We start from the raw sequence: 72,089 nt of genomic DNA, 5'->3' as shown, positions 1-72,089 counted from the left end.
TCAAATCTTGAATAATTAGTTGTAAAAAGCGAGGATACATCAAGAATTTGACTGAAGAGTTTGCTAAACATGTTCCTTTAAATGATCAAATACTAATTTTGAATAATTATACGGCTTGTTTAGAATCAAGGCAACAAAGGCAGACTGCAAACTCAGTCGACACTCATCGAAACCACCCCGACGGCCACTCATACAATGAAGTAAAACGTGTAGCAGATACTTGTATGGTGCACACATCCATTCTTATTCATCATGGACTTAAGAATATTTCCATTATAGTGCAAATGGGTGAATAGTCCTCTAACTAATGACCTGTCAAATTCACTCGGGTAATCATCATTATCATCGAATTGAAGTACTCGGTGAATCACTACAACATGAATTGTAATTGGAGTTTGATTGATTGTTGCCCTGATGAACTGATTTTCTTCAACATATGCAGCTGTGTTCCAAAATTGTCTGATAATACTTAGATACACCTTTGGTCTAGCAGTGATAGCATAGTGTATCTTTGATCGTCGTAAGAAAGTCAACAAATCTCCAAATGTTTCCAAATCAGGTACATCTTGATCAACATAAGCACAAATGTTGTGCTTTTTATCAAACGGCAATAAGATCACTTCAGCTTGTTGATCTTGTTGATCCTGTGGAGGTTGTTCTGGTGGTGGTTGATTTTGTTATTCTTGATCAGCCATGTTTTACTGTATAAATAAAATCGAATATGAGAAGAGATATCAAAATATATCAACATATCTATAGATGGTGTATATATATATAATTAAAAAATATGTGTAATTAATCTATTTATGCGTATTAGACGATTTAAATCCTTTAATTAAATTAAATGAATATTGAAATTAAGTTAATTAATAAATGTCATTCGTTGGGAATCACACTGATTCGTTACAATAAGATAACGAATCAGGCGATTCGCTATCAAGTAAATACTTTAACGAAAAGACCATAAACATTGAAAAACACAGATACATAATTAACCCAGCAAACAACAATCAAATAATGATTAAAGTCCACCAAGGGTATCAGAATTACATTCCAATCACAATGATATCTAAATCATCAAGTTATTAACATAATGTTGGGACTTATATTTTAGACCGACGCATCGAATTAATCTTTGGGTGAAAAATATATTATTTGGTCTCAACCAAGGGTGGATGGCTTGAAGACCAAGTCATGCTAGGCTAGAATAAATAGATGTTTTTATTCATTTGTCTAGTATGAGTGACTGTATTGTGTATATGTGAGATTTAGGGTTTTATCCCTTTGAGAGAGTCTCTGCCTCCAGGATGAGCTCTCCTGGTGGCGGCTGAGATATGTCTTAATTGATTGTATGTATGAATGTATGTACGAGTGTTTCATCTTAATGAGAATCATTTGGCTAATATTTCATACTACCGTTTCTATCTTGTTTGTGTTTTGATTACAATTGTTCATCGTACTTTATTGTTGATTGTTAATCAAATCAGGCTCTCTCTCAATACACCTCATCCGTCCGACTAACTGTTGGAATTACGTATGCCCGAGACACATACTTATACTAATGTGGCTAACTGTGTTTGATCCAAGTCGGGTCATACCCAATAACAAGCTAGACAACACCAAATGTATTCTTTTAGTGATTTGATCACTTAAACGAATACCGAACACTGCGCAATTAGAAAATTGGTTTTCTAAATAATTACACTTGATGATTTAAATAAATTATCTGGATAATTTATTTATATATAAATTAATTATTTAATTGGTTAAATAATTAAGATAGCATGTATGTTTTATAAAATTAGTTTTATAAAGTATGAGATGGAGATGTTTTAATTGTTAAAACAAAACAAAAAAAAATATATATATATATATATATATATAAAACCGGCCACCCATGTGGGGTGGTGGTTTTACCCAATCAAACACAAGATGCTCTTTAGTTTTTTTATAAAGACTTCTTCTTTTGATCCTCCAATGAATATACATGCAATTTTTGAATCCTTTTCTCAAGTGTAGCAAGCAAGCTCTCTCTCTCTCACTCTCCAAAACCTACGGCCCTTTTGGGCAGAAAATAAAGGGGCTTTTGAGCTTGTTTTGGTGTTCCTAATCCTAGCAAAACAACTTGGTGTTGTCACAAATAGCTTGGGGTATCACACTCTTGAGGTCTTCTTCTTTGGAGGCTTGTCATTCATCCACCATCCCTTCAACAATCCACTTGTTCTTCTAAAGGTAGAAGAAGGTACTATTTACATTTTGTGAGCATATTGTTCTTGTAATTTTGATCCTTGTTCTTTGGGTTTTAGTTTTAACATAATGGTATGTTCATTAACATGTTTTAAAATCTAAGCTTCCGTTGCGTTTTCATGTTAAAATGGTTAACTTGAAACTTTGATAACCTTGTATAAAACCCAACAATGGCATCAAGAGCCGGTTACAAGGACTTATGCTCCTTACATGTTCCTAAATTTCGGGTTTTTTCATGGGTGAAAAAGGGGTCCGAAAATTTGGTGGATTTTACCCCTCATGGTTTTGTAAGATCTTGACATGCATGGAAAGATCTTAGGAAACCATTTAACATTATGGATGTTGAAATATCAAAATTGTAAAATTTGGGGGGGGGGTGGCCGTAGCCTCTTGGGGGGGGGCACCTTTTGGTTTTGTGATTTTGGGCAATGGTTGCTTAGGTTGCATGCTTAGAACATTTGGTATGTTTGGATGTGTCATAACCGAAACCTAGACCTTGGATGTGTTGATTGTTGTTTTGTGTATGTTGATTATGTTTATTATTCAATATGGTTGTAATAATTCATAATTTTAGGCTTGTGTAATTTATTTGTTCATAAATGGTATGTAATAAATAGATTAGTTGCATTTTCTTCATTTTAAAAAAAATATGTATTAGGATACATGTTGTAAAAATTGAAGATGCAAGAATTGGTGGATTTGGGCCTTGGACCGAAATTTTGGGCTTGTTGGGCCTCACCGGCCCATCATGGGATTCAAGCCCATTAAGCCCATAAATTTCACTCTTGGGCCAAGAAGACTTTTGGAAGTTTGGAGCCCATTAACAAGCCCAACAAGAACACAACAACTTGGAAAGGATACTTGAAGCATTTGGATGCAAGATCAAGTGGGAGTCAACATTCCATCCTTGTGTCATGTTTTGTCCCTTAGGTGTGACTTATGACCTATACTTGTTTCGGCTAACAAGTATGGTCAAATTTAGCGGTTTTCGGTTATGACTATATTTTGCATGTGTATGCTTGGTTGTTTGTTTTACTTATTGTAATGTGTGGTTGATAGATATTAGGATATCCAAACCGTCACATAGGAACGACAACTAGCATAAAACGGGTTCTAATATATATTTGGTAATATCGCGTCAATTAGTTTAATTAAATGAGTTTATTAAAACTAAGCGATCACTCACTTATAATAAAATTGGTTTTATTATAACTAGAACCTTGAAAATTGGTTTTCAAAAATCGCCATATTACTAAATGCATGTTAGGGTATGGCATAATGTTTTTCAACTAGAATATTTGAAAATTTAAAAATCCCTTTTTCATAATTACCAAGGAAACAAGTCTAACACCATCCTTTTGTATGACACTTAACGTATTAGGGAACTTTAAATGGGATAAAGGTCACCTAACCATTTTTAGCAAACTAATATACTTAGGGTAATATTAACATATTTATGGGATAAAGGTCACCTAACCACTTGTATGTTAATCTTACGTGTTTATACAAGTAGGACGACTTGAATTGGAAACCATGTGATAAAGGTCACCTAAGCATGGGATCTAATGGTGTTGATGGGATAAACATGCCAACACGAAATAAGGATTTCGAATGGTCCCATACCTCTAGAAGTTGCAAAGGGTTGCAATTGTCAAGGTTGACTACCTTGTTAAATCAAATAACGGGATAAAGGTCACCTAACCGAAATTTGATTTATCGTTGGATTCTAGAATTTAATTATTATTTTAAAATCTGGAATAAAAGGGTATTAATAATTAAATTGTTTATAATACTAAAATAAAACTTTGTTAAATTTTGTAGATGGCCGCTAACAATGCAAACACCTCTACTCATAACACCCGTAACCTATCCTTAAGAACCATCCTTGAAAAGGATCGTCTAAACCATAATAACTTTATGGATTGGTATCGCAACTTGAGAATAGTTCTCAAACAAGAAGAGATATCATATGTCTTAGACGATCCCATTCCCGATGAGCCTAACGTGGAAGATGAGGAGGCTTATAACTATTGGGTCAAGTACACCAAAGATTCGGTGCAAGCCTCTTGCCTCATGTTAGGGACTATGATTCCCGAAATCCAAAAGGATTTCGAGCATCATGGGGCATACGACATGATAACTCAATTGAAGGAAATGTTCCTTCAACAAGCTAGAGCGGAACGTTTCGAAACGGTTCGAGCGTTTCATGCATGTCGTATGGAGGAAACCCAAAGCGTCTCATCTTATGTCCTAAAGATGAAGAGCTACATCGAAAAGCTTCGTAGGTTGAATTGTCCCGTATCTAATGAGTTGGCTACGGATTTGATCCTCAACTCTTTGACCAAAAGGTTTGAAACCTTTGTCATGAATTATAACATGAATGGATGGGACAAAAGCATTGGTGAGTTTCACGCAATGCTAAGAACGGCCGAAGCGGGAATGGGTAAAAAGGTTTTACCCGTTCTAACAATCAATGAAGGAAAAAGGGGACATAACTCCAACCCCAAAGCAAGTGTTGCTAAGGGCAAGGGCCACGTCCAAGGAAAGGGAAAGAGGAAAGCCATCACGCCCACCAAACCGAAGGAAAAGAAGCAAAAGGTTGCGGCGCAAGATCCATGCTTTGAGTGTGGAGAGATAGGTCATTGGAAAAGGAATTGTCCGACCTATCTCAATGCGTTAAAAGATAAGAGGGATGCGGGGCATACCTCAGGTATTATCTTTACTATACATATTGAACTAAATGTTATTTCTTCAAATACATGGGTACTTGATACCGGATGTGGAACTCACATTTGCAATTTGTTGCAGGGGTTCAAAAGAAGTAAACAACTCAACAAAGGGGACATTAGTCTCTTTATGGGCAATGGAGCAAGAGTTGAAGTCCAAGCCCAAGGAGACTACTTGTTAAAGCTTCCAAGTGGTTTGGAAGTAATTTTGAAGAATGTTTTGTATGCTCCTAAGTTAAGAAGAAACATTATTTCCGTGTCCCTTTTAAAACAATGTGGCTTTGATCTTAAATTTATTGATTATGATATTCATGTTTTGATGAATGGCATATTTTATTTTAAAGCTATACCCATAAATGGTATATATGAAATAGATCAAATTGGTACGTCACATAGTAGTTCAATGTACAATGTCAACACCAAGAAACTCAAGAAGGACTTGGGTGATTCCTATCTTTGGCATTGTCGCCTTGGACATATAAGCAAGAATCGCATGCAAACTCTTCGCAAGAGTGGTATTCTAGAAACAAATGAGTATGATTCATTTGATGTATGTGAATCTTGTTTACAAGGCAAAATGACAAAGCAACCCTTTAATAAAACTTTTGAAAGGTCAAAAGAATTATTGGGTATCATACATTCGGATGTATGTGGTCCTTTTAGACCAATGACTAGGAATGGTGAAAGATACTTCATTACCTTTATTGACGATTATAGTCGATATGGTTATGTGTACTTAATGAAACACAAAGATGAAGCTTTTGAAATGTTCAAAGACTTCAAAACTGAAGTAGAAAGACAACTCAAGACCACAATCAAAGTACTTCGTAGTGATAGAGGAGGTGAATACCTAAGTGGTGTTTTTCAAGATCATCTTAAGAGTTGTGGAATTATTTCACAACTTACTCCACCCGGAACACCACAACATAATGGTGTGTCTGAAAGGAGAAATCGTACCCTATTAGATATGGTTCGATCAATGATGGCTAGAAGCACTTTACCTCTATCATTTTGGGGCTATGCTTTACTTTCCGCTGTTCGCATATTGAATATGGCTCCAACCAAGAAAGTGGAGAAGACACCTTTTGAAATATGGCATGGAAAGGCTCCATCGCTATCATTCTTAAAAGTTTGGGGTTGTGAAGCTTATGTAAAGCAATACACCCCAAACAAATTAGAAGTCCGATCCACTAAATGTATCTTTATAGGTTATCCTAAAGATGATATAGGATATTACTTTTACGACCCTAGTGAGCAAAATGTTATTATTGCTCGAAAGGGTAAATTCTTGGAAACTAAGTTCCTTAAGGAAGGAACTAATAGTAGAACAGTGAAATTTGATGAGGATCAAGAATCACAAGATGATACACAATTGGTTGATACTAGCACTCAACAAGAGATTGTTGAAAGTGATCAAGTGGTTGATCAAAACACACAAAACGTTCGCAGATCTGGTAGAGTTAGCAATCCACCCGAAAGATATGGATTTTTTGTAGAAGGTTGCTACGTGGTAGATTCGGATGAACCAACCACATACCGTGATGCAATGTCCAAGAATGATTGTGACAAATGGCTTGAAGCCATGAACGTTGAGATGCAATCCATGTATGACAACCAAGTTTGGGAATTGGTTGAACCACCACTCAATTCCAAAGCTGTTGGAAGTAAGTGGGTTTTCAAAAGAAAAACTGATATGCATGGAAACTTGGATACTTATAAAGCAAGACTTGTAGCTAAAGGTTTCACTCAAACTCAAGGGGTTGATTATGATGAAACTTTTTCGCCTGTGGCAATGCTAAAGTCTATTAGGATATTATTTGCCATAGCTGCACATTATGATTATGAAATTTGGCAAATGGATGTCAAGACCGCTTTCCTAAATGGATATCTTGAGGAAGATGTCTATATGGTTCAGCCTGAAGGTTTTGTCGATCCGAAACATCCTAATAAAGTATGCAAGTTAAAGAAATCAATCTATGGATTGAAACAAGCATCTAGAACTTGGAATCATCGTTTTGATGAAGAAATCAAAAATTTTGGATTCATCAAGAACGCTGATGAGGCTTGTGTGTATAAGAAAGCTAGTGGGAGTATAATTACCTTCTTAGTATTGTATGTCGATGACATTCTACTATTTGGAAATGACATTCCAACCATGGAAAGCGTTAAGGCTTGGCTTGGAAGTAGATTTTCCATCAAGGATCTTGGTGAAGCTGCCTATATTTTGGGAATAAAGATCTATAGGGATAGGTCAAGGCGCTTGATAGGTTTGAACCAAAGTACATACATTGATAAAATCTTGAAAAGGTTCAAGATGGAAAACTCCAAGAAAGGTTTTGTACCTATTCAAAGAGGGACTATATTGAGTTCAGCTCAATGTCCAAGCTCAAAGGATGAGCAAGAGATGATGAAACAAATCCCATATGCTTCTGCTATAGGATCCATCATGTATGCGATGATATGTACTAGACCGGATGTGTCATGCGCTTTGAGCATGACAAGCAGATACCAACAGAATCCAGGAAACAGTCATTGGATGGCTGTTAAGAACATATTGAAATACCTTAGGAGAACTAAGGATATGTTTCTGATATATGGATCTGGTGAGGAGGAACTCGCTATAAAAGGTTACACGGATGCGAGCTTCCAAACTGATCGAGATGATTCTCGATCACAATCTGGGTATGTGTTCACTCTTAATGGAGGAGCTGTCTCTTGGAAGAGCTCAAAACAGGAAGTGGTAGCATTGTCCACTACAGAATCAGAATACATCGCCGCTTCATTGGCAGCTCAGGAAGCTGCATGGTTGAAGAAATTCATTACTGATCTAGGGGTGGTCTCTACCATTCAAGACCCCCTAGAAATCTTTTGTGACAACGAGGGTGCGATTGCTCAAATCAAGGAACCTCGTTCGCACCAAAAGACAAGGCACATAGAGCGGAGATTCAACTACATAAGGGATGAAGTTGAAAAAGGAAAGATATGTATTCGCAAAGTTGGAACTGATCAAAATCTTGCGGATCCATTCACGAAGCTCCTAGAAAGACCGAAACATGAGCGTCATGCGAGTGGCTTAGGACTTCGATATTCTAGTAATTGGATTTGATCTATTTTGTATTTACGTTTAAAAGACTTTTGTAATTTAACTTTTATATGATTATGGAATCTTGAGTTAAATTCTAATTTTGCATGTTTAATCCATGAATAAGTTATCTTATTCTAAAAGTCCGTAGTCGATCACATTTGTGGGAACAAATATGAAGCAAGACTATTATGAACTAGGATTGGTGGATATTCATAAGGAATGAATATGGAGCATAGGTTTGCTGCCAAGGTTCATAGATATTTGCGGGATACAAATATTGGACTGACCCGCTCTCAATATTACTACATGGAGTCGATGGACCTGATCATTAGTAATTTTGAGTAAAGGAGAATTTCATATTATCCTTAGACCTGAGATGTATACTGGGCCTTGATTTTCACCGAGTATTACACTTTGACTCTCCCCTTCGCTATTCGTAAAAGATGGTACATAAGGATGAGCTCGGGTGGAGTATAAAGTGATAGTGAGAGGCGTATACAGTCAAGACGGAATTTGTTCCTCTTATGTGTTGAGAGTTTAGATGTCTAAGGCCTGATAAAGTTGAATTGTAAAGAGAATGATCACCTATGTCTCTTAGATTCAACATGATATCTAGTAACAGAGGGATATAATGATAGATTCACCTAAATCATATCAAGTAAGGAACTTGAAGGGATGATGTTATTGAATGGCACTTCGTCAAACACATTAGGGGTGGTGAACTGTTGTTAGGCGGTATTCACCACTTGCATTAATTTTCTATGTATCTCGTGCAAGTGGGAGATTGTTGGAATTACGTATGCCCGAGACACATACTTATACTAATGTGGCTAACTGTGTTTGATCCAAGTCGGGTCATACCCAATAACAAGCTAGACAACACCAAATGTATTCTTTTAGTGATTTGATCACTTAAACGAATACCGAACACTGCGCAATTAGAAAATTGGTTTTCTAAATAATTACACTTGATGATTTAAATAAATTATCTGGATAATTTATTTATATATAAATTAATTATTTAATTGGTTAAATAATTAAGATAGCATGTATGTTTTATAAAATTAGTTTTATAAAGTATGAGATGGAGATGTTTTAATTGTTAAAACAAAACAAAAAAAAAATATATATATATATATATATATAAAACCGGCCACCCATGTGGGGTGGTGGTTTTACCCAATCAAACACAAGATGCTCTTTAGTTTTTTTATAAAGACTTCTTCTTTTGATCCTCCAATGAATATACATGCAATTTTTGAATCCTTTTCTCAAGTGTAGCAAGCAAGCTCTCTCTCTCTCACTCTCCAAAACCTACGGCCCTTTTGGGCAGAAAATAAAGGGGCTTTTGAGCTTGTTTTGGTGTTCCTAATCCTAGCAAAACAACTTGGTGTTGTCACAAATAGCTTGGGGTATCACACTCTTGAGGTCTTCTTCTTTGGAGGCTTGTCATTCATCCACCATCCCTTCAACAATCCACTTGTTCTTCTAAAGGTAGAAGAAGGTACTATTTACATTTTGTGAGCATATTGTTCTTGTAATTTTGATCCTTGTTCTTTGGGTTTTAGTTTTAACATAATGGTATGTTCATTAACATGTTTTAAAATCTAAGCTTCCGTTGCGTTTTCATGTTAAAATGGTTAACTTGAAACTTTGATAACCTTGTATAAAACCCAACACTAACATCATTCAAGAGTGAATACGAGTTAGATTCGATCCTAACCCTAGATCCGAGCTCCACACCGTTGATTAGTATTGACTATTATTCACTCTTCCGCACCGGGGCTCGGACCTGTCAATTGGTATCAGAGCATGGGTTACCGAATCGTTCAGACTAACAGCTGAACAGATTCATTTCGCTCTTGAATCCACCATGGACGTTAAACGATGAAGTTCGTTGAAATTATTTTTGGGGGATTTGAAATTATTTGATGATTCGGAGAAAAGTATATGGATTGATGTTTGGGTTGATGACTCGTTTGGAGATCCAACATCAATTTCATGTTTATTTGGTCAAAACGGTCCAGATCTGATGAAACAGTGTTATTTTGCTCGTTTTGGGGCAACACTGTTCATCTGATTATTTCTAGATCTGAAAAGGTTGATTATGATATGAAGATAGGTTTCTTTGATTTCGAGATGACTTGGATAGGGCTATAGTGATTAATTTCAGATTACGAAACTTGGTTCTGGATTTGAAAAATTAGGGTTTTGTGTGCTCGTGCTGCACAAACAGTAGATGTTTGTTGAAAAATATTGCCGATGGTAGAAACTGATAAGGAGAATGTATAAGTCAAGAAGACTGAAGTCTACTCGGTGAGTATTTTACTTAGTGAAATACTCTTTAAGTAAAGTCTACCCGGAAACTGATCCCGAGCACACTTCTATGCTACCAAGTTATGAAGGATGGCCGAGCATACTCGGAAATACAAGATTGGTGCAAAGCCTACCCGGAAGACTTGTTTTACACTTAGTTTATTTTGAATATGTATGACTGTATTTAGGGTTTCTAGAAGGAATGACGACTGTCCTAGGTTGGCAGGCCTATAAATAGAATGTTTAGGGCACGTCGCCAAATGGGGCACAATACGGATAAGACAGACACATTAATTGAGAGAATATTATGTGACGGCTGTCTTAGGATTCCTAGAAAACCCTAAATCGATTATCCTTTTGTATGATTAATATTATATAAATGGAAATCTTTTGAGTGAATCTTAAGTGTGCTTTCTACCTTTGATTATTCATTGCAACCGTATGTTTGTTATTGATTCCGCCTTTAACAAACGGATATCTTTCTAAATATAGCAACCCGTCATTAACTCTCTTGTCGACACATCAATCTGTGTGAGTTATGACATGATTAATTAAGATCCAGGTGAAATCGAAGGGACCGACAAGTGGTATCAGAGCTTGTTTACTGCTATTTTGGAAAGATTGTTGCTGATTGAAGATTTGAAGAAGAATGACGTAAGCAGACCACTGCTCCATTGATTTGTGACGTCAGCAGCCCTGTTTTTCATTTTTCTTCCAGATCTACAGTCTACCGGTGTTTTCTCTTCCTTATTTCAATTAAAGTTCTAATCTTTATATCTAAATCTTGTTCTAATCACATCAGACACATCAGATCTGAGCATTCTGTTTTCAGATTTGATTACTTTGAAACTTTTTTTTAAAGAAACTGATTTTTAATTTCTCAAAATGTCTGGATATGAGGAACAAGAGGTGTCTACTAACAAGATACCAAGGTTGTATGGACAGGAAAACTTTATTAAATGGAAAGTACTCTTTGAAGCAGCCGTATGCTACAATGATATTGATATGTGGAACTCCGTCAAGAATGGTCCACAAACTACTATTGAAGAAGGTGCAAATGCAACTACAACTGCTGCTGTAAGAGAAAAAATGAGAAAGGTGGATAACAAAGCCTTAGCTATGATTAAGCTAGGTTTGTCTTGGAAGATTCTGACCAAGGTGGCACATCACACAACTGCCAAGCAAATGTATGATGCTATCCTTGAAATGTATGAAGGGAATACTGAACTAAAGAACATAAAGAAGCAAAGATTGAAGTAACAGTTGGAAAGGTTCAAGTATAAAGATGGAGAAAGGTTGAAATCAATACTAGAACGTTTTCTAAGTATTGTGAATGAGTTAAGGACAACTTATTATGTAATGATTGACTTTGATTTGAATACAAAGTTACTCAACTCAATGCCAAAAGAATGGTATACTACTTGCAAGTTCATCCTTCAGAAGCATAATTTCAATGAATTGAAATTGGATGATGTAGTATGCTTTCTTCAGGCTGCAGAACTTAAAATGATAGAGAATGAGATGATTAAGGAAGACAGACCCTGCTTCAATGTTTCAAATGCATTGATTGCACCCATGGGAAATCTGTCTACCAAGAACCAACAACAAATTCCCATTATTGAAGAACCAGCTGAACATAATGTTGTTACTCAAAAATCTTTCATTGGAGGTAGCACAAGTAATCAAGGAAATCAGCAGAGGTTCAATGTGCAACTGATTGATGATACTGATTCTGCCTCTATGCCAAGTGGAAATGTTCCTAATTCTGGCACAGGACATGGTTAAAGCAATGAAACACAAGCTTTGTTGTCTATGTTTACTGAGTCATATAATGCATTTGTTGCAAAGAATCTAATTCACATAAGTGTGGTACAAGATGATTTAGAACAAATTGATGCAGATGACTTGGAAGACATGGATTTGAAGTGGCAAGCTGCCATGTTGGGTTTGAGAAGTAAAAGGCTGTATAACAGAACTGGTAGGTCTCTGGTTTCTGGTCCTAATGACAGGATTGGATTTGACAAGTCAAAAGCAATCTACTATAATTGTCAGCAACCTGGTCATTTTGCAAGAGAATGCAATCAACCAAGAAACTTTCAAATGAATCAATTCCAGAATCAATAACCAGGAGGTCAGCATCAATATCAACAAAATCAACCAAGAGGTCAGCAGCATTACCAACAAAATCAGCCAAGATTCAACAACAACAACAGTCAAATGAACAACTTTAACAACACCAACTTAAATCCCAACAACAATTACAACCCCAACTTCAACAACTTCCAGCCTCAAATGAATAATCAACAACAAAGTATGCAACAAACTCAAGGTTTTCAAATGAATAACAAGCAAAACCTTCAAGCAGCTTAAAATGTTCCAAACAACACTGTTCCAGCAAATCAAAATCTGATCACAAAAATCAAGGAAATGTGGCAGTGACTACACAGCATGAAGGAAATTTTGATTGGAGCAATCATGAAGAGGACATTGCAGATGATATCAGGAAAGCAAATGTGGCATTCATGGCCATAAGTGAGAAAGAAAAAGGATCATCATCTCAGGTACACTCTGCTCCTACAGTTGATTTAAATGAACTTATCATTGAATTGAAAACAAAGGTAGGCAAGCTGGAAAGTGAGTGTTTTAGAAAACAAAGCATCATCAATGAGTATGAGGCAAGTGAGTTGATCAGTGATGAAAAGATTAAAAGCCTTGAAGATGATTGCTTGATCATTTACAGAACTCAAACCAGATACACCACTGAGATTGATGGATTAAAGAAGATGTTGGTTGAAGAAAAGATGCAAAACACAAGACTGAAGGTTGAAACTGAATTTCTGAAGAATTTGATCTCAACAGGCAACATATGTGGTATATTGAACCAGGTGAAAGAACAAGACAAATACAAAACAGTTCCACTCCATTCAACAACAACTTTATACCAAAAGTTGACAAAGAGAAAAGAGATGCATACTTGCAACAATTCAGAGATGTCTTTCAAGACAAGGAAGAATTTGTTGATTTGTACAAAAAGGTAGAAGTGAATGAAGAAGGAGAGTTTGTGATTAAGAAAGAAGTAAAAGAGGATAAGTCAATTGGAGTTCAAGTCTCTGAGGATGACTTTGATTCAGTTGAGTTGGATCAAGATGATTTGAGTGATTTGAGTGATCAAATTACTGAAAAGGAAATCAAAGCTGCTGAAAGAGGAAGAAAATATAAGAAACCTGAATCTGTTGATAAACTTCCAAAGTATCCACCAGTCCCACCAAGATTGAAGAAACAGAATGATAAAATGAAAAGAGAACATGTTTCTTTTGATATTTGTGAAAGGAGGAAGATAAACTACAATGCAGTCAGACCACCAAGCAAGGCTGTATTAGGTAAGATAATGCAGAACAACAAAAAGAAGATGGTGACAGAAAAAGTTGATACAGAAAATTTTATCCCAGTTTATCCAATCTTTTCTAGTCATGAGGTGTTGGATGTTGGAGAAGTGGAAACTATGGAAGAGTATGAGAAAAGACAGTCAAGGGTTAGAGAAAGCAGTGATAAAGAACCTATGATTATGGAGAAAATTGTCTTTGTCAAAAGCAAACTTGAAAGACAAGACATCAAGATTGAGGAATTTATTCCCTTTTCAATTGATTTTGATTGTTTAAAGAATCAGAAGACTCTAGGAGTCAAGACACCTAATCCAAGTGAAAGATACAAGAAACCAAAAGAACATGAAATATTCAAAGACAAGGCTTGGTGCAAAAGGTGTGATGAATATGGTCACCACACAGATTCATGTAATGAAAGATCAAATTCAAACCATTTCATGTACCAGATGGAACAAAGTATGGACAAGACTTTGTCCTGTATAAACAGAAGTATGATGAATATCTGGGAAAAGGAAAGGTGTGTGGAAATGAAACCATGAACAAAGAAGAGAAGAAATCTGAAAAGGAGACAAGGATTGAGAAGAAAGCGGCTGAGCTAGCAAGAAAAGACAAATCTCCTAAGAAGCATGAGAAATTGACCAAAAAGAACTATCAGTCTATGAGAATCAAGCAAGATACTCAATCAGTCAAATCTGATAACTCTCAAGTATCATCAAGCAGTGAGAAGACAAGAAGAAAAGATGCACATACTAGAAATAAACCAACATAACTCACTGGTGATGAGAAGTTTCTATTAAGACATGGATATGAACCACATGGTTTCCTTTGGAAACCTAAGACTGAGAGTAAGGTTGAGCAAGTTGCTGATGTGAGAGACTACTCTGAGAAGAAGGACTATGTGATAAAGGAGTATGCCACTGACTCAGATGAATACCACTGCCCAACCTCACTTGTTAAAACTCCAAGAGAGTGTGGTTATGAAACTGATCACTCAGACAACTTAGAATTGACTCGTGAAGATCCTAAACCAACAACACTCACTTCCCAAGCTGTGTCTGAAACTGAATCTGATGAGCTGCAAGTTGATAAGGCTTGCACTTCATCAATCAATTATTAAAATTTTCTTTGTATGTGCAGGAACAGTCCACTTCTCTAAATGACATATGGTATATGGATAGTGGTTGTTTTAGGCACATGACTTGTGACAAGAGATCTCTTGTCAATTATGAAGAAAAGTATGAAGGTCCAGTAGCTTTTGGGAGTGATGAGAATGGTGGAAAGATTGTTGGAAAAGGAATCTTAACAAATGGAAAACTCTCATTTGATAATGTATTTCATGTTGAAGGTCTTCAGTACAATCTGCTGAGTATATCACAAATGTGTGATAAGGGTTACAAAGTCAGTTTTGATGATTCACACTGTTTCATTTAAAACCTGAGTTTGTAATTCCACCTGAAATGATTATGATGATGGCACCAAGAAATGGTATCCTGTATGAATTGAATATGAAAGAATCTATTTCAAGAGGAGGTGCATGTTTTGTTTCCAAAGCCACTGAAAATGAGTCAAAATTGTGGCATAGGAAACTGTGTCATGTGAACTTGAAGAACATAAATATACTTGTCAAAGGTGAGCATGTCATAGGTTTACCTACAAGAGAATTCAAGTTGGAAGATCATTGTGATTCATGTCAAAAGGGAAAACAACACAAACCTACTCATAAGTCAAAACTCATCAACTCAATAGATCAAGTACTTGAATTACTTCACATGGATCTCTTTGGTCTAGTGAGTGTACCAAGTATTGGGAAGAAAACATATTGTCTGGTGATCATTGATACCTATTCAAGATACACTTGGGTTTATTTCCTAAGTACCAAGGATGAGACTGCAGAGTTGATTAAAGGTTGTGTAACAATGATTGAGAACAAGTTGAAAAAGACAGTCAAGATGATGAGAAGTGAAAATGGCACTGAGTTCAAGAATGGAGTTATGCAAGAATTCTATGAAGCAAAAGGAATACAACAACAATTCTCAGCTCCTAAAACTCCTGAACAAAATGGTGTAGTAGAAAGAAGAAACCGAACACTTATTGAAGTTGCAAGAACCATGTTAGCAGATGCTAATCTGCCTGTCACTTTTTGGGCTGAAGTTATAAATACAGCCTACTATGTTCAAAACAGGATACTTGTCAACAAAAGGCTTAACAAAACTCCATATGAAATATTTCACAACAGAAAGCCTTACATTAAGTTTTTCAAGCCCTTTGGATGCAAATGTTTTCTTTTAAATACAAGGGACTATTTGAACAAGTTTCAAACAAAATCCCTGGATTGCTTCTTTGTGGGATATTCTACACACTCAAAAGCCTAAAGAGTTTATGTGAAAGATCACTTGAGTGTTATAGAATCATCTGACATCATCTTTAATGAGAATCAATTCAATACAGTTAATGGTGCAGCATGGCTGTTTGATCATGAGAAGTTAATAAGGTCTTTCAAGATTTATCCTGAAGACTTTGATGAATCTTTCTACAAGACTAGTAAAATTGAAGAGAAAAAGAAGAAATCATTGGACTTGGAAGAATTATGGAAGAATGTTGCTAGAAAAGAGAAGGAGTATACTTTTGTGAAGAATTCCTCATGTGATATTGGTGAACCTGATCAAGAAAACAATCACAATGTTGAACATGATCACACTGAGAACAATCAAGATGCACAGGATGATCAAATTCAGAATGAGGGTGACACAAGCAACCAAGCAAGTGAAGAAGAAGTTGCATCTACAGCAAGGTTTCAAGATCTATTTCAAAGATTGAACTTAGAAAACAATGGTGCATCTACCTCAGGACAATATAATGATGAAGCACCAGAATTTCATGATACAGAAGCTGATTTAATCATTGAAGAACCAGAGTTCAATGAAACAAATCTTGACACAAATTTGTCTATAGATATGATTGTACAAACTCCTTATGTGGAAAAGAATCATCCTTCTGAAAACATCATTGGTGATTTGCATGAAAGAGTTACAAGAAGTTATTCCGAAATTGCAAACATTTGTCTTTACTCTTGTTTTCTATTCCAAATAGAACCAAAGAACATAGCACAAGCATTAAAAGATAATAGTTGGGTGGAAGCAATGCAAGAGGAATTGGCACAATTTATAGAACTGCATGTGTGGGATCTTGTTGATAAGCCATTTGACAGATATGCAATTGGAACCAAATGGGTTTTTAGAAACAAAAGGGATGAAAGGGGTTTGGTGATTAAGAATAAAGCTAGACTTGTAGCAGTGAGATGTCTTCAAGAAGAAGGAATAGACTTTGAGGAAGTTTTTGCACCAGTTGCAAGACTTGAAGCTATCAGGATTTTTCTTGCATATGCTGCCTCAAAAAACATTAAAGTGTTCCAGCTTGATGTTAAGTCTGCATTTCTAAATGGAAAGATTGATGAAGAGGTGTATGTTGCTCAACCTCCAGGTTTTGAGGATCCAATGTATTCAAACAGGGTGTATAAGTTAAACAAAGCCCTTTATGGATTGCATCAGGCTCCTAGAGCATGGTATGATGAGCTGTCAAATCATCTTCTTGAAAATGATTTCAAAAGAGGAGCCATTGACAAGACACTCTTCTACAAAAGAAAGGGATCAGACTTACTTCTGGTACAAGTATATGTGGATGACATCATCTTTGGTTCTACAAATGAACAAATGTGTATGGAGTTTGAAGGGGTAATGAAGTCCAAATACAGCATGAGTTCTATGGGAGAAATGAACTTCTTTCTAGGATTGCAAGTTCAACAGAAAGCTGAGGGGATTTTCATTCATCAAAGCAAATATGTGCAGGACATCTTGAACAAGTTCAATTGTCATGAGTACAATACTGCTTCAACTCCAATGGACACCAAAGAAAAGATGATTTTAAATGAAAAGGGGGAGCCTATAGATGAACATGAATATAGAGCCAAAATTGGATCTCTGATGTATCTGACTGCAACAAGACCAGATATCATGTTTGCTGTATGTGTGTGTGCAAGATTCCAATCAAGTCCAAAAGTCTCCCACATGAATGTTGTTAAAAGAATATTCAGATATTTGAAGGGAAGACCAGACTTAAGGATTTGGTATCCAAAGAACCAAGCTTTTGATCTGATTGCATATACAGACAGTGACTATGATGGCTGCAACATGAGCAAAAAGTCAACCTCTGGAGGATGTCAATTTTTGGGTGAAAGGCTAGTGTCATGGCAATGTAAAAAGCAGACTACAGTTTCAATCTCTACTTTAGAAGCTGAATATGTTGCTGCATCTGCCTGCTGTGCACAAGTTCTATGGATTCAAAATCAGATGCTGGACTATGGTTTGAATTTCTTGAACACCCCTATTCTTATTGACAATACTGCTGCATATTTTACTGTTAAAAATCCAGTTCAACATTCCAAAACTAAGCACATTGAAATCAGACATCATTTCATCAGAGACTGCAGTGAAAAAGGTTTGATTGAAATGCAAAGGGTTGATACAAGTGACAATTTGGCTGACCTATTCACCAAACCACTTGATAGAACCAGGTTCAACTTTCTTCTGAAAGCCCTGGGAATGATCAACTATGATGAAATCTGATTACGGATGTGTGCCTGGTTGTGTGTCTCTCTGTGATAACTGATTATTTTGTTAGAGATTACACGTATTGAATGTTTAGTGAATATGCTTGATTATGTTAGTTAAGTATAATATTTGAATATGCTACTGAATATGTTAATTGTTATGTGCTTTAACTGTGTTTGTATGCAAACATTGACATGTTTGATCTGATTGATAGGTTTGCATGATTATCAGTTGATGTGCATTTATGATGTCAGGATAAGAGTTCTTGTTATGAATTACTTTTAGATCTAAACTTATCTGATATCATTGCTTAATTGCTTGAATATGTGCTTTATCTGATCTTCTGATGTTATTAAGATAAGTTAGAATTTGATTGTCAGTACTATCTACTTGTCTTGATGATTTCATGTTTGATTAAGATTTGAATATGTTACAACTGTTTGTGTCAAAATGTGTTTTATGTCAAAATTAAGTGATGAAATGAAGATTTTCCAATGAATTTTACATAAATACTATATTTTGATCAAAACATGAGCATGTTGTTAATGGTGCAGAGATATGATAAGATTATTCAGTTCAAGCTTTAAAAGAAGTTTAAAAGAAGGATTTTTTTAGGAAAAGTCTCAAGTAGTTGTTTTTGCTGAAAATTATGTCATTTGCCCAGTTGGAAGGACATGCACCCATGTATGTTTGGTCCTTAAATCTCTACAGATTCAAAGGATAGACATTGACCTGAAAACTGAATGCATTTGGGGCAATAATAACTTGTTTCTTACTCCTTCACTTAAAACTATGTCAATAGCTCTGACTTTGAAAGGACATATATTCACATGTATGTTTGGTCCTGTTGACCACTTTTGGTCAAACAGGATAACCATTAACCTGACAATGAAGAGATATTGGGGTGATTGAATATTAAACTGTGATTAATGGGAAATGATAGTACATTGACTACTTAGCTGATCATATGGAATTAATAGGCCAAAAAGACCTTAGTATAGTCATTAACATGTATGGTTGCTTTACCATAATGATGTAAAATCTAAGGTGATATAAACATAATGAATATGCTAATCTTTATGTGGAGATACATAGTTGTCTTTGCATGTCTCAAGATAAATCTCTCCAAATGATAGGCAGAAAAGTGATTACCCAGTCATACACGAGCCTGTTGTTATTTGGTCAACCAAAAATGAAACATCTTTAAATGTGACAAGGAACATGCTTTATGAAAATTTGAGAAAATATGAAAAAAACAAGGGGAAGAATGAATAAATCAACCAGAAGTTGATATGTTTTTAAATATTTTATCAAACAAGAGGGTTACAACAAGAACTACAAAGATGTTGACAAAGTCTGTCTCATCTTGAATGAAAGGCATGTTACTAACTGTAAGCCCAACGTTCAACCTCTATATATGTTTGAATCTAAAAATACAAAAATACAATAAGTTCTGTCATACAAAAACTATTTTTGACCAAATACAGGAGGTTGGAGTCAAATTGGGGTGATCTAGGGAAAGCCAAATAAGCTTTGAGAAGAGATATGAGGCATCATAGCACAGTGTTGACCATTAATGCATTTAGCTTTAAATGAACCTAAATCATATCACCAAAGAGATGAAATTCATGCTAAGTTTATACCTGCTGTTAACCTATCTATGTTGTCATAATAATGCTGAGAGTGAAGTATTGAGATAGCTACTTAGTCAATATGATCCCATTCTTGAGATCTTTTCAGTAAATGGAAGAAACTGTTTTGAAGAGAAATATAACTGAAATTTGATCTCTAAATACACCATTTGCTCTTAAACTATGATCTGAAAAGAAAAATATATTTTGACAAAGTGGTTTAAGTCAAAAGTGTTGCATTTTGCCTAAAATAGGTTGAATATGTATGTTCGGGTAAGGTTTGATGCCTTATAACCTTCCCGGGCACAAACTGTTTGAATATGTATTTTCGGGTAAGGTTTAATGAACTACAACCTTTCCGAGTATAAAACAGTTGATTAAGTGTGAATATGTTGTTTCGGGTAAGGTTTGATATTTTTCAACCTTTCCGAGTAAGCTTAGTCATTTTTGACTAACTTTATGATTTTCGGGCATGCTTTGAAGTGTTTACACTTTCCGGGTAGAGTACACTGTTGTACTCATTTCCCGAGCAAGCTTTAAGTCTTGAGATGATTATGTGTTGTTGTAGCTAGCTTTTAACAAGAAATTCTTGTTTCGAGCAAGCTATGCATGTTATATGCTGATTGTGATTCCAAGCGAACTTTATGAACTTAGTCAAGTACATCAAGTAAGCTTTGTGATTTGTGTGAATATGTCGTTAGGAAAGGTTTGTTAATCTTTCCGGGCATGCTTAGATATTACTATTTAAGTTTGTCATTTTTCGGGTATGGTTTGACACTTTGAAATCCCTCGGGTAAGGGCATACCTGATGGTTGAATGTGTTTATCCTAGCAAGCTTAGTGCTAACATAGGATTTACTGGCAAGCTCTATGAAATTTTAGACTATAGCACACTTAAATGTCTATGTCTTTTAATTTCATTCCAAGCATGCTCTGTGATATGTGTATTTATGATTTCTTTGAAATTACAAGTGTTTTCGGGCAAACTTTGTTTTCCAGGCACACTTTATATTCCGGGTACACTTTTGTTCCCTCAATTTACTTGGTAATTTCAAAACTTAACTTTCCGAGTACACTGTCTGCTAGAATTCCTTTTCCGGGCACACTTTGTACTATATGAAGGTTATTCGGGTATACTTTGCATTAGAAAGGTGTTCGAGCACACTATTCTCTTGAATGGTTGCTTGGGCACACTATGTTTTTATGTATGCTTGATTGAATATGTTAGTTAGTATAATAAAATTGATTATAATTCTTGTTAGGGTTTATGCTAGATAAGTTTTAATTTGAAATTGAGAAACCTATGTGGGGATCTTAATTGATTCTTAGTAAGGATGTTTATTTGATGATTATACTTGATTATTTGTCTTGTGATTAATTTCTCAAGAAATCTAGTATTTCGGGTAAGCTTTCTTCATCATGTCTTAACTTTAAATTAATTTACTTGATCGAGCAAGGTTTATAAATAGATGAATCCGGGCAAACTTTGTATATCGAAAATGAAAATTTTCCAAGTAAAATTTGACCGGGTAAGGTTTGTAAGTGGAAGTATACTGAGTAGACTTTGGATATATTAATCTTTCGAGTAAGGTCTTATGAACTTAAATGAAATTACATGTTTAATATATCTAGTTGATAATGTTACTGGTTGACAGATAATAATTCACAAAAGGACAAAGAGCATTTAAAACCCACTTTCAAAAGGTATAAAAGAGAGAGTCAGGCAAATTTTTCAACATTATTTCCCTCTCTCTCCTTCCACTGCAAATCCTTACTCTCAAAGAAACACACTTTAACTTATCTTTACACACTTTACCACTTCTGGATATATATTCCAAAGTAATCATTCCTTAAATAGATAAGGAATTTATAAGCTAAAAGACAAAACACTTTTCAAAGTTCTTACTTTACCTGACATGTAAAAAAAAGGCAGAAACAAAAGAACTTTATCTACAATTTTGGCAGAAAAATTGTAGATATGTACTTTACATTTGTCTTAACTCTCATTAAAAGAAGACCTGCATATGCTATTCAAAATTGAAACTTCACATTTCAAGAGTAACTTACATTTGTGTTTTGTGCAGATTTCTATATCATTCAAGACAACGGTTTGAATTGAAATATTATTTATACCTTAATTTTTTTCTTACTTTGAGATCTAACTGATAATTTTGTGTTCATTGATATAACAGAAAATCAGCAATGGATCCAACTCCAAATAATTCCAATTCCTACAAACATCATCTTTCTGAAGAACTGAAGAAAGCATTGCAACGAGTTCAAACCTTAATGTCTGAGGTTGAGAAGATCTCAGCTGCCCCAAAACAGGGGGAGAAATCACTGAATCAGGGGGAGAATTCGCTGAAGCTTCTCTCAGTATATGAAAAGAACAGCTCAGATGATGATCTTGATAACATTCCAGAAGATGAGATGAAAGAACTAGAGAAAAGGAAGAAACTAAAAGGAAAAGAAATTGCTCAAGAAGATGAAACTCAGACTATCAATTTTCAAAAAAACCGAATGGTCTCAAACATGAATGAATATAAATTAGAAGCAGAAAGAGTGTATATGCAAAGAATGACAGAAATTTATGACAGAGAACTTCTTATTCAAAGGCTAACTGACAAAGATCTTGAAGAACAAGAGAGTTTGTTGAAAATGTTTGAAGATGAGAGAAAGCTAAAAGATGAAGTGAAGAATAATCAGAGAGAAGTCCCTCAAGAACTGATTGAAAAATGCTTGTATGATCAAGAAATTCCAAATGATGTGGTAGTCTCTCTGCTCAAACTAATTAAGCAAGAAGAACCCGAGAAAGAGATAAAAGAGAAACTAGACACTGTCATTGACAAGATTTCAAAGGCTTTGAATGAAGAAAAGACTGTTCAAGACAAAATGAAAGATGAATTGGAAGAAGATATGAACATTCAAAAGTTCTTGAGCAAATATGGTGGTAAACCAAAATTTTTGGTTAAAAATGGAATTCCTTTTGATTATGTAAAAGTCATGAAAAGAAAAGAGATTTTGAGCAACTTCAAGAAAATGAAAAGACAGCAGTTAAACATGAAAAAAGGAGATGCCCAGTCTCTAGTTGGTATGAACAAAGGAATATCCAAAAAGTTGGTTGATCTATCAAGGATGAAAATGAAGGGGAAATACAAAGTAGAGAAATTCTGCAAGCAGACAACATCCTTGCTCTCAAAACAAAACGGTACAAAGAAAAGGAAGATGTCTGTGACGACTCCTTTTTCGTCACAACAGATGCACTTGAAGATGGATAAACCCTTTGTCGAGGTTGTAGTAAAAGCCAAAAACCATTCAGTCAACCACAATGTTATGCCAAGTGGAGTATTCTATGACTCCAGGACTGAACTTCTGAATGTTATGATGGAAAATGGAGAGATTGTGAAGATCTTCTCTAAGAATGACTTCAGAAAATTCAATCTATGGCAATTATCTGTGATTGCAGCACTGTATCTCTCAGATTATAATGTAAGGCAAAGGCCTACAAGTGCTAAGCAATCAGAACTGTTAAGATTCTTAAGAGAGTAGGAAAAGTTGGATTTTCCATGCCTAAACAAGCATCTCTAGATAAACTAAAGAATCTTTGAATAGGCTTTGTTTTGTAATGTCTTCGGACAACTTTCTGATTATGTAATTTGCTTATGTTATTTGAATATGTAATTTTGATATTTGATTTGATGTGTATTTTTGCTAAGTGTAAGTAACCATAGAAATGTTTTGGGTCAGCTGAGGTTTTCCAATCTAGGGGGAGATTGTTGGGTCAAGAAATTGACCTAAGGGGAGATTGTTGAGTCAAAGATTTGACCTAAATGAAGTACATGGAAGATTGGAATCTTCTCAACCTCCTCTGAATTTGCTATGTAATGGATCCGAGCACACCTTAGACCTCCGAGCAAGCTTTTACTTAGCCGGGTATGATATTTTGCCTACCGGGCAAGGTTTACTTCAAGTAGTCTTCTTAAGTGGATATCTGAGCAGGGTTTGCAAATTAGTGCATTGCCGAGTAAGGTACACTAGTTTATGTAAATCCGGGCAAGGTTCACTTTATCAAGCAAGTCTGTTCTTCAGAGCCAAGTATATTACTCTTCCGAGTAAGGTTTGGTTAACCAAGTCCAAGAATCCAAGTGATTGGAAGACCGGGCAAGGTATTCATTAATTAGTATGATCCAAGTATGCTTGATAATCTAAAGGAATATCTCTAAGAAATATCGGACAAGGTTCAGCTCGAGCAAGGAACAGTACTCCCGAGTACACTTTGCTAATAACTTATTTTATAGCAAAGAGTTGAAATGGATCATTGAAGAACAAGGTTGCTCGTAAGAAGTTGTCGGGCAAAGTCGGGCAAAGTCAAGAAGACTGAAGTCTTCTCGGTGAGTATTTTACTTAGTGAAATACTCTTTAAGTAAAGTCTACCCGGAAACTGATCCCGAGCACACTTCTATGCTACCAAGTTATGAAGGATGGCCGAGTATACTCGGATAGACAAGATTGGTGCAAAGCCTACCCGGAAGACTTGTTTTACACTTGGTTTATTTTGAATATGTAATTTGAATATGTATGACTGTATTTAGGGTTTATAGAATGTTTAGGGCACGCCGCCAAATGGGTCACAATACGGATAAGACAGACACATTAATTTAGAGAATATTGTGTGACGGCTGTCTTAGGATTCCTAGAAAACCCTAAATCGATTATCCTTTTGTATGACTAATATTATATAAATGGAAATCTTTTGAGTGAACCTTAAGTGTGCTTTCTACCTTTGATTATCCATTGCAACCGTATGTTTGTTATTGATTCCGCCTTTAACAAACGGATATCTTTCAAAATATAGCAACCCGTCATTAACTCTCTTGTCGACACATCAATCTGTGTGAGTTATGACATGATTAATTAAGATCCAGGTGAAATCGAAGGGACCGACAAGTGGTATCAGAGCTTGTTTACTTCTATTTTGGAAAGATTGTTGTTGATTGAATATTTGAAGAAGAATGACGTAAGCAGACCACTGCTCCATTGATTTGTGACGTCAGCAGCCCTGTTTTTCATTTTTCTTCCAGATCTACAGTCTACCGGTGTTTTCTCTTCCTTATTTCAATTAAAGTTCTAATCTTTATATCTAAATCTTGTTCTAATCACATCAGACACATCAGATCTGAGCATTCTGTTTTCAGATCTGATTACTTTGAAACTTTTTTTTAAAGAAACTGATTTTTAATTTCTCAAAATGTCTGGATATGAGGAACAAGAGGTGTCTACTAACAAGATACCAAGGTTGTATGGACAGGAAAACTTTATTAAATGGAAAGTACTCTTTGAAGCAGCCGTATGCTACAATGATATTGATATGTGGAACTCCATCAAGAATGGTCCACAAACTGCTGTTGAAGAAGGTGCAAATGCAACTACAACTTCTGCTGTAAGAGAAAAAATGAGAAAGGTGGATGACAAAGCCTTAGCTATGATTAAGCTAGGTTTGTCTTGGGAGATTCTGACCAAGGTGGCACATCACACAACTGTCAAGCAAATGTATGATGCTATCCTTGAAATGTATGAAGGGAATACTGAACTAAAGAACATAAAGAAGCAAAGATTGAAGCAACAGTTGGAAAGGTTCAAGTATAAGGATGGAGAAAGGTTGAAATCAATACTAGAATGTTTTCTAAGTATTGTTAATGAGTTGAGGACAACTGATTATGTAATGACTGACTTTGATTTGAATACAAAGTTACTCAACTAAATGCCAAAAGAATTGTATATTGCTTGCAAGTTCATCCTTCAGAAGCATAATTTCAGTGAATTGAAATTGGATGATGTAGTATGCTTTCTTCAGGCTGCAGAACTTGAAATGATAGAGAATGAGATGATTAAGGAAGACAGACCCTGCTTCAATGTTTCAAATGCATTGATTGCACCCATGAGAAATCTGTCTACCAAGAACCAACAACAAATTCCCATTATTGAAGAACCAGCTGAACATAATGTTGTTACTCCAAAATCATTCATTGGAGGTAGCACAAGTAATCAAGGAAATAAGCAGAGGTTCAATGGGCAACTGATTGATGATACTGATTCTGCCTCTATGCCAAGTGGAAATGTTCCTAATACTGGCACAGGACATGGTTAAAGCGATGAAACACAAGCTTTGTTGTCTATGTTTACTGAGTCATATAATGCATTTGTTGCAATGAATCTAATTCACACAAGTGTGGTACAAGATGATTTAGAACAAATTGATGCAGATGACTTGGAAGACATGGATTTGAAGTGGCAAGCTGCCATGTTGGGTTTGAGAAGTAAAAGCTGTATAACAGAACTGGTAGGTCTCTGGTTTCTGGTCCTAATGACAGGATTGGATTTGACAAGTCAAAAGCAATCTGCTACAATTGTCAGCAACCTGGTTATTTTGCAAGAGAATGCAATCAACCAAGAAACTTTCAAATGAATAAATTCCAGAATCAACAACCAGGAGGTCAGCATCAATATCAACAAAATCAACCAAGAGGTCAGCAACATTACCAACAAAATCAGCCAAGATTCAACAACAATAACAGTCAAATGAACAACTTTAACAACACCAACTTCAATCCCAACAAATTCGATGGCATCGGTCTAAGGGGGAGATTGTTGGGACTTATATTTTAGACCGACGCATCGAATTAATCTTTGGGTGAAAAATATATTATTTGGTCTCAACCAAGGGTGGATGGCTTGAAGACCAAGTCATGCTAGGCTAGAATAAATAGATGTTTTTATTCATTTGTCTAGTATGAGTGACTATATTGTGTATATGTGAGATTTAGGGTTTTATCCCTTTGAGAGAGTCTCTGCCTCCTGGATGAGCTCTCCTGGTGGCGGCTGAGATATTTCTTAATTGATTGTATGTTTGAATGTATGTATGAGTGTTTCATCTTAATGAGAATCATTCGGCTAATATTTCATACTACCGTTTCTATCTTGTTTGTGTTTTGATTACAATTGTTCATCCTACTTTATTGTTGATTGTTAATCAAATCAGGTTCTCTCTCAATACACCTCATCCGTCCAACTAACATCATTTAAGAGTGAATACGAGTTAGATTCGATCCTAACCCTAGATCCGAGCTCCACACCGTTGATTAGTATTGACTATTATTCACGCTTCCGCACCGAGGCTCGGACCTGTCAATTGGTTTAAAAATCTTTGAATTTCATTGCAAATGGCTAGCTTCAAATAAAGTAAAAGACTCAAGTTAAGGAAAAGTTGATCAAGATCAATAAAACAAGGTTTTTCAAAGACGTTTCATCATTTGTAAGTTTTCAGATTTCCTAGTACGGATGAGAAGATGGAGTCATCACGAGCAACAATGTTGAAAGGATGATCAGTAGAGTCTAACCTCCTATGAAATAGTCACTTGAACAGTCAAGAACGGGTTATGGTTGACTTGAATGTTATCTTAATTCAGTGAATGGTTTGAAGATGATTTACATGGGAAGAAACGGTTTTGAAGAATTGAAGATTATTTGATGATCACAATGAGTTTATTTCTTTTTGTGATAACCTTGTTACTTGAAGTTCATCTTTGAAGTTCAACGCCTTGTTCATATGCCCATACAACTATATCCAGAAGTGATATAAGAGTGATGATTCGAAATGAACAATGGGAGAAGCTTAACGTGAGGGGGAGAATTTCAATGAAAGACAACGAGTTATGAGGTGATCATGGAAGAAACTCGATGGCGTCGGTCTAAGGGGGAGATTGTTGGGACTTATATTTTAGACCGACGCATCGAATTAATCTTTGGGTGAAAAATATATTATTTGGTCTCAACCAAGGGTGGATGGCTTGAAGACCAAGTCATGCTAGGCTAGAATAAATAGATGTTTTTATTCATTTGTCTAGTATGAGTGACATATTGTGTATATGTGAGATTTAGGGTTTTATCCCTTTAAGAGAGTCTCTGCGTCCAGGATGAGCTCTCCTGGTGGCGGCTGAGATATTCCTTAATTGATTGTATGTATGAATGTATGTATGAGTGTTTCATCTTAATGAGAATCATTCGGCTAATATTTCATACTACCGTTTCTATCTTGTTTGTGTTTTGATTACAATTGTTCATCCTACTTTATTGTTGATTGTTAATCAAATCAGGCTCTCTCTCAATACACCTCATCCGTCCAACTAACATCATTCAAGAGTGAATACGAGTTAGATTCGATCCAAACCCTAGATCCAAACTCCACACCGTTGATTAGTATTGACTATTATTCACGCTTCCGCACCGGGGCTCGGACCTGTCACATAAATTATACACAAATGGGGTTTATAAACTCGGAAACCATTAAACCCTTAAAAGTTCATAATTTAACTATAAAATCTTAGCCATTTTTGACAAAAATTAGATCGCTATGATCGGCTATACCTTAGAAATCCAAAGATATCTTAGAAATATCAAAACGTGAAGGTTGAAATTTCAGAGAAAATTTGAATAAGGTTACTTTAAGGTGAAGGAAGAAGGAGAACAGTGTAAGGACTGTTCGAGTTTCTTGTCTTTTATAGACCTTGAACGCAACTCGAGGTACAACTTGTACGAATCAGACGATTCGTTTAAATTAAAATTAACGAATTAGCCTATTCGCTAACTCAATTCGTTACCTTATTTTGGCGAATCGCTACTTGATTCGTTAAATTAAAGGTAGCGAATCAAGACATGATTCGTATCATGATTCGTTAAATATACATAACGAAGGGATAATTCGTTACAGAGTGCGGAAGCGAATTAGGTTAGCGAACCAGAAGCTAGTTCGCTAAAGAATAACCAAGTTCGTTATCCATAAATAACGAATTGGATGTTTTTAACGAAATAAAGTCTTTTATTTAATTTTAAATTAAATAAATAAATGAATTAAATAATTAAATAAAATAAATAAATTAGTTTATCGAGAATCTTTTTATACCGACAACCAAATACCTTAAAAAACTCAAATACCTTAAAAAGCGTTTCATTTCTTACGAAACATATTAAATTAATATGTACAAAGAAAAACGAAAATATTTTTGGTATTTTGAAAAAATAAAGAATGTGTTTACAAAAGAATATCCAAATCATAAAAATAGACAATATTTTTGTGTTTTTCAATGATTTATCAAACGAAATATATTTTTGTATTTTTGTTGAGTTTTGAGCAGAGAATCATATTGACCAAATTGCCCTTCCATCACAGTTTTATATTTCAGCGATATTATGACTAGCGATAAGTCGGTCATTGGTATTGTTATCCACATAAATCTAATAACACACATTCAAGTATTTTTGTGATATGATTAATTTGTTCAATTAAAGCACAGAATATCAGAAACTATCAGCCTCTAATCTCGGTTCAAGCTTAATTTAATTTTTGCCAAATCACCCCAACTTGACTTAAACCATTATATTGTTGATCAAAATTTTTTATACCAATTTTGAAATTTTGAGCAATGCATCAAATTTCCTTTACTGTGAGTGAGTATGCACGAGTCCATCTGTCGGCTTACATACATTGTATCCCCTGAGGTCCATTTATTAATGGTATTAAGACGCGCGCAAGGGAGGAACAAATGTATGACTAACAGCGGATTTTGATCAAGTCAGTAATTTGGAAGTTTGTACTAAGTACAGAGTGATCAAGTTTAATGACTTTGGGTTTGCTCTAGAAAGCGAGTGAAATATTCATGCTTATGAATACCCAAATGATTAAGCCGCATAAAGACTCACATTGTCCAGAATCCTAACGCTTGTTATTTGCTTTATTTTATTTTTGGGTGATCAACAAATATAAGGCTTGAGTATGACTTGTTATTACATTTCTGCCATCCTCACCGAGACTTTTGCTAGAGACTAACACCCCTTTCAATTTGGCGTTTCTTTATGTTTATATCACATACTTTACTCTACTGGGTTGTTTTAAGACCTACCAATGCAATTAAGCACACAGTCTTTTAAGCTTACTTTTTGCTGGATTTGGAGTTAAGATAATCAATGTACTATCATTTTCTCTTTTTGCTTCAAAAACTCAAAATTTTGAGGAGCATAAAATGATTTAAAGAATGCCCCAGTTAACTTAAGTTCACAAATTAATGGCTATCCTATTCATCTACAAGTATAGAACAGGACCAAGACATGCAAGCATGCTTTACAAACTTAAATAACTGACTAAATTCTCAGCTAAAAATAAAATAGAATGCTTAATGAATGCCCCAAATACTTTCCATTTGTCAAATAAATGGCTAACCCGAAGATTTCAAGAAATTATCAGGACCAAACATATACAAGTATATGTCATTCGAAATAGAAGCAAATGACATAATTTTCAGCGATCATAAACGAAAATATTTTTTGGTTTTTCTCTTTACAAACTAAAAACACAATCTTTTTGACTTTTCGGTTTTTTCTTAACAAAAACGAAATTCACATTCTTTTGACTTCTTCAGAAATTTTTCTGTACAAATTCAAATCACAATATTTTTGAGATTTTCTAATTTTTAAAAATGTTTTTGGTTTTTCAGATTAAAAACAAGAAAGAAATATTTTTGATTTTTCTATGTTTTCTAATGTTTTTGGGTTTTCAAATATTAGAATGAAACAAGAAAGAACACAATATTTTTGATTTTTCAAAGTTTTCTAATGTTTTTGGGTTTTATCTAAACAAACTCAAAGCACAATATTTTTTTATTTTCTAGAATTCTTCCCCTAAAACCTAAAAACATAAAGAAGTTAAGCTAAAACAATTAAGCAATTTAAAGATAATTATCCTAATTTTAGGATCTCAGCAAGGGTCTCCAATCCATTTAAACCAAGCAAAAAGTTAAAACGTGTTTTATCAAACGCTTTGGTAAATAGATCGGCTTTTTGAAAATCTGTGTGCACTTTCTCAAGATCAATTAATTTTTTTCATAGCAATCCCGTATAAAATGATATCGAATTTCGATATGTTTCGTTTTAGAATGTTGTACGGGATTCTTTGTGATACTAATAGCAGCAGAATTATCAATCAAGATGGGAGTAATAAGAAACTTCAAACCGTAGTCGCGAAGATGTTGTTGTATCCACAAAACCTGGGAACAACAACTTGAGGCTGCAACATACTCAGCTTCGGCGGTTGAAGTGGAGACCGTTGTCTGCTTCTTACACTGCCAGAAAACAAGCCGGTTTCCTAAAAATTGACATCCTGCAGTCGTTGATTTGAAGTTGATCTTGCATCCTCCATAATCTGAGTCTGAGTAGGCAGTAAGATCGAAAGTATCATCCTTGGGGTACCACAACCCGATGTCTGGATTTCCCCTCAAATACTGAAGAATTCTCTTGACTGCAGCTAGGTGAGTCACTCGTGGACTTGCTTGATACCTAGCACAAAGACAAACAGCAAACATAATATCAGGGTGAGAAGCCGTTAAATACATTAATGAACCGATCATAGCACGATAAAGGGTCGGATCAACGGTATCCTCCAATTCATCCGGTGATAAATTGTGACCCACGGGAAGAGGAGTAGAAGGGCTTTTTCCGGCAGTAATCTTGAACCGTTCCAAGACATCGTTCACATATTTTGTCTGATGAATGAAGATTCCCTTATCAGACTGGTGAACCTGCAGCCCTAAAACTAAATTCATCTCTCCCATCGAGCTCATCTCGAACTTGGTCTGCATGGACTTCTCGAACTCCTTACACAATGTGTCGTTTGTAGACCCAAAAATAATATCATCAACATAAATCTGGACTAGGAGAAGATCATCACCAATATTCTTGTAAAATAAAGTGCAGTCAACCGTTCCACGTTTGAAGCCGTTATCCGTCAATTGGTCGGCGAGCGTGCCATACCAAGCTCTCGGGGCTTGATGTAGACCATACAGGGCCTTGTTTAATCGGTAAACACGGTCCGGATAATCAGGATCATCAAAACCAGGAGGCTGTAAAACAAACACTTCTTCATGAAGTTCCCCATTTAGAAAGGCACTTTTAACATCCATTTGATACACTTTGATGTTCTTGTAAGCAGCATAAGCCAGGAAGATTCGAATCGACTCTAATCTTGCCACTGGCGCATAAACCTCCGTGTAATGAATACCTTCTTGCTGATGAAATCCCTACACCACTAAACGTGCTTTAGTAAAGCCACACGAGAAGTTGTTGGCTCGACTTGAGATAGAAAACAGGAAAACTTAGTAACAGCTGCAATTTCAGATGCGTGTAAGTCAGCATGAACACAGAGAGCATTATTGTCACTTGAAGAAGCGATTTGATGTCGTGTCTGAACCCCTACATCAAATGAAACATTTTCCCAATTACTGAAGCATTATCATCAAATGAAGTAGAAGCAGTATCATAATGAACAGGAGCTTCGTTTTCAGGTTCTTCAGTTGGAGCAACAAGTGGAGCTTCAACGTCATTTGAACTTGTAAATCTTGGAATTTCCAAATGTTCTTCAAAATATGCACGAACTAAATCTTCATCTGGATGATCAATTGATGGAATAAATGAATTGAACAGACCATCGTAGTCAAACATCCAGTCGGGACATTTCCCTTGTGGAGGAGTAGTGTACTTCTGACAGTCAACATGGTACCACTCTTGACACAACCGGACGTAAAATTAGAAACCCGTTTCTTAGGTGACGCATGTCACACCCCGGTCGTAATGGCGGAAAACCGAGGCGTGGCGACTAGGTCGTGATTGATTGAGCACAATAGTATAAAAGTCTAAATGCATAAACATAACCAAACTGTCAAATATTACATCATCCAGGTAACATGAAACAAATTGTTTTAATACAAAATATCAAGTTTCCAAACAACTCCTAGCCTAGCCTTCATCTCTCTAAGGCCTCTATCAGCTATTAGCTACTTCCTGCTTCATTTCCTGAAAACATGTAATAAAACGTCAACTACAAAAAGTAGATGAGTGAATTCATAGGTTAACTAATACTGTAGTGATAAGCCCTACACAAGCATACTAGGCTAAGTTGTAGGGGTTTATATATAGGGTGTACCATCGGCTAACCCACCACTCCTACAACTTATCCTACTATGCTTGGTATGCTTATCATCTCAACTGAATCTGCAAGAGTTTCGTATAAAGATTCCAATTATTGTTTCCATGCATGCAGGAGGAACGGTATCAAGGATATATGTATAAGATACCCAAGAATCATATGTAACCATGCCATGATGAAAAATGATAATGATGCATAATGATCACACAAGACCTGACATCGACCCCACACAAGACCACACTATGCTGCTTGATTTCCTTGATGGTAACCCAAATCGATCACTTTGGGTACCATGAGAGAATTCTAAAGCGTACTTTAGTATCTCTTGGATTCCTAATCGATCACTTAGGAGATCCTTCGGATCCTTAATCGAACACTTAAGAGATCCTTCGGATTCTTAATCGAACACTTAAGAACCCCATAGGTCACGTGTATTCTAAATCGATCACTTTAGAATCCCACATCTAGTGACGGCCTGTCTACCAATCGACCACTTGGAGATCAAACCTATGCACTATTGTGACCTATATTGCCACTGTTCACACGATCACAAGACTGACCAATGAATAATGTGTTTTCATGATAAAGTATAACGGGTACATGACTTTGATTTCCAAACGTCCAATGTTCCCTAAACGCTGAGTGATTCCCATATTTACTCCTGAATATTTGATTATGCATACACAACTTCCGAGAAAGTTAAGGTACGCGTAACCTGCCATGATTACTTGTTTTCCCAATGTTCATTGTTTGCAAAAGATTTGTCAAGTGTTTATGATAAGTAATGTTTGAATAAATGTGTTTTGTCAAAACGTGTACATTTACCATGTTTTCACCCCCAATGATTTGAAAGGCTTTAAAAGAAAAATGGGGGCTATGAACTCACCTTGTTGACTAGGTGTGGTTGCTAGGGCGGTCGGGTGCTGTCAAACGTCGATCCTCTAAGTCTAGACAAGGACATAATAAGTTAACAACACAGTTTAAGTCTAAGAGTGTAAGCCTTACACGATCTCGAGCAAAAACTAGGTTTTAAAGACGAAACAGCTTGGTTCTGACCTGATTCGATCGAATAGGAACACATTCGATCGAATCGAAACACATTCGATCGAATAGACACACATTCGATCGAATAGACACACATTCGATCGAATAGAAACACATTCGATCGAATAGAAACACATTCGATCGAATAGACAGACGTTCGATCGAATACGAAGCTCATTCGGTCGAATGAGTTGGAGACCATTCGGTTGCTTTCCTATTCGGTCGACTGGACTGGTTCGATCGACACATTCGATCGAATGAACTGATTCGATCGACTGGTTCGATCGAATGAACTGATTCGACTCCTTCAAGCTGGGCGACGGAGATACCCACGGGTTTTCCAGATTTTCCAGATTTTTGACCCAAAATCGAAGTTTTTGACATGGAAATGCTCGGGATTGAAAGGGGTATCGATTCCTAGTACTTTTAAACACAAAAGCTTGCATTTTGACACCAAAAATGACGGTTTTTGACCAAGAACACACTTGACACAAAAGTCGGAGTTTTTGCTCGATTCGGGGCGGGTTTTGGTTGTAAAAACGTATGATTTTCAAGAAGATCTTACCGACAACAACGATAAACAGATTGGTGGACTCGAATCTTGGATTGGATGACTTTCTCTCACTACTCTCTCTCTAGAAGTGGGAGTGTTTGGGTGGGAAGTGTTGGTGGAAATGAAAGAGATGGTGTAAGAATACTTGATTTTCCGCTTAAATACTCGGGTGACTCGGGTTCGGGTTTAGGCTACCGACGGGTCAAGACTAGTCGAGTTCATAAGTTTTTTAAACAAACTAAAACTTTTTCAGCAAAACTTTTATAAACCATTTTCCGAATAATTATTTAAAATCTTTTTTTTTTTTAAATAAGAACATTTTATTTTTCAAAAGCATAAAAATTAATATTTTCCAGGCGTAAATGTCGTTTTATAAAATAAACATTTCAAATGATAAAAGCAGATTTCTCCAATGATATGGGTTCCGAACTTATCGTCCAGAACCCCAAAGTGTATAGTTTCCGATGATTCCTTGGTTTTTGTCTACCAGTCAAATTCCAGGGCGTTACATCCTCCCCAACTTAGGGGAATTTCGTCCCGAAATTTAGCTTTTTAGTATACTTGATGCATCGATGATTAAGATTACATGATCCCATGATGACCACTATGCGCCACCACTTCTAATATTCGTCTCAGGCACCACCCAAATCAAGCCGAAGGGGCTTATATATAGGGTGTACCAGCGGCTAACCCACCACTCCTTCAACCTTACTTGGGTGTTTCCTTCGACTCCTATTAGATCAATGACACACAGGACGACACACTATTTTCCACTACGAGGCATCATCCTCAAGCTTTACATCAGACATATTCATTTCGGATTGAAGGGGCTTATATATAGGGTGTACCAGCGGCTAACCCACCACTCCTTCAATCTTCCGCGAATATTACCCTCGGTAATTCTTGAATTCAATGTCTCACAGCTGCCACGCTAACTATAAGTCCCTAATTCCAGGTTTCGCTTCAGACATATTCAACTCGTGCCGAAGAGGTTTATATATAGGGTGTACCAGCGGCTAACCCACCACTTCTTCAACCTTTGTCGAATATTTCTCTACACGAACCTTGAGTTCACGACTTCTAGTTACACAATAGCATATTGCTTATACACGTATACACCTGTGACCTTGATGTAATTATATTCCGGACTATAATTACGAGCTCACCTTGTATCAATGTATAAGCTCTATTGTGTGCGGCTAGAAAATTTGACACGACACCACACACATACACACAACCATGCTCCATGAATGCAAGAATGAATGGCAAATTTTTGGCTTAAATAATGTATAAATTTCCCCAAAATTCATATGATTGAGTAGATATGACTTGTGCTCCCAGCATGAGCCCTGAGTAGCCAAATTTGTGGATGCAAATAAAAGAATACTTATAAGCATAATAAGGCAACACGATATTCATTGAATAACACAATTATTTGATACATGCTGCAAATGTTATATTGACTTCTAGACAATAGATTACAAGAATAGAGACTAAGAGAACAGATGAGGGTATTTCTCCTTCATTTGATCTTCGCGTTCCCATGTAAACTCGGGTCCGCGTTTGTTATTCCATCGAACATTCACAAGCGGTATGCGGCTACGCTTGGTCTTCTTGACCTCGCGATCCAAGATTTCGACGGGTTCTTCAACAAAAAGCAGATTGTCGTTAATTCGAACCTCGTCGACGGGAATGAGAAGGGCCTCGTCAACAAGACACTTCTTTAACTGCGAAACATGAAAAACATTGTGAACTCTACCGAGTTCCGGCGGCAGCTCAAGACGATAGGCAACTGGTCCGATCCTTTCAAGGATTTTGAATGGTCCAACATACCTAGGAGCGAACTTTCCCTTCTTCCCGAAACGGACTACGCCCTTCCAGGGGGAAACTTTCAGCAGAACACGGTCACCAACTTGAAACTCGAGTGGCTTGCGTCGTTTGTCTGCGTAGTACTTATGCCGACAACGGGCGTCTTTGAGTCGCTGTTGAATGATAGCGATTTGATCGGTTGTTTCCTGTATTAGTTCCGGGCCGATGATCTGTGAATCCCCGGTCTCGGACCAACACAAGGGTGAGCGACACTTGCGACCGTAAAGAGCTTCAAACGGCGCGCATTTAATAGAAGAGTGGTAACTATTGTTGTAAGAAAATTCTGCCAGCGGCAGATGAGCTTCCCAACTATTACCGAATTCAAGGATACAAGCTCTCAACATGTCCTCTAGGGTTTGTATGGTCCTCTCGCTCTGCCCATCAGTTTCTGGATGATAGGAAGAGCTAAGCTTCACACTTGTCCCAAAGGCCTTTTGCAAAGATTTCCAGAACCTGGAAGAAAAACTGCTGTCGCGATCAGACGTAATGCCCTTAGGCACACCATGACGGGAAACGATCTCACGAATGTATATCCGCGCCAACTTTTCCGTAGTGTAGTCCTCACGAACCGGGATAAAGTGAGCGGATTTAGTTAGAATGTCCACAATAACCCAAATTGAGTCATGACCGCTAGGCGTCCGCGGTAGCTTGGTGATGAAATCCATAGCTAACTCTTCCCACTTCCACTGAGGAATAATAGGTTGCTGAAGCAGCCCAGACGGCCTTCGATGCTCTGTCTTGACTCGCGAACAAGTCAAACATCTCATCACGTAAAAAGCGATGTCTTTCTTCATCCCGGGCCACCAATAATGAGGTTTAAGATCTTGATACATTTTGCTGCTGCCGGGATGAATCGAGTATCTGGACTTGTGGGCTTCACTTAGAATAAGCGTTCGAAGAGGCTCAGAGTTTGGGATCCATGCTCGATCAAGAAAATAGAGGATGCCGTCCAACTTGGTCTCGAATTTCTGTTCGGCTCCACACGACAAAACGCCCTTGAGATCTCCATTCACAAGCGCCTGATTCTGAGCTTCGCGAATTAAGGAGGGAAGATTGGATTGAATTCGAATAGAGTGCAGCTGGGTCCTTTCTTTACGACTCAATGCGTCAGCCACCACATTAGCCTTTCCCGGGTGGTAGCGGATTTCACAATCGTAATCGCTGAGAAGTTCGACCCAGCGTCGCTGCCTCATGTTCAACTCTTTCTGATGGAGGATGTGCTGTAAGCTCTTGTGGTCGGTATAGATGACACACTTCGTGCCGTACAGGTAGTGTCTCCAGATTTTTAAGGCAAACACCACAGCACCCAACTCGAGGTCATGCGTGGCGTAGTTCTTTTCGTGCACCTTGAGTTGTCGAGAAGCGTAAGCGATGACCTTCCCTCGTTGCATTAAAACGCAACCGAGGCCTTGATTTGAAGCATCGCAATAAACGGTAAAGTCATCGTCACCTTCCGGAAGCGATAGAATCGGTGCACGGCAAAGTTTATTCTTCAGAGTTTGGAAGGCTTCCTCTTGATCTCGTCCCCACACGAAGGGTTCTCCCTTCTGAGTCAGAGTGGTCAAAGGCAAGGCAATCCTGGAGAAGTTTGAGATAAATCGGCGGTAGTAACCAGCCAATCCAAGAAATGAACGGATTTCGGTAGGTGTTTTAGGCGCTACCCAATTTCTGATGGCTTCTACCTTGGCAGGGTCGACGTGTATGCCGTCGACATTGATAACATGTCCCAAGAATTGAACTTCCTTTAGCCAAAATTCACACTTGGAGAACTTGGCATATAGTTGTTCCTTCCTGAGAAGCTCCAAAATAAGCCTGAGATGAAGCTCATGATCGGTCCTCGAACGAGAATAAATGAGAATATCGTCTATGAAAACAATGACAAACTGGTCGAGATATGGACGGCAAACGCGATTCATCAGATCCATGAAAATGGCGGGGGCATTGGTCATTCCAAAAGGCATAACCATGAACTCGTAATGACCGTAACGAGTTCGGAACGCAGTTTTCGGGATATCCTCTTCCAGAACACGCAATTGATGGTAACCAGAACGCAGATCGATCTTAGAGAAAAACGCAGCACCCTGAAGCTGATCAAAGAGATCATCAATTCTCGGTAACGGGTACCGGTTTTTGGTGGTCAGTTTATTAAGCTCCCGATAGTCAATGCACATACGGAAAGTCCCATCCTTCTTTTTGACGAAGAGTACTGGGGCTCCCCATGGAGACGAGCTAGGGCGAATGAATCCCTTGCCAAGAAGTTCTTGAAGCTGATTCGATAATTCTTGAAGTTCCAGCGGAGCTAGACGATAAGGAGACTTAGCAACAGGGAGAGCACCAGGAATAAGATCGATACGAAATTCCACCTGCCTGCTAGGAGGAAGTCCAGGCAGCTCATCGGGAAAAACATCAGAAAATTCACGCACGACAGGGAAGTCCTGCAGTCTCTTGACTTTGGATTCCTTGAGAGTAACACGGGCTAGAAATGCGGGATACTTCTTTTGAAGGTACCGACTGGCTTTTAAGCAAGAAACGATTCTTAGGCATCCACCCGACCTATCCCCTTGAATGGTTAGAATTTCACCAGAAGACAGAGGGATACGAATAAGTTTCTCGGCGCAGATTACTTCCGCGCGATTGCTAGACAGCCAGTCCATTCCCACAACTAGATCGAAGCTTCCAAGACGAAAAGGTATAAGGTCAATACTGAACGATGTGGTGACAAGAGTAAGGGTGCAATATCGAATGACAGACCTCACTTGTGTGGACTCTCCACTAGCAAGTTCAACAACCAATGCAGGTTCCAACTCGGAAATTTTTAATTTCAGCAAAGGAACCAATTCGCAAGAGACAAAACTCCTATCAGCTCCTGTATCAAATAGGACAGACACCCAATTGTTGTTAAGAGTAAACGTACCAGTAATAACATCGGGGTTTTGGCGTGCTTCGGCAGCTCCAATGGTGAAGGCCCTCCCGCGAGCCGGAGGAACGTTGGTGACGCGAGGGCATCGATTTCTGTAATGGTCCATCGCGCCACACTCGAAGCAGCCTCGAGCAGGGTTAGGCTGAGGGTTAGCATTCCCCACAGCCAATTGGTTGCCAGGACTCCTGCAGCGCTCCACCAGGTGTCCGAATCGTCCACAATTTGTGCACTTGCGGCACAACTCACTTGTTGGGTGATGATAAGAACATAAGTTGCACTTGGGATGCGGCCCAGTATATTCCTTTCTCGGTCTTCCCTGAACTGTTGCGGCTGAAACGGGGGCCATGGAGTTGATAGGCGTAGCACCAGTGATCGCAGTTAAGTAGGTCGCTTTCCGCTTCCTATTGTTCCCCTTTTTCGCTTTCCCATCGGAAGATTTGCCCTTATCCTGATGCAAAACACCGGACCTGAGCTGTTCCCTGGTCAAACGGGCAGTGAGATCGATCACTGCCTTAAGTGTAGTGGGGTCAACTGCAACCGCAATGCCCCTCATAGAGTCCGGAAGACCGCTGATGTATTGCTCGACAGCGCGTGAAGCTGGGGTAACCATGTGGGGCACCAATAGGGAGAGTTCATGAAATCTCTCCGTGTACTTCATGTGATCGGCGCCCTTCATCGTGTGCGCCCTAAACTCAGCCTCCAATTTCTGGAGTTCGGTTCTCGGAACGAACTCCTGCGTGACTAGCTCAACAAACTCGGCCCAGGGCAAGGCTAAGACCGCGTCTCGCCCCCTGGTTCTAATCTCGATATTCCACCACGTGAGAGCCCGTTTGTGGAACATACTCGCCGCGAATTTGACCCTGAGTTCATCCGGGCAAGAGCACATGTTGAATGAAGCTTCGACTTTCTCGAACCACTGGAGAAGACCAGCAGCTCCCTCGGATCCATTAAAGCTCGTAGGCCCAGTGTTAGTAAAAGCCTTATAGAGCCTGTCGGCCTGAAGAGTAGGATTCGGTTCTGGGGCTTGTGGCGCACCCGAGGTTCCTTCTTGCCTTAGGTTGTTAACCAGACCCGGAAGAACTGCTGCAATTTGCTGCGCTATGATGGCAGCGAGGTCAGCAGGGTCAGCATTGACGGACGAGCGACGAGGAGGCATTCTGAAGAAGAAAAAGAACGCGCAAGAATGATACCGGGAATAAGAATAACAGGATAAGGAATAGCCAAAGAATACATCGCTATGATAGACACAATTAAAGATGCAGCACATAAGCACATAGCAAGCACATAAGTGTGGGCGTGTGATAGTGATGCATGAATTATCTAGAGTTAAGGGTCCTAGGTTATAGTCTAGGTCGGTTTCCTAATTCCCTATAACCATTGGCTCTGATACCAATCTGTCACACCCCGGTCGTAATGGCGGAAAACCGAGGCGTGGCGACTAGGTCGTGATTGATTGAGCACAATAGTATAAAAGTCTAAATGCATAAACATAACCAAACTGTCAAATATTACATCATCCAGGTAACATGAAACAAATTGTTTTAATACAAAATATCAAGTTTCCAAACAACTCCTAGCCTAGCCTTCATCTCTCTAAGGCCTCTATCAGCTATTAGCTACTTCCTGCTTCATTTCCTGAAAACATGTAATAAAACGTTAACTACAAAAAGTAGATGAGTGAATTCATAGGTTAACTAATACTGTAGTGATAAGCCCTACACAAGCATACTAGGCTAAGTTGTAGGGGTTTATATATAGGGTGTACCATCGGCTAACCCACCACTCCTACAACTTATCCTACTATGCTTGGTATGCTTATCATCTCAACTGAATCTGCAAGAGTTTCGTATAAAGATTCCAATTATTGTTTCCATGCATGCAGGAGGAACGGTATCAAGGATATATGTGTAAGATACCCAAGAATCATATGTAACCATGCCATGATGAAAAATGATAATGATGCATAATGATCACACAAGACCTGACATCGACCCCACACAAGACCACACTATGCTGCTTGATTTCCTTGATGGTAACCCAAATCGATCACTTTGGGTACCATGAGAGAATTCTAAAGCGTACTTTAGTATCTCTTGGATTCCTAATCGATCACTTAGGAGATCCTTCGGATCCTTAATCGAACACTTAAGAGATCCTTCGGATTCTTAATCGAACACTTAAGAACCCCATAGGTCACGTGTATTCTAAATCGATCACTTTAGAATCCCACATCTAGTGACGGCCTGTCTACCAATCGACCACTTGGAGATCAAACCTATGCACTATTGTGACCTATATTGCCACTGTTCACACGATCACAAGACTGACCAATGAATAATGTGTTTTCATGATAAAGTATAACGGGTACATGACTTTGATTTCCAAACGTCCAATGTTCCCTAAACGCTGAGTGATTCCCATATTTACTCCTGAATATTTGATTATGCATACACAACTTCCGAGAAAGTTAAGGTACGCGTAACCTGCCATGATTACTTGTTTTCCCAATGTTCATTGTTTGCAAAAGATTTGTCAAGTGTTTATGATAAGTAATGTTTGAATAAATGTGTTTTGTCAAAACGTGTACATTTACCATGTTTTCACCCCCAATGATTTGAAAGGCTTTAAAAGAAAAATGGGGGCTATGAACTCACCTTGTTGACTAGGTGTGGTTGCTAGGGCGGTCGGGTGCTGTCAAACGTCGATCCTCTAAGTCTAGACAAGGACATAATAAGTTAACAACACAGTTTAAGTCTAAGAGTGTAAGCCTTACACGATCTCGAGCAAAAACTAGGTTTTAAAGACGAAACAGCTTGGTTCTGACCTGATTCGATCGAATAGGAACACATTCGATCGAATCGAAACACATTCGATCGAATAGACACACATTCGATCGAATAGACACACATTCGATCGAATAGAAACACATTCGATCGAATAGAAACACATTCGATCGAATCGAAACACATTCGATCGAATAGACAGACGTTCGATCGAATACGAAGCTCATTCGGTCGAATGAGTTGGAGACCATTCGGTTGCTTTCCTATTCGGTCGACTGGACTGGTTCGATCGACACATTCGATCGAATGAACTGATTCGATCGACTGGTTCGATCGAATGAACTGATTCGATCAACTGGTTCGATCGAATGAACTGATTCGATCGACTGGTTCGATCGAATGAGTCTGATTCGACTCCTTCAAGCTGGGCGACGGAGATACCCACGGGTTTTCCAGATTTTCCAGATTTTTGACCCAAAATCGAAGTTTTTGACATGGAAATGCTCGGGATTGAAAGGGGTATCGATTCCTAGTACTTTTAAACACAAAAGCTTGCATTTTGACACCAAAAATGACGGTTTTTGACCAAGAACACACTTGACACAAAAGTCGGAGTTTTTGCTCGATTCGGGGCGGGTTTTGGTTGTAAAAACGTATGATTTTCAAGAAGATCTTACCGACAACAACGATAAACAGATTGGTGGACTCGAATCTTGGATTGGATGACTTTCTCTCACTACTCTCTCTCTAGAAGTGGGAGTGTTTGGGTGGGAAGTGTTGGTGGAAATGAAAGAGATGGTGTAAGAATACTTGATTTTCCGCTTAAATACTCGGGTGACTCGGGTTCGGGTTTAGGCTACCGACGGGTCAAGACTAGTCGAGTTCATAAGTTTTTTAAACAAACTAAAACTTTTTCAGCAAAACTTTTATAAACCATTTTCCGAATAATTATTTAAAATCTTTTTTTTTTTTAAATAAGAACATTTTATTTTTCAAAAGCATAAAAATTAATATTTTCCAGGCGTAAATGTCGTTTTATAAAATAAACATTTCAAATGATAAAAGCAGATTTCTCCAATGATATGGGTTCCGAACTTATCGTCCAGAACCCCAAAGTGTATAGTTTCCGATGATTCCTTGGTTTTTGTCTACCAGTCAAATTCCAGGGCGTTACATCGCATACCCTAAGAAATACCCTTCAATGGCTTTCTCTTCAAATTTACCCGCATCCTTCTTCAACATAGTACAAGGACACCCAAAAGGTTCCAAATACTTTAAGTTAGGCTTTCGATTATTCAATAATTCATAACTGGTCTTCTTTAGTCGTTTAACTGTTAGAACATGATTGAGAGTGTAACAAGCCGTATTCATAGCCTCATTCCAAAATTGGACAGGAAGCTTAGAATCAGCGAGCATCGTTCTTGCAGCTTCAATCAAGGTTCTATTCTTTCTTTCAGCAACGCCATTTTGTTGAGGTACATAAGGTGCACTGTATTCACGGTGAATTCCCTTTTGGATACAAAAGAAATCCAACATAGTGTTTTTGAATTCAGTTCCATTATCACACCGAATTCTCCTCACCTTTTGTTTGTAAAGTGATTCGATTTTAGTAATAAGGTTTTGTACCAAAACAGGCGTCTGATCTTTCGAGCTCATGAATAAAACCCACGAATATCTCGAATAATCATCAGTCACGACAAGACAATACCAGTCTCCAGAAACACTCACACGATTCACTGGACCAAACAAATCCATATGAAGTCGTTCAAGAGGAGTATCAATGGAATTCAATAACTTAGACGGATGTGTCTTCTTCTTCTGATTGCCCTTTTTGCATGCAACGCAGTGATCGGATAACTTAATAAATTCTTTAACGAGACACCCTCAACTAAGTCATTTGCCATTAAATAATTCATCTTTCTGACATGTAGGTGACCCATTCTACGATGCCATAGAATCGAGTGTTGCTTTCGAGACAAAACATGTTTCGATCGATGTGGATACCTTAGAACTCATATTCAAGACATAAATATCATTTGATCGTGGTGATCGCATGACAACCATGTCCTCAGGAATAACATAACCCGGTTTCAAGATAAGACATTCTTTGTCAGTAAATATCGTAGTGTACTTTTTATCACAAATCTGCGATACACTCAATAAGTTATGATCAACTTTGTCGCAATAATTCACTTTCTCAAACGTAATGTGACCATTTGAAACTTCACCCTCTTGTGTGATCATGCCCCCAGAATTCCCAGCAAACGCCACATAACCCCCTTTAATATTTCTCACATTTGATAAGAGGTTGAGATTTCCAGTGATATAACGAGAACATTCGCTTTCCATGATCCAGTTTTCACCAGAAATTTTCTTGGATGATCCCTATAACAAAAGAAAATGATTAGTTCAAAAAGGCAGCCCAGGCCTCAGTCTTGGGCACCTTTTGGTTTTCTCTTTGATCATTAACTTGAACAGATTTCAACTGTTGTTCAGCCACTTATGAATAAGTTACTGGCTTCCTAGACTTTCGTCTTAAATAAGCTGCCTGAACAATGTTTTAATTCTTGTTCTGACATATGGGTTCAGTTGGAACAAATTTTGGTTTCACTTTCCCATGTGTCTCATTGACATGAAGAACCTTCCAAGGATTCACATTAGAGAACATAATATGAATGTCATCAGCATATGACACAGGTTGTTTCAGAATCTCCTTTACCAGTGGAATTGGTTTAGAGTTTTCCTTGATAAAAGGATGAAGATTCTGATAGCTCTTCTGATTACAATCACTCACAACATGACCAAGTTGACCGCACAAGAAACAAGTTCGCATGTCTACACGATGTTGTTGCGAGGTATTTGGAATGAATGACCCAGAAGTTTGATGATGACTCACATTTTTAGTCATGCTCTTAACAAACTCATCAGATAATTCAGATTTCTTCTTTAAGTAAAAATCTAAATTAGAACAGTTCGAAAAACTTTTTAGTGTATCTGTCCTAGTTGACTTAATAAAGTTAATTTTTTTAGCCTGTTTTAAAAGTTGTTTTGCCTTAGTCAATGGGTCAGATTGAACTGATGTTTTTGCTTGAGCATACACACGTTCAAGTTCTTGGATTTTTGAAGTTTCATTGACAAAACACTCTCAATAAGTTCAGGTTTGATAATACTTATTGGAATATCTTTTCCAGTGAACATCGTATCCATTCCCTTTAACTTAAAAACTCTAGCAGCAGTTGGTTTAGAACTAGAAGGATTAATGAAACGCATTAAATCCTCATCAGAAATTTTCGGTTTTTCGGACTTCTTTGCCTTCACTGAGTTCACTTTCATCGGATTATCCTTTTTCACTTGAGGTTTGTGTGAACCATACACTGCTTCCTCAAATTCGTGAGGCTCGCACAGAATATGATTAGAACTAGAAATGTTCTTAATCTTCTGTATAATCTCGGGTTCAAACACATCCTTGATAATGACTTTGTCAACATTTTCAACAAAGACCATTTTACTTTCCACATGAGGTTTTTGAGAAGCAACTTGGGGTTTGACAATTTCAGGTTTAACCAATTTAGGTTTTTCAGAAATCACAGATTCTTTTTGAATCAAATCCTCTTCTTTTCTTGCAACATGATTAATTTTATAATCATTATGGAAAGGTGGTGGAATTTCAACAAAACCAATACCTTTCTTGGAATCCTTTTGTTTTCCAGATACCTCAATGATTTCATTCAAAAGAAAAGATGAATTTCTAAATTTCCCCAATTTGTTCTTCAACTCAAGAACCTCGTTCTCAAGCTCAGTTATCTTAGAACGATGTTTCAGGATTTCCTGAAACTTTTAGTCATTAATTGCCATCTTCACAGATAACTCAGCCATGAGATCGTGGTTACTTGTCGATAATGCGTCAATCTTTTCTCGAGATCCCATTTGAGATTCAAGAGATTGTCGATAAGTAACTTTCAGAGATGCAATTTCTCGTATAAGACAATCATTTTGGTTTTTCAAAACTTCTAACTTAGATTTGTTAGATTCACAGTCAACACATGATGCTTTAACAGATGAAATAGCAGAAATAGAGTTACTAACCTCATTGAATTTGGCCATGCAAGCAAATATTGATTTGGAAGACTTGTCGTGAGAGTCATCAGAATCAGATCCAGAATCATTATCGGAAAAATCTCACTACCAGTTGCATCTTGACAATCTTTATGTAACCCAAACATAGCCAAATTTGCTTGAACATCATTGCATAGTAACCGTTGTGACCAGTCGGTTCCATCTGCTAACATTGCTTGTATTGTAGAAGAAGATGATTTCTTTTCAGCATCATTTCCTCGTGGTGTAGAAGCATTTTGATTTTGACCACAAGAACCAGTGTATTGTTTCCTTGGTTTGTCACATTCCTTTGCGAAATGCCCAAATTCTTGACAATTATAATACTTTACTTTTAATTTGTCAAAACCCAACTTCTTGTTTAAAGCTGAAAGATCTTTTCCAGTTCTCTGCATGAATCTTTTAACTTTACGGAGGATCATAGCCATGTTCCATTTTAAATCCATGATTTCTAGATCATCTGGATCTATCTGATCATAGTCCTCATCTGTTAAATCACTTGTGGCAATCTTACTACTCACTAACTTTTCATATGAAGACATAAAAGCCGTCAGAAAAGCAAAGTTTTGCTCAGCTTCCTTCATATTAACGCTAGGTGGTGTAGCAAATGGATTTGTATTAATTGAACTTCCAGAACCACCCGAATTACCAGCAGAGTAAAAACAAACTTTTGGATCATTAACCATAGTTGATTCTTGTTCACTTGCAGCATGAGTAAGAAAAGCAGTGATTGGAGAGATCGTTGAACTAAGAGGCATACTTTCACCATAGAAAGCTGGATCTTGATTTTCTTTGGAGTATTTTTGACACTTAAGATCATACTCTCTGGCTTCGATCTTTTGTAAAAATTCAAGTTCCGTCAAGTCGTCATTCAAGAAATAGTCATTTTCTTTCAAGACCATTAGAAATGTTGAGTAAGAACTTGGAAGCACACTTTTAATAGTGTCAATTTTATCCCTTTTAGAAATTTCAATTTTCATCTTGTCCATTTCAGCAATTAAATGACTAAATCTTGTAGTCATCTCTTCAACTGTTTCTCCCTTCAATAGATTAAAGTTTCGAAACTGAAACTTGATCATCACTTTCTTACTCTCAGCTGTGTTTCCCATGCTTCTCATATGCAGATGTTGAAATAAAGACGCACATCTCTTGATACTACCAACTTGATGAAAGATATTTTCTGGTAATGCCATAGTCAGAGTAGAATTGGCTTTTATCTCGATTTCTAAAGCTTTCTTCTCTTCTTGTGAGTATTGAGAAACAGCTTTATGAGTATACCCAATAGTATCATCACCAATTATTGGTGCCACATAAACTTCATCAAGACAGTAAGAGCAATCAGGATGAACAGATCCCACATGTGCACGAAACCGAGGTTCCCACTTGGCAAAGTCACTGAACTTCATCAATCTTGGACATTTAGAATGCGAACCTATCTCGGTATCAAGTTGCAACATCTGTTGCATTAACATGTTTTGAGACGCTAATGCATACATACCGGCCATCTTTGAAAAGTTTCAAAAATTTAAAGGGTGTAACAAATAAAATTTAACAATTTGTGAACAGTTATAGCGAACTGTGAACAGTGTTTAACGAATCAACTCTTAACAAGGTTAAGATTGACCAAATGGCGAAACAGATAACGAATGAGATGAAGGTTTAGCGAATCACAAGTCAACTTAGAGAATCACAAGTCAACTTAGCGAATCACAAGTCAACTTAACAAATCCCAAGTCAACTTAGCGAATCACAAGTCAACTTAACGAATTGACCAAACGAATCACAAAGGATTAGTTTAGCGAATCACAAAGGATTAGTTTAGCGAATCAGATGATAATCAGTAACGAATCGCCAAAATAAACTTAGCGAATCACTAAGGAATACTTAGCGAATCAGCTACAGTGAATTAGCGAATCACACTATAGCGAATCAGGTTGTTACAACCGTTTGTAACAAACTCTGACACCTTATGCCACGTGGCAAAGGTTGTTAAGACATAAATCCCAAGATGGACGCATGTCACATGAATTAGATTAGGCGAATCAGTCACTATAACGAACAGGCTAGCGAACTACTTAAAATGGGTAACGAATTGACAAATTCAGATAACGAATCAAGATGAAACATCTAACGAATCACCATACAGATGATAACGAATTACGTTCATCTTCAAATCTTCAAACATTCAACATAATTTTCCAGAAATTATGAAGATCAACCCAGAAATACCGAATCTGTAATACTACGTCGTTACTCAACCAAATCGCACAAATTACTTATCAAACTCCTCGTAAACCAATTCTGAATCCAGTACACACAACCTCATGACCGAACGATTTCAATTACTCAACCAATTTATCCAATAACAATACTCTGTTTCGGACAACCGGAATCAATACCAAACAACACAAATCCAAATCAAATCTCAATTCCTCTAATCCGAACCTAGCCAATACCTTAACCAACAAAAACTAAATCCAATCCGTCCGTAATTCAACCAATTCAAACACAAATTGATTCAAAACCTCTTAAACAGAAAATTTAATAAAAACGATAACAAAATCAACATGAAATCAAGTGTATGAGCACCAACAGCTCTGATACCACTTGTTTGAACCCGTATGATTCGTATAAATAACAATAACAACGAACAGATCTCAGATCTGTGTTTATACTATTAATACGATTAAGGTTCTAGCTCATAATTAACATTGATTCGGTGTTATATATGTATATTGAAAGAGAGTTTGGACAGAACTTCGTTAATCAACTCAAAACTTCTCTTCAAAACGTGAACAGGAGTTCACTATAAATAGAAGGTGATCTGGTTCGCTAACATCCCCTAGCGAACCAGCCTCCCCTTCGTTACATACATTAAATTAGCGAAACACCCCCTGATTCGTTAACATCCCCTAACGAATCAGGTGGGAATACATTAACAGTCTAGTTCGTTAAAATCCCCTAGCGAACTAGCCTATTACTTAACGAATTAGCTATTAAATAAACTAATTATTACATTAATTAATAAACAAAAATGTTAACGATAAATACAAAGACTCTAGACGCAAAACCGTGCACTAACAGAAACACGTCATTTACCTGACTTTGATCAATTACTAAATTGGGAATTAAGTCTTGAATAATCAGCTGTAGGAAGCGAGGATACATTAAGAACTTCTTCTTTTGAAGTGTTTGCTGAACTTGTTCCTTCAGATGATCATAAACTAGCTCAGAGTAGTTAAATGGCTTGTTGAGAATAAGAGCAACAAAAGCGGACTGTATACTACCTCTACATTCGTCAAATCCACCACGAAGACCACTCATACAATTAATTAAAACGTGAAGCAAATACTTGTATGGTGGGCATAATCCATTATTGTTCAACATAGATTTATCAATATCACCACCATAACGAAGACGAGTAAATAAACCCTTGATCAGTCGCTTGTTCAATTCACTTGGGTTGTCGTCATTATCACCAAAACGAAGCACCCGACGAACCACTTCCACATCAACTGTAACAACCGTTCCATTAATCCTAGCTCGAATATGATTTTCCCCTCAACCACCACAGCAGTATCCCAAAACTGTCTAATAATACTCAAAGACACTCTGGGGCGAGCAGTGATTGCATAACGTATCACTGAACTTCTTAAAAATGCTAACATGTCTCGAAATACGTCAACGTCAGCAATATCTTGATCAATATATGCACAGATGTTGTGTTTCGTGTCATATGGTAGTAAAATAACATCGTCTTGTTGTTCGTGTTGTGGTGGTTGATCTTGTGGAGGTTGTTCTGGTGGTGGTTGCTCGTGTTGCCCTTGATCGACAATCGGTGGATCTTGATTTAGCCATTTATACTGAATAAATAGAAACAGATATAAGAATTTTGAAGACGTAATATGCATTTAGCACAAATGTATGTCTAGTAATTAAAAAAAATTGGTGTATTCAATGTCATATGAATATATATATATATATGCATTTAGATGGTTGAAATACGTTAATCAATGTAAATGTTAATTGTAAATTTAATTAAATAATTAAAATGAATGTCATTCGTTAAATATCACTCTGATTCGTTACCATTCAGCAACGAATCGAGCAAATCGCTATCAGGTAAATAAACAAACGAAGTAGACTTAGCGAATTACTATTCAAAATGACGAACTATGGAACTAGTTTGTTATACTTTTAACTAATCCACATATGATTCGTGAACTACATTCTTCGCCGAGCTAGTTCGTATATGTCCTTAACGAATTGGACACAAAACAGTTCCAATTCGCTAAGGAGAACGAATGGTCAATTAATTAGACTTAATCTTTGACCTGCATTGTCAAAGTCAAAATTAGGATGAACACAGATAGTCAATAATATGAACCCAGAATCAATTAGTCCATAACTATCGTTGAATAATCAAGACAATAAGCATGTTGAACTCGGAAACACACTATTAAGCTCATGGTGATGAGATTGAGACTCAAAACCTAGAGATACTGAGGTTAACCGGAGCATACAGAAACACGGAGACCATGAAAACATAATCAACCCGGCAAACTATAATCAAACGCCGATTAAAGTTCACCAAGGGTATCGGACTCGCATTCCGATTACATTGAAACATAAATAATCTATATTATCACAATGGTGCATAAACAAAACAGGGTTTAAGAACTCGGAAAACCATTAGACCATAAAAGTACATAATTCGTCTATCAAAGCACAATCAATTTTTACAAAAAACACATCACCGTGACCATCTATACGTGAGAAACACAAAGATATCCTTGAAATATCGAAATTTGGAAGTCTATTTTAAGAGAAAAATTTGAAACAGGTGTCTTTAGAGTGAAGAAAGATGAACAGTGAAGGACTGTTCGTCTTTTTCTGGCCTATATAGCCTAGCACGCTACCCGAGGTACACAGTGTACGAATTACGCAATTCGTTTGAATTATAAATAACGAATTAGATAATTCTCTATTACAGTTTGTTACCTTAGAGTAGCGAACAAGACATGACTCGTGTCTTGTTTCGTTAAATATGTATAACGAAGAAGGGATGATTCTTTGCAGAGTGCGGAAGCGAATTAGGTGAGCGAACTAGAAACCAGTTCGCAAAAGGAATCACCTAGTTTGTTATCCATAATTAACGAAGTAGATTTTTAACGAATTAAAACTTTATTTAATTTTAAATTAAATAATTAAATGAATTAAATAGTGAATAAATCAAATTTTAACTTAAAAGCATTACCGAGAACCTTTTTTATCTCGATAATAGAATACCTTAAAATACGTTTCACTTTTACGAAACATAACTAAAAAAAATTAAAGAATGTATTTGCAACGAAGCATCCGAACATAAAAATTGGACAATCTTTTTGTGTTTTTCTATGATTTATCAAAAGTAGTACATATTTTTGTGTTTTTTTTGAGTTTGAGCAGAGAATCATATTGACCAAAATGTCCTTCCATCACAGTTTTATATTTCAGGGATATTACAACTGGCATTAAGTTGCTCATTTATATTGTTGTCCACTTAAATCTTATAACAAACCTTCGAGCATTTATGTGATATGATTTATGATTCAATTAGCGCACAGAATATCAGAAACAATCAGCCCCTAATCTCGGTTCAAGCTTAATTTGATTTTTGCCAAATCATCCCAATTTGACTTAAACCATTATAGTGTTGATCAAAAATTTTGATACCAATTGTGAAATTTTGAGCAATGCATCAAGTTTCCTCTACTGTGAGTGAGTATGCACGAGTCCATCTGTCGTCTTACATACATTGTATCCCCTGGGGTCCGTTTCTTATTGGTATTGAGACGCACGCAAGGGAGGAACAATTTTATGACTAACAGCGGATTTTGATCAAGTCAGTAATTTAGATTGTACGGAGTACAACAGTGATCAAGTTTAATGACTTTGGGTTTGCTCTAGAAAGCGAGTGAAATATTCATGCTTATGAATACCCAGATGATTAAGCCGCATAAAGACTCACAGTATCCAGAATCCTAACGCTTGTTATTTGCTTTATTATATTTTTGGATGAACAACAACTATAAGGCTTGAGTATGACGGTTATTACATTTCTGCCATCTTCACCGAGACTTTTTCTAGAGACTAACACCTCTTTCAATTTGACTTTTCTTTAAGTTTATATCACTTACTTTACTCTATCAGCTTGTTTAACACCTATCAAAGCACCAATGGTTAAGCACTCAGTCTTTTAAGCTTATTTCTTTCTGGATTTGGGGTCAAATAATCAATGTACTATCATTTTCTCTTTTTGCTTCAAAAACTCAAAATTTTGAGGAGCATAAAACAAAATAATTTTAATTGCCCTAGTTAATTTAAGTTTATAAATTAATGGCTATCCTATCCATCTACAAGTAGAGAAAAGGACCAAAACATGCAAGCACGCTTCACAAACTTATATAACTGACTAAATTTTCAGCTAAAAAAATAAAGTAGAAAGCTTAACGAACGCCCCAAGTACTATCCATTTGTCAGGTAAATGGCTAACCCGAAGATTTACGAGAAATTATCAGGACCAAACATATACAAGTATATATCCTTCAAAATAGAAGCAAATGACATATTTTTCAGCGAACATAAGCAAAAATCTTTTTGGTTTTTCTCTTTACAAACTAAAAACACAATCTTTTTGTCTTTTCGGATTTTTCTTACAAAATAAGACAACACATTCTTTTTTACTTTTTCAGAATTTATCTGTACAAACAGAAATCACAATCTTTTTGGTATTTTCAAAATTTTTAAAATGTTTTTGGGTTTTCAAATAATAGAACAAGAAAGAACACAATATTTTTGATTTTTCAAAATTTTATAATGTTTTTGGATTTTACCTATACAAAAAAAAACACAATATTTTTGTATTTTCTAGAATTCTCCCCCCAAAACCTAAAAATAAAAAAAATTAAAAAATAGAACAAACTAAAATAAAGATAATCATCCTAATGTAAGGATCTCAGCAAGGGTCTTCAATCCATCTAAACCAAGCAAAAAATTAAAACGTGTTTTATCAAACGCTTTGGTAAATAGATCATCTTTTTGAAAATCAGTGTGCACTTTCTCAAGATCAATTAATTTATTTTCATAACAATCTCGTATAAAATGATATCGAATTTCGATATGTTTCGTTTTAGAATGTTGTACGTGATTCTTGGTGATACTAATAGCAGCAGAATTATCAATCAAAATGGGAGTAGTAAGAAACTTAAAACCGTAGTCGCGAAGATGTTGTTGTATCTACAAAACTTAGGAACAGCAACTCGAGGCTGCAACATACTCAGCTTCGGCGGTTGAAGTGGAGACCGTTGTCTGCTTCTTAATCTGAGTCTGAGTAAGCGGTAAGATCAAAAGTATCATCTTTGGGGTACCATAACCCGATGTCAGGATTTCCACTTAGATATTGCAAAATGTGCTTAACCGCTGCCAGGTGAGACACTCGGGGACTAGCTTGGTACCTAGCATATAAACAAACAGCAGACATTATGTCGGGTCGAGAAGCAGTTAAATACATTAAAGAACCAATCATAGCACGATATACGGTCGGATCAATGGTATCCTTCAATTCATCTGGTGATAAATTGTGACCCACGGTAAGAGGAGTAGAAGGGATTTTTCCGGCAGTAATCTTGAATCGGCTCAAGACGTCGTTCACATATTTTGTCTGATGAATGAAGATTCCCTTCGCAGATTGATGAACCTGCAACCCTAAAAAGAAGTTCATCTCTCCCATCGAACTCATCTCGAACATAGTTTGCATTGATTTCTCGAACTCCTTACACAACGTGTCGTTTGTAGACCCAAGTATTATGTCATCAACATAAATCTGAACGAGCAGAAGATCATCACAAATATTCTTGTAAAACAAAGTGTAGTCGACAGTTCCACATTTGAACCCGTTATCCGTCAGATGGTCAATGAGCGTGCCATACTAAGCTCTCGGGGCTTGATGTAGTCCATATAATGACTTGTTTAATCGGTAAACACGGTCAGGATAATTTGGATCTTCAAAGCCTGGAGGCTGTAGAACAAACACTTCCTCGTGAAGTTCACCATTGAGAAAAGCACTCTTAACATCCATTTGATACACTTTGACATTCTTGTAAGCAGCATATGCCAGGAAGATTCGAATCGACTCTAATCTTGCAACTGGAGCATACACCTCAGTGTAATCAATACCCTTTTGCTGATGAAAAACTTGCACCACTAGACGTGCTTTGTTTCTCACAATTACTCCACGATCATATTTCTTACACTTATATACCCACTTAGTCGGAATTGCCTTCTTGACTCTAGCAGGTTTGTCAATAAGATCTCAAACACCTAAACGTGCAAATTGTTGTAATTCTTCTTGCATAGCCTCTACCCAAGAAGGATCTTGCAAAGCTACACGAGAAGTTGTAGGCTCAACTTGAGATAGAAAACAACTAAATTTAGCAACAGTTGCAATTTCCGATAGGTGTAAGTCGGCATAAGCACATAGAGCATTATTGTCACTTGAAGAGGCAACTTGATGTCGTGTCTGAACCTCTATATCAAGGTTTCCAATAATGTTTTCTTGTGGATGGTAATTATGAATCCTGAGAGTAGGATTTTCAGAAACAGCAACATTTTCAAATAAATTAGTGTAATGTTCACCCAATTCAGGAGATGAAACATCACTATCAAGTGCAATAACTTGATCCACAACAGTATTATCATCAGATGAAGTAGATGCATTATCAACATGAACAGGAGATACATTATCAGGTTCTTCAATTGGAGCAGCAATTAGAACTTCAACATCATTTGAACTTGCGAACCTTGGAATTTCCAAATGTTCTTCAAAATAAGCACGAACTAAATCTTCATCTGGATGATCGGTTGATGGAGTGAATGAATTAAATAAACCATCATAGTCAAACATCCAGTCGGGACCTTTTCCTTGTGGAGGAGTAGTGTACTTTTGACAATCAACATGGTACCACTCTTCAACACAATCAGATGTAAAATTAAAAACCCATTTCTTAAGTGACGCATACCCCAAGAAATACCCCTTAATGGCTTTTTCTTCAAGCTTACCCACATCCTTTTTCAGCATAGTACAGGGACACCCAAAAGGTTCTAGATACTTTAAGTTAGGCTTACGATTATTCAATAATTCATAACTAGTCTTTTTGATTCTTTTAATAGTTAGAACACGATCGAGTGTATAACAAGTCGTATTCACCGCCTCATTCCAAAACGGGACAGGAAGCTTAGAATCAGCAAGCATAGTTCTTGCAGCTTCAATCAAGGTTCTATTCTTTCGTTCAGCAACGCCATTTTGTTGAGGTACATATGGTGCACTATATTCACGGTGAATTCCCTGTTGAATACAAAAGAAATCCAATATAGTGTTTTTGAATTCAGTTCCATTATCACTCCTAATTCTCCTCACCTTTTGCTTATACAGTGATTCAATTTTAGTGATAAGGTTTTTTACCAAAACAGGCGTTTGATCTTTAGAACTCATAAATAAGACCCATGAATATCTTGAATAATCATCAGTCACAACTAGGCAATACCAGTCTCCAGAAATACTCGCACGATTCACTGGACCGAACAAAACCATATAAAGTCGTTCAAGTGGAGTATCAATGGAATTCAATACCTTAGATGGGTGCGATTTCTTCTTCTGTTTTCCTTTCTTACAAGCAACACAGTTTTCGGATAACTTAAAATTCTTTAATGACACCCCCTCTACCAGATCGTTTGCCATTAAATAATTCATCTTTCGAACATGTATGTGACCTATTCATCGATGCCAAAGCACTGAGTCTTTCTCGGTTGCCTTCGAGGCAAAACACGTTTCGATCGATGTAGATACATTGGTATTCATATTTAAGACATAAATATCATTTGATCGTGTTGATTGCATGACAACCATGTCCTCGGGAATCACATAACCAGGTTTCAAGATCAGACACTCTTTATCTGTAAATACTATTGTGTATTGTTTATCACAGATTTGCGATACACTTAATAAATTATGGTCCACCTTATCACAATAGTTAACCTTCTCAATAGTAATCTTCCCATTTGAAACATCACCCTCCTGTGTAATCATACCCCCTGAATTCACAGCAAACGCCACATAACCTCCTTGAATATTTCTCACGTTTGATAAGAGGTTGAGACTCCCGGTAATATGACGAGAACATCCACTGTCCATGATCCAGTTTTCACCAGAAATGGTCTTGGATGAACCCTACACACAAAAGAAAAATGATTAGTTCAAAAAGGCAGCCCAGGCCTCGGTCTTGGGCACCTTGTGGTTTCCTTGAGAAAAGTTAACTTTAGTTGCATTCAATTGTTGTTCAACAACTTGAGAATAAGTTACAGGCTTCCTAGACTTTCATCTTAAGTAAGCGGCCTGAACCACATTTGAATTTTCATTCTTCCATAAGGGTGCAGTAGGAATAAACTTAGGTTTGACAGAACCATGAGTTTCATTCTATGAACCACTTTTCGATGATATACATCAGAAAACATAATATGAGTATCATCAGTATACGACACAGGTCGTTTCAGAATCTCCTTTACCAAAGGAACCGGCTTAGAATGGTCCTTGATAAAAGGATGAAGATTCTGATAGCTCTTCTGACTACAATTCCTCACTACATGACCATGTTGACCACAAAGAAAACAACTTCGCATGTCTACACGATGATGTTGAGAGGTAGTCGGAACGAATGAAGCAAAAGTTTGATGTGACTCACATTTTTGGTCATGATCTTAGCAAACTCATCAGATAATTCAGATTTCTTTTTCAAATAAAAATCTAAATTAGAACTGTTTGAAAAACTTTTCAATGTATCTGTCCCAGTTGACTTTACAAATTGAACTTTCTTAGCTTGTTTTAAAACTTGTTTAGCCTTAGTTAATGGATCAGATGAAGCAGATGTTTTTGCTTGAGCATACAAACGTTCAAGTTCACAAATCTTAGAAGTTTCATTGTGAAACACACTCTCAATGAGTTCAGGTTTAATGATACTTAATGGAATGTCTTTCTCAGTGAACATTGTATCCATTCCCTTTAACTTAAACACACGAGCAGATGAAGGCTTAGATGCATTAGGATTTATAAAACGCAACAAATCCTCATCAGAAATGTCGGGTTTTTCTGATTTCTTTGCCTTCACAGAGTTCTCTTTCGTTGGATTTTCCTTTTTCACCTGAGGTTTGTGCGAACCATACACTGCTTCCTCAAATCTGTGAGGCTCGCACAGAATGTGATTATAACTTGGAATGTTCTTATTCTTGTTTATAATCTCGGGTTCAAATACATCCTCAATAATGACCTTGTCATTTTGTTCAACAAAAACATTTTTGCTTTGAACATGAGATTTTTGAGAAGCAAATTGGGTCTTAACAGTTTCAAATTTAACAGATTTAGCTTTTTCTGAAATCACAGATTCTTTAGGAATAACATCTTCCTCAATTGGAGGAAAATGATTAATTTTATAATCATTGTGAAATGGTGGAGGAATTTCAACAAAGCCTATCCCTTTCTTAGAAATCTTTTTGTTTTCCAGAAACTTCGATAATTTCATTCAACAAGAACGAAGAGTTTCGAAATTTACCCAATTTTTTCTTCAACTCAAGAACCTCATTCTCAAGTTCGGTTATTTTCGAACGAAGTTTCAATATTTCTTGAAACTTTTGGTCATTTATTGTCATGTTTACAGATAACTCGGCTTTAAGATCATTTTACTTATAGTTAATGTCTCAATTTTCTCTCTCGAGTTGATTTGAGAGGTCAAGGATTGCCACAAGTATCTTTCAAATACACAATCTCTTTTAGCAAATTATCATTTTGAAGTTTTAATGAGTCTATCTTGGACTTATTATACTCACAATCAACACATGATAATTTAGAATTAGAATTACTAACCTCGCTTTGGTTTGGCCATGCAAGTAGATGTAGCAGAATCACTGATCTTCGCCATACAAGCAAAGCTAGTTGGAAGCTGCTCACTTGGATTATCAGACTCAGACTCAGTTTCAGCATCAGAAGAAACTTCACTTCCACTTATATCTTGAGTGTATTCAGAAAACCCAGCATAGCTAGATTAGCTTGATTATCATTGCACAGTAGTCGTTGTGACCAATCACCTCCATCAGCTAACACTGCATGTGACCCAGAAGTAGACGGTTTCTTTTCAGCATCATTGACTCGTGGTGTAGAAGAATTTTGATTTTGACCAGAGGACCAGTATACTCCTTCTTTGGCTTGTCACATTCTTTCGCAAAGTTCCCAAATTCTTGACAATTATAACATTTTACCTTCAACTTGTCAAAACCCAACTTCTTATTCAGGGCAGGAAGATCTTTTCCGGTCCTTTGCATAAATCTTTTTACCTTACGAACAAACATTGCCATGTTCCACTTTAAATCCATGAATTCAAGATCATCGGGATCAATTTGATCATAGTCTTCATCGGTTAAATCACTTGTTCCAATCTTGCAACTCACCAAATTCTCGTAAGAAGACATAAAGGCAGATAAAAAAGCAAAGTTTTATTCAGCTTCCTTTATGTTTACATTAGTTGGAGATGAGAATTGACTTGTAGATGATGAAGTTCCCGATCCTCCAGATGAACCAGAGATACCAGAAGATCCAGTATTTCCAGTTGTGTAGAAGCAGGCTCGTGGATCACTATACACTGTAGTTGCATTCTCACTTGCAGCTTGAGTAAGTAAAGCAGTCAATGGAGAAATAGTTGAACTTAGAGGCATACTCCCACCATAGAAAGAAGGATCTTGACTTTCTTTAGAAGATTTCTGGCACTTAAGATCATACTCTCTGGCTTCAATCTTCTGTAAGAATTCAATTGCAGTCAAATCTTCATTCAAAATATAATTGTTTTCCTTGAGAACCATTAAAAATGTAGAATAAGAACTTGGGAGTACACTCTTAATAGTGTCAATTTTATCCCTCTCAGAGACATCTAATTTCATCTTGTCCATCTCAGTTATCAAGTGATTGAATCTCGTTGTCATTTCTTCAACAGTCTCACCTTTGAGTAAATTAAAGTTTCTGAATTGAAACTTAAGCATCACCTTTTTGCTTTCAGCCGTGTTACCCATACTTCTCATTCGAATATGTTGAAACAAAGAAGCACATATTTTTATACTACCCACTTGGTGAAAGATATTCTCAGGCAACGCCATCGTTAGAGTAGAATAAGCTTTTGTTTCTATCTCTAATGCTTTCTTTTCTTCAACAGAATACTGTGTGATAGCTTTTGGTGTAAAACCAATAGTCTCATCTCCAATCATAGGTACTGTATAGACTTCATCTAAGCAGTATGAACAATCAGGATGAACTGATCCTAAAGAGCACGAAACTGAGGTTCCCACTTGGCAAAGTCACTGAAGTTCATCAATCTTGGACATTTCGAATGTGAACCTATCTCGGTATCAAGTTGTAACATTTGTTGCATCAACATGTTTTGAGACGCCAATGCATACATACCGGCCATCTTTGACAAGTTTTAAAAGTTCAAAGGTTTAACAAATCAAACAATGAATAAAGTTTAACGAATTGTGAACAGTTGTAGCGAACTGTGAACAGTAAAGTAACGAATTAAATCTTAATGAAGTTTTTAGATTGATCAGACAACGAATCACAATTGAGTTTAACGAATCAATCAATGAATCAAAAGGTTAGTTAACGAATCTGAAATTCAAACTAACGAATTGACTAAGCGAATTACAAAAAAAAACTTAGCGAAATGAGATAACGAATTGGCTATAGTTGATAACGAATCAAACAATAGCGAATCAGGTTGTTACAACCGTTTATAACAAACTCTGACACCTTATGCCACGTGGCAAAGGTTGTTATGACACAAATCCCAAAGTGGACGCGTGTCGCACGAATCAGTTAATCCAAGTAACGAATCAGATGACACGAACTAACAAATAATACGAACTGGCTAGCGAATCACTTGAAAGTTATGACGAATCAACTAATTTAGATAACGAATCAAAGTGAATAATAAAACGAATCACCATAAAGATGATAGCGAATCATATTCATCTTCAAATCTTCAAAGAAGATTTCCAGAAATCTGGATTTGATGATCACTAAACCCAGAAACCCAGAATACGTAAATTTGTAATACAACCTCGATTCTTAACCAAATCACACGAAGAACCTACTAAAAAACTCGTAATCCAATCGCGATACAATACACGAAACCTCTTAACCAATTAACACCAATAACTAACTCAATTATCCCAACACATCATCTCTGTTTCGGCCTTAAACCAAACCGATATCAAAAAACTTAAAACCAATCCAAACATCAATTCCAACTCACAAACCCGTACCAATACCTTAACCAACACGAATTCAGTCCAAATCGTCCATAATTCAATCAATTCACCTAAAAATTGATCCAAAATCGCTTAAACAAAATACTAACAATATTGAAAACTAATTAAGCACCAAAATCAAGTGTAATTGAGCTCCAACAGCTCTGATACCACTTGTTAGAACCCCTGGTTGTATCAATCCAATAACTATAACAATAACAGATCTCAGATCTGTGTATAATCTATTAATACGTTTATATAGATCTAGCTCATAATTACCTTAGATTAAGTGTTGCATATGTTTATGTATAATCAGTATATGTATATTAATTGTTTGTATAATATTAGGTTGAAGATCGAGAGAGCGTTTGGATAGGGTTTCGATAATTAACTCTCAAAACTTAATTAAGCGTGAACAGTGTTCACGTATAAATAGAAGACGAACCTAGTTCGTTAACATCCCCTAACGAACTAGAGTTCGCTTCGTTACATATACTTAAATAACGAAACACCCCATGATTTGTTAACATCCCCTAACAAATTAGGTGGGAATAAGCTTAGATCTTAGTTCGCTAACATCCCCTAGCGAACTAGACCATACATATAACGACCTGGATAATAATTAAACTAATTATTACATTAAATATAAAACAAATCCTTTAACAATAATTACAAAGACTCAAGACGCAAAACCCTGCACTAACAAAAATTGCTAGTTAAATTTAAAATTTCTGACTTGGAGGCCTCCAATTTAGCAGTCAACTCAGCGATTTCTTGTTTAGCATCAAGATAGTGACAGCTCTTTATGCTAAAATCAGACTTTAGTTTTTAATGTCTTTGTTTAAAGATTCTATTTTGTCTAGAAAACCCTTTTCATTTTTCTTAAGTTTAAAATTTTCTGATTTTATTATTTCCATATCTCTGCTTAGGCTGTCATTGTGAACTTTATACATTTCAATTTTCTCACCAAAATTTAGAAAACATGGTTGAAAACATACCTCAAATGAATCCGGAGAGGTGAACGCCATATATGCAAACTGGAGTTCCTTGACCTTCTCCTCAGCAGTGTTCTCTTCTTCAGAGTCTTCAACAGTTGCGAAGTTTGCCATCTAATTCCCAATGTTAAGCGCAGCCATCTGACCTTCCCAAGAGAACGTTTGATCAACCATACCTCTTTCACCATTACCCGAATTACCTCCAGCCTCACCCCGATTATTCCCAACTGGAACTAATGCCCTTTCCGTATTTCCATCCTTAGCTGGGTTAGTACATTCACGAGCAAAATGACCCGGATCGTGACAATCGTAGCATTTGAGAGTCTCTTTGTTAAAACCCACCTTTCGGTTATTTGGCATGTTCCAATTATTTCTACCCGTCCTCTTAGTAAACTTCTTTGCTCGGAAAACTGCCATGGCAATCTGCCACGAGATGTCCATTTCTTCAACATCATCAGGATGAATCTGATCTAGTTCAGCAGCGACCACAGGTTGAACCAGGTCTTCGGCCAGAAAAGCATGATAACAGTTCATAAATCCCGCCATTAGAGCTATATTCTCTTGAGTTTCTTTAGGTATTGTGGGAATCTGGCAGAAGTTCTGACTTGGAGTGGTTTTACTAGAATCATTTGTAGACTGACCAGATTTGGTGAAAAATGCTGGAACTGGATTAGGTGAATTAGATGATGATGATTGACCGAGGGTGGATGAAAACATTTGGAAGTTTCCCTGTGGTGGTTGTTGAGTGGGCTTGAACAGTGAGAAGCTATCTTGAGACATAAGAGCACGGTTAGAAGCAATGTTATATCACGCAGCACTATAAGAACTAGCATGATTTATTGCCCACTATTTATCATCCATATCAAAGGCTTTAATAGTGGCAATCATTTCATCCATGATTTATTGCCCACATTCATGTCCCAATTTTCCGGCAGAGAATTCACCAACTTGTTGTTAATTTCTGAGGTTTGCAGAAAGATTCCAGCAGTTCTCATTTCAGTTACAAGAGATATAAACCTTTGAAGTTGGGATTCCAATGTCTCTCCCAGAACATGATTAAACATATTAAACTTTTGTCGAAGCAGATCTTGGCGACTTCTCTTCATATCCTCATTTCCCTCATAAACTTCTGTCAGTGCAGCCCACAACTCCTTAGCTGATTGGAGTTCTCAAAACTGAAGGGCAATCTCGGGTGAGAGTGCCATGGTTAGAGTGGAAAGAGCTTTCTCGTCTTCTCAACCTTGGCAAAGTCATCATCATCATATAGAGCAACTGGTTTCACAAGAACCTCATTTGTACCATCCTTTTGATAGGTGATCCTTTGAGGTCCCCTCATAATGTTTTTCCAAATTTTTGAATCTTTTATCTTGGCATAGTGTTCGAAACGGAATTTCCATTCACTGAACACCTCATGAGATAATAACCGGGGCATACGAGTAGTAGTGCCGAAGATGGAATCAAGTTCTTGATGAAGTGACGAGTTGATGGAACTGCTGCCATTAGTTAACATTTTAATTTAAGTCCAAATAGAATTAAGTCCAATTAAGAGTTCAAATTTTAAGTATAACAGGCCCATAACACTATTCTGGGCTGTGAATAAAATCAGACTTATTGACCAAAAACTGAGTTGTTTGACCAGTTCTTTGACTGAGAACACAGATGTTGACCAAAGCTTGACCGAAAACTCAAGCTTTAACTGAACTTTGACCGAGAAACAACAAGTTTGACCGAGAATGGTGATGACCAAGAACTGATCTTGACCGAGATCAATGATGACTGAGAACTGATCTTGACCAAACACAAGAATTGACCGAGATCTCTGATTTGAGCAAATTCTGACAAAAAACTGAGTGTAGTCGAAGACCAAAATGAGCCGAGAACTAAAAATAGCTAGGAGATGATCCTGGCCGAAATCCCTAACCCTCCAGATTTTGGCAGCAACAAACTTCCAAGAAATTAGGAACTTGATTTGATTCCAAATCAAATTCAATCTAGAACTTAAAATAAACTCCCTTTTCTCCGATTACAAACTCGCCGGAAAAATGAACACAGCCAACCAAAATCAAGATCTTGAATATGTTGATATCATAATAACGAGCCTGAATTCGTCCAAGGCTCTGATACCAATTGTAAGTCCCGAATCTGGATCACTACAATTATGATATCAATACAACAAGTATAGGTGCGGAATACCTATACTCGGTGATTCAAGAACACGAGTTGACAAAGTAAATGAACACGGAGTTGCTTCAAAACACATGTATATTGATAAATACGTCGGGTGCTTAAGCACTTACAATACTTGATCACAATTACTAGGAATGAACAACCACGACCTATACATGACAACATCTATATATAGGTATACCACCAACCTAGCCGGCCCAAACTAACAAAGGCCCACCAAGAACACATAGATGTTCTTGGCTTACATACAAACCCAAAACCAAGTTAACTACATACAAACTAAGCTCAAACCACATAAACTGGGCCCAACAGTTGAAGTAGTTCAATAAACACATATATATATTTATATCAATTATATAAATGAATTATGTGATGTGTGGTTAGAGTTAATATGACATACTGTTTTGTATTTAAAGTCATGCATAATCTCTAAATATAATATGAGAGAGTTAATAGATATTACATTATTGCAGAACATTAAAAGTAACTCAATTGGCCCAATCAAACTTAAATTAAAAGACATGCATACATGGACAATTGCCCAAAAAGAAGATCGTGATGGGTCTGCTACTAAAGTCAAAGGCCCAAAAATAGGGGCGGCCGACATTATTATAAAACCTTGGCACGCAAGGTTTAGAAGATACAACAAATATTGTTATTACTTTTGATTTGTGAGAGGCTACCGGGGAGAGGGGTGAACAGCAGCAGCTTCAACTTGTGTGACTGATTTGAAGGCAACGAAGAGGAAAAAACAAAAGAGAGTGAAAGCCATTGGTTCGAGCAAAGAGCGTTTGGGTTCGAAACCTACTTAACCAAACATCATTATTAGTCGGTTTGAATTTATAGTTTTCTTTATGAATTCATTATTTGAGCCAATTTATTTTCTTTTGTTCTTGAGTATGATTGTTGGTTAAACCCTTAGACCGCCTAGGCTTATGATGAACTTTTGTTGATTTTGGATTTTGATTTAGACTTTGTTTTCGTTTATGGGTTTATGATTAAGTAAAAGGTTTCTTGAATTTCATTCGATGCATTTTTGTGTTTAGAATTGATTGATAAGTTTTTATTGTTTACAGTTTCTTTGTTGATTGTCTATCATATTATCGGATTCTGCTAGGTCATCTACTGTGTGTTTTTGACTAGTTTGTGGTTGATATGCATTAAAACCATAGAAACGATATTAATTAATCAATTAGATCTAAGTGTGCTGCTAATGTAAATAGTTGTGAGGTGATAGATTATGTGATAGGGCTTGGTTGAGGAATTGCTAGATTTAGTTCTTCGTAAGGAGTCCTTCTAGGTTTGTTTATTTTCCTTGTCTATCTAGTCGAGTGAATTCTTTAAATTACCTTTGAATTCCGCGCTGTAACGTAGGATTTCTTATAGAGGTACTTGTCATAAAATAATTAGCGACCGTAAACGAGTCTAATTAAACTGGTATGTTTAATAGCTTATTAGGGATTCCATAGGTGTCTTCTTAAGAAGGGTCAAGGGTCTTATTCGTTTTCCCATTAAGTGAATAGTTTAAAATCCCGGTTCCATAACTTAGCATTTTCCTACCATTTGATGATTGATGCATTAGGGATTCTAGCCTAGGTGGTTGTTCGTCATCATCTTATTTAAGTCCATGTTTAAGTCGTCTTAAGTTTTAGTATTAGTTTAATTTTAGTATTTAGTAAAACCCCCCATAATAATAATAGATAACTAGTCGTGTCTGTAGTTGAGCCTTGCCTAGTTAATTTATGTAATTTAAATAGTCTCGTGGGTTCAATATCCGGACTTACTTAGTTGTACTAGAGTCGACCGGCTCACTTGCCAGTTAGTAGTTTTAGTTAAGTTTAAGAGTCTAGAATTTATTACTGTCACACCCTCAAAATCCACTAACGGAGTTTTACCGTCAGAGGGTGTGAACTAACAGAATCGGAATCATTAGTTATAATCAAACCATAAAACAAAGTTTCAAAACCATGAAAACGTTTACGAGTAATTAAATGCGGAAGCGTAAAACCATAGAAAACAATGTTACGTCACGCAGGACAACTTAAAACCCAATGATCACAGTTTAAAATAAGTTTGCATAATTAAAAATGTTTCAAGCAATGCATGTTCCTAAACCGCGCGCCCGCCTCGGCTACCTGAGAATAACATACTAAAAGTGTCAACACAAGGTTGGTGAGTTCACAAGTTTATATAAAATAAAGTGTTTAGCGTTTGCGTTCAGCGTTTTACGTTAAGCGTTTTGCGTTACAGCGTTTTGCGTTACCAGATAGTGTTATGTCAATTATATATCTATAGGTAGCTAGCCTATAAAACAAGTATCACTAAGTGTTCGACACCGAAGCTGACTATTTATCATTTGCCTTGCCACCAGGTCATCCAGACCATGGTATGTGTTTAGCCAAGATTACACCCACTCGACCTCCAGTCGAGTTTAGCGTTGGGTGGGGTTTGTCAAACCCAGTAGTACTACTCAACAGTGACTCGCTATTATCCAAATATTAACCGGTTCGATGTGAATGAAGGACTTTAGTTATTGCATTTGCCACTTAGTCTTTACAAGTGATATATAATCTATATTAACAAAATCTTAAATGCGTTTCGGAGTATGTTATCTCCCCCAAGTGAAAAGCGTTTAAAAAGTTTAAAAGGGGAAAGTGAAACTCACTGTTTGCGAAGAAATTCCCAAATTAAATCACCAAGATGCGCGTCACAGAAAAACTCTCCCTAGCGTTCTAAAACAATAAAGAGATTTTTCTAAGTGTCGGAATATTATCGAGTCTCTAGACCCGGCACATAATACCTATGCACAAAACATGTTTCGTGTTTCGTTTGTGAATCGTGTGTGACTTTAACAAGTGTATTTGTGATACAATACATGTGTAAGCAATTATTTACGTGTCATGTATTCATAAAATTCATCACTAGCAATTACTCCCCGTAAGGGCAATTTGGTCAACACATAACAATTAACTAGCCATTATTTCCCATGAGGGCAATTTGGTCAAAATCATGACAATCAATTAGCAATTATTCCCCGCAAGGGCAATTTGGTCAAAACATAACAATTATATAGCAAGTATCATGTTTCATGCAAATTCACAAAACTCAGCAGCTAGTTTCACCGAGACAGAAATTCTACTTGAAAGATTGTACTATCTCACCGATCACAGCATCACAATTAATTTACCAAAAATCATCACAATAGCATATATGTCTTCGGTTTCGAGAACATATTTTATTATATTTTTATTCCGCATAGGTTTCTCACAATCATCAAATCATTACAGAAAAATCATAACAGTCAAATTCATGCGCAACAGAATGTTATTTGAAATTCCCGTTAAAAGAAAAATCCAATAAATGCAAGACCACTTGGGTTAGGTTCCTAACTCAATAATTCAACTTCCAGAATTTGAACCAACCCAATTGGTCTCCTAGTTCATGAGATATAACATTTACAAAACAACCTAACAGCAGGTCTAACAGCTCAGCTTTGCACAACGTTTTTGTAAAATCATAAAAGTTAACCTTTACTTGTCCAAAAATTACAAATTCATATTCTTTAGAAACTAGACTCAACCGAGTTTACGGTAGTATCAATAATCTAAACCAATTTTCACATTTACACTTCGTTACAGTCAATTAAACATCAATAACACAATCTGTCCAGAAACTGTTTGCATCCAAACTCAACATATTAACTATCTATGGACCATCATGCATTCATATAACACTCTAGACTCCATAAACACTACCCATGCACATCAATTACACATTACATACATGATTAGGGTTTTTGTTTTGAACTCAAATCAAAGACACAACAATTAACGTGTAACAATATCAATTCTAGTTATCATATCATTATCAAATCACAACAATCATATTAACTTCATACACACAAAATCGGTCATCTAGGGTTTTCAATTAACCCATTAAACATCAAAATCAAGTATAAAGGATGCATAGGATTGTCGATTATACCTTCCTAGCACCTTATCTTCGATCAAAAGTTGAAATTGATGGTTGTATGTGTGTGTATAGGTGACGGCAGCCAAGGAGAGCCAAGGGGGGTTCCGATCGGGATTTAGGGAGAAAGAAAATAATAGTTAGGGTTTATTATTATTATTATTTATAAAGATACTATGTTACACTTTGGCCCCTCCACTTCTAAGTATTACTTATCTAGCTTAACTAACTTGTTTACATCTTGAGTTAACGTTTATAACCATGTTATCACATAACACATAAGTCTAACACATAATTATCACATAATTACTGTTTTGACGTTTTTCGTTTATTCATCAATCGTTTGCGTCAACTCGTTTGCGTTTCGGTGCAATTCCCGAAAGACTACACATGTAGTAAGTGTTAAGCGTCATTTAAACCCTAGTTTAAATGTAATGAAGTGTGCGTTATAGATTCAATGATCTTAAGTTTGAATTGACGGAGTTGAGTTAACGGAGTTAACCTGAAATTGACGATTGTCACATCATTCCCATGTTAAAGAATTTTCGTCCCGAAAATTTGAGTCAAGTCGTGACGAGTGTCTGAAAAAGTAAGAAAAATTTTCAGTTTGTCATATCATCCCCTAGTAGAAAGAAATTTCGTCCCGAAATTTAATTCATACCTCCGGTGATGTCTGACGGTTTGCCGGGTTTCGCAGTTTTCTGTGTTTGGTCAGCCCTTCAAAAAGGTGAGGATACTTTTTCATCATTTGATCCTCGCATTCCCACGTGAACTCCGGTCCACGTCTCGAGTTCCAACGAACCTTAACGATTGGAATTTTGCTGTGCTTGAGCGTTTTGGTTTCCCAATCCAAAACCTCGACTGGTTTCTCAATGAAACGTAACTGTTCATCAACTTGCAGTTCCTCCAAAGGTACTACTTTGGTTTCATCGGATAAGCATTTCTTCAAATTGGATACGTGGAATACATTGTGTACGCCACTGAGTTCCGTTGGTAGGTCCAGTCGGTACGCCACCGGACCAATGCGCTCAGTTATCCGGTAAGGACCAACATACCGTGGGTTAAGTTTGTTTCGCTTACCAAAGCGAACCTCACCTTTCCAATGTGAGACTTTAAGTAACACTCGATCGTTCACTTGAAATTCGAGAGGTTTTCGGCGCTTGTCGGCGTATCTCTTTTGGCCATCTCGTGCTGCTGCCATGCGATTTCGGATTTGAACAATCTTTTCCTAAGTTTCGAGTACCAGTTCTGGACCAGTGATATGGCTGTCACCCACCTCTGCCCAGCAGAGTGGTGATCGACACTTCCGTCCGTACAGCGCTTCAAACGGCGCTGCTTTAATACTTGTGTGGTAGCTGTTATTATACGAAAACTCTACCAAAGGTAAGTGAGGTTCCCAACTTTTTCCGAAATACAACACGCATGCACGCAACATATCTTCCAGGGTCTGAATAGTTCGTTCACTTTGGCCATCCGTCTGAGGATGGTATGCTGTGCTCATATCAAGACGGGTGCCTAGTGCGCTTTGCAGCGACTTCCAAAAGTGCGAAGTGAAACGAGAATCTCGATCAGAAATGATTGAGACAGGCACTCCGTGTCTAGACACCACTTCTTTCATGTAGACGCGAGTCAGTCTTTCCATTTTGTCCGATTCCTTAATCGCTAAGAAGTGTGCAGACTTAGTCAACCGGTCAACGATCACCCAGATGGTATCGCATCTCGTCGGTGTCTTAGGTAAACCCGTAATAAAATCCATTGAGATGTGTTCCCATTTCCACATTGGGAGTTCCGGTTGTTGAAGTAGACCAGATGGTTTCTGGTATTCTATTTTTACTCTGGCACAAGTCAAGCATTTGCTCACGTAGGTGGCAATGTCGGCTTTCATGTTCGGCCACCAGTAAAGTGCCTTTAAATCATGATACATTTTATCTGAGCCAGGGTGGATAGAATATCGGGACTTGTGTGCTTCGTCCATCACCAGAGTTCTCAACTCTCCGAACCGTGGAATCCAAATCCGGTTCTCAAAATATCGGACCCCGTCCGATCTGGTTTCAAGTTGCTTGCTCATGCCCCGCATGAGTTCCGATGGAAGATTATCATCTTTCAAAGCTTCGTGTTGCGCCTCGCGAATCTGGTCAGGTAAGTTTGCATGAATCGTGAGTTGCAATGCTCGCACTCGTCTGGGTTTATCTGTTTCTTTTCTGCTGAGAGTGTCGGCCACTACATTGGCCTTGCCAGGGTGATACTTGATGGCACAATCGTAATCTTTAAGCAGCTCGACCCAACGACGCTGTCTCATGTTCAGCTCCTTCTGATCGTAGATATGCTGGAGACTCTTGTGGTCGGTGTAAATGGTAAACTTGGTACCGTACAAGTAATGCCTCCATATCTTAAGGGCAAACACCACAGCTCCGAGTTTCAAATCATGGGTCGTGTAGTTCTTCTCGTGAATCCGTAGTTGTCGAGAGGCATAAGCTATAACCTTCTCGAGTTGCATCAGCACACAACCGAGACCTTGTATTGATGCGTTACAGTGTACCTCGAAATTTTCCGTTCCCTCGGGGAGGGCTAGACTAGGGGCGCTACAGAGTTTGGTTTTCAACAGTTGAAAAGCGGATTCTTGCGCGTCACCCCAATTGTACTTAGTGCCTTTGTGAGTCAAAGCGGTGAGGGGTTGAGCAATCTTTGAAAATCCCTCGATAAAACGTCGGTAGTAGCCGGCCAGTCCTAAGAATTGCCGCACCTCGGTCGGAGTCTTAGGTGCTTCCCAGTTTTTGATGGCCTCTACCTTACCGGGATCGACATGGATACCATTCTCGTTGATCACATGTCCTAAAAAGTGAACCTCGCGAAGCCAAAACTCACATTTCGAGAGTTTAGCATACAGTTGTTCCTTTTTCAATAACTCCAGAATTACCCGTAAATGTTCTTCATGGTCAGCTTCGTTCTTGGAGTAGACAAGAATATCATCAATGAAAACAATCACAAACTTGTCGAGGTACGCCTTGCATACTCGATTCATGAGATCCATAAATACAGCTGGTGCGTTGGTTAGTCCAAAAGGCATAACCGAAAACTCGTAGTGACCATACCGTGTTCTGAAAGCCGTTTTTGAGATATCTTCTTCGCGCACTCTTAGTTGGTGATAACCGGATCGCAGATCGATCTTCGAGTAATAACTCGATCCTTGAAGCTGGTCAAACAAATCATCAATTTCGGGGTAAAGGATAACGGTTCTTGACCGTCGCCTTGTTCAACTCCCGGTAGTCGATACACATGCGGAAAGTCTCGTCCTTCTTTCGGACAAACAAGACAGGGGCTCCCCATGGCGATGAGCTAGGTCGGATAAAACCCTTATCCAACAAATCTTGCAACTGAGTGGACAATTCCTGAAGCTCCGCCGGTGCGAGCCGATACGGGGCTCGTGCTATGGGTGCTGCACCGGGTGTCAAATCGATTTGGAATTCGACTTGTCGTATAGGAGGGAGTCCAGGCAAATCATCCGGGAAAACTTCCGGAAAATCTCACACAACTGGTATATCTTCAATTCGCTTCTCCTCCGCGGGTTTCTCAACAATCTGCGCCAAAACTGCCGGATGACCCTTTCGTAGGTACTTCTGCGCCTTTATGAGGGTAATGACGCTGGTGGTCATGCCGCTTCTCTCACCTCAGACCGAAATGATCTCGCCGGAAGGGGTAGTAATGTGAACTATCTTGTCGTGACATATAATCTCCGCTCGGTTCTCGGATAACCAGTCCATGCCGACCACGACATCGAAACTACTAAGCGTAAAAGGAATAAGGTCGATATCAAAGACATGACCTGACAGTTTTAACTTACATCCCGCAAGTACATGAGTCGTTACTATAGTCTTACCGTCAGCTAATTCAACAGGAAACTTAGCATCTAACGGAGTTGGAGTTAAGTCTAAGAGTTGGCTAAAGGCTTTCGACACAAAACTCCTATCAGCTCCAGTGTCAAACAATACAGAAGCAAAACAATCGTTCACAGGGAACTTACCAGTCACCATGTACGGATCATTGCGGGCTTGACCCGACCCAATCATAAAAGCTCTTCCTTTGCCATTTCTTCCACCACTACTGCCACTTCCATTACCTCCATTGTTGTCGTTCTGTTTCAGCTTGGGACAATCTTTCCTGAAATGGCCTTCCTGCCCACATTCGAAACATCCCTTCGTCGTCATAGGTGGCTTAGGAGCACCCTTTGCCGCAAGGTCTCCTCTACATTC

Source organism: Bidens hawaiensis, unplaced genomic scaffold (genome assembly GCF_021521415.1).
Source record: "Bidens hawaiensis isolate Kalapana, Puna unplaced genomic scaffold, B.hawaiensis_p1.1 tig00419376_1, whole genome shotgun sequence".
Classification (NCBI taxonomy): domain Eukaryota; kingdom Viridiplantae; phylum Streptophyta; class Magnoliopsida; order Asterales; family Asteraceae; genus Bidens; species Bidens hawaiensis.
The sequence above is the reverse complement of the archived record's forward strand: the minus strand, read 5'-3'. Positions refer to the sequence as shown.